The 72,089-nt window shown below is 35.5% G+C and overlaps 2 protein-coding genes across 4 annotated transcripts; one reads left to right on the top strand and one right to left on the bottom strand.

Moving 5' to 3' along the window:
• Positions 1 to 22,871: 22,871 nt before the first annotated feature.
• LOC6643477 (chaoptin) lies at positions 22,872 to 70,097 on the bottom strand. 3 transcript variants are annotated; one of them, XM_023176473.2, is made up of 7 exons: positions 69,691 to 70,097; positions 42,404 to 42,765; positions 34,040 to 34,184; positions 28,333 to 28,443; positions 23,798 to 27,074; positions 23,673 to 23,699; positions 22,872 to 23,280 (listed from the first exon to the last, which is right to left on the bottom strand). In XM_023176473.2, the coding sequence occupies exons 2-7, from the start codon at positions 42,762 to 42,764 to the stop codon at positions 23,101 to 23,103; spliced, it is 4,101 nt and encodes a 1,366-aa protein (XP_023032241.1). In that variant the 5' UTR covers position 42,765; positions 69,691 to 70,097; the 3' UTR covers positions 22,872 to 23,100. The 3 variants fall into 3 exon arrangements, with proteins under 3 accessions (XP_023032241.1, XP_046866932.1, XP_046866931.1); XM_047010976.1 differs by lacking the exon at positions 69,691 to 70,097 and having other exon boundaries at positions 42,404 to 42,866; XM_047010975.1 differs by lacking the exons at positions 23,673 to 23,699; positions 69,691 to 70,097 and having other exon boundaries at positions 42,404 to 42,856.
• On the top strand, positions 44,957 to 45,503 carry LOC124460364. The gene is made up of 2 exons (XM_047010977.1): positions 44,957 to 45,115; positions 45,172 to 45,503. Exons 1-2 carry the CDS (start codon positions 45,046 to 45,048, stop codon positions 45,423 to 45,425), a joined length of 324 nt encoding a protein of 107 aa, XP_046866933.1. The 5' UTR covers positions 44,957 to 45,045; the 3' UTR covers positions 45,426 to 45,503.
• Positions 70,098 to 72,089: the final 1,992 nt, after the last annotated feature.

The raw sequence follows: 72,089 nt of genomic DNA, 5'->3' as shown, positions 1-72,089 counted from the left end.
ATTATTAAATATTAATTTTCAGTTAAATTTAACAATTTTATGAAAAATTTGTGAATGTTACTTTAATTGTTGCCACAATTTAACATTATTTGCTATAGCAATCAAAAAGAAATCTTTTGATATTTTATGAAATGATAATAGAAATTAATCTTCTTGTCAGAAAATCTCATCTCTAAACTATAGTTTGTGAGTATTTGTGTTATTTCATGGTCCCAGGCTCTGTCACAGTCATCACCATCATCATCATCATCATTATCATCACATCGCCCTTAGTAATCGGCAGTCATCATCTCATCGACCCCGCGCTACTTCTGACTATCTGTCAGTCTGTGGCCCTCATGACAAACAGTTGGTAACTAACTAGCAGAGGCATTTTGCAGAAATAGCTATAAGAGAGCCAAAGAGTAAGGGCGTAAGGTGTATATATACATAGAGAGTAGAAACAGCCTTCATCCGCCTCATCATCATCATCATCTTTATCATCGTCGTCGTCATCATGTGAACTCACAGTGGCAAAGGTTTATAACTGGCTGATGTGGTTCGTTTGTCGTCTTAATCGAGGCTGAGAACTTTCTGGCCAACATCCATTTTGTGGCAAGTCCCTGACCCTGTTGGTGTTGACATGTGGCCCAAAACCTAAATCTAAACTAAACTAAGTAAAATAGCAAACACATTCGTCTATATATGTAGGTATGTATGTATGTGTGTTTGTATATTAAATCTTGTCGAAAATTTCACAAATTGTGCAATTAAAAGTCAATTGCTTACACTCACCTGTAAAATTGAATAGGATTATCTTAAAATATTAACTTGTTTAAGTTAATTATGATTTCAGAAATTCTGTTTGAAATGGTTTTTTCTATAGCATTTCATATTCCTTTTGGCAATGACAACTTCTGGTTTGGCAAAGTCAAGGCTTAAGCATCAGGTTCAGACAGTTATAGGGCTATACGCATATGGTTGACTCTGTCCAAAAAGCGATTTTCTCCATAAATCCATGCCCATGCTGCTTGTGCCCATGGCCATGGGTCTCGACCTATACTCCGCTTTGGCCTTTAGAGACACAACCACCAACAGACAGCCGATTGCATTTGGGTATTGGGGATTAACGTGGCTGAAACTGTTAAAATGAAATCCGTTCGTATGTTGCTGTCGCCGTCGTTTGTCGTCGTCGTCGTCATCGTCGTTGAGACCCTTGCTCAAACTGTCGCTGGTTACAGCTCGAAAAAAAAAGAGAAAAAAGAAAAAACACCAACAAATGACAAAAAAGGCATTTGTAGCCATAAAAACACTGCAATTTGTATTTGAAATTGCCGCAAAATCCCAGCAGCAGAAGCAGTTCGCTTGAGTTGAGCCCAGTTCCAGGCAGATGAATATGTATGAAATTGACGTTCTCGTCGTCCTCGTCGTCGTCATCGTCGTCGACGTTATTAAGGCCTGTGAACGGCAGCGGTAACGGCAACGGCAACTGCAACAGAGTCTTTCGGTTCTGCGTCAAATCCACTGGGTGTTTTTTCTGAATGAGACGATGCCATGTGAATTGGAGTTGGAAATTGGGCATTGGGCGAGAGTTTCCTACTCTGGCTTCTATTGCTTACTGCTCCTGCTCCTGCTTCTGCTCCTACTCCTGCTGTTGTTGGTGCTATTGATGTTGCTTCTGTACATACACCAAACGCGTTTTGACGCTGCGTTTGCGTTGCGTGCGTGTCAGCTTCAAATTTGAGTTTTGCTCTGTGTGTCTGTATGTGTGTTTGTCGATTTCAAGGTAAGCGATTTGATTGGAGTGAGTAGTGGTATGAGCTATGTGCAAGAGGTAGTGAGAAAAAGTGGAAATGGCTGGGATATTTTTGGTAAAATGTGTGTGTTAACCCTGTGGTAGCACATTTCATCTGTTATGTATGCTTAGAATTTTTAAATATTTTTTGCTAAAGGTCAATGATTTAAGAATAGAACTGTTTAAAAAATAGTCTCTAAATTTAAATTTTATATTTAAAATTCTTTATAATCTTTTTGAAATATAGTGCCATGGGTAAAGTTTTGTTAAGCATGGTCCAATATCTTGTTTTTAACACATTTTTGAGTTAGTCTTATCCTAAAGTCACTGCTTGATATCTTTCTATTATTATTGCGATATATTTGAGTTTGGGAATGGCAAAGGTTTCCCATATGGGACAGAATCATTTGCTACTTTGGCATAAGCTACTTTTTGAATGCTAACGGTTTGAAATTTAAGTCAATTTGTATTAATAATTTTTATCTTAAAAATGTAAAAAATTTATTTTTCGATTTTAATGGATCCACAAAATTTCTTGCTTGGGCCAAACTGGTTGACTATAGTCTCCAAAAATATGCAATTGTATTTTTAATTACTTTCAAAATACTTCAAATATCAGTTTACTGTGCGAAATGCTTAGCTTTATGGTAAATCTTAAACTCTTTAATATCATATTTAAGTTTTGTTCACAATGTATACGACTAAAGAAAGTCTTGTTTCATTACTCGACATGACAGTTGGGTTAAGTATAGCAAATTTTTGTGATAGTTTGCCATGAAAATTAAAGTTGAGTTTTGAAGCTGTGCAGTCTAGCAGCTGTTGCTATGCTTTTGTGTATATAAGTAAGAAGCAAAAAGAACCACAAACAATAAGCTGAGGCATGACTAAGACAAGAACTAAGACCAAACTCACTCAAACTGGATGGGAGTGAGGAAGGGGAGCAAAAATATAGACGAAGCCTGACACGCATGTTGAGCATTAGAATGAAAGCGCAGCGCAGACCGCAATCAATATTTTATCAAAGCGTTGCTAAAACTGCACGAGGATTTTGCTCTTCAAAAAACAGTTTTCTTTTTCTATATATTTTTAAGCTGCCCTCTTGCTTGTGGGACCAAAGAGACGGTGAGGGATTTGGGAAGAGCATGGTGATCTACTATTTACTATTCATGCTAAGCCATGGCGTGTGCAAAAAAAATAAAACACAACCAAAAAGAAACTGCAAACAATGAAAATCTAGAGCCAAGAAAACGGGCATGAATAATAAAAAGAATTCAGTGCCCCAAAGGCATAAAAAAGAGAGAAATAGAATATACTATACAGACAAAGAGACGAAGTTGGGTGGACAAAGAGAGAGGGGGAATGAGTGAGAGACTTTGGGATAACATTGGGCAAACTTTCATTAAGCGGCACAGATTTCTTTAATAAATGATTCGAAACGCAGTCTGGCCATGCCATCAATCATATTGCAATCAATTAATTTAGCCTTCAGCAGAAAGATGAAGCAAACAAAGCCGAATACTGAAATTGAAAGTGGAATTTGAATTTGATTTCCACATGCAGCATGAGTCCAAGTCAATTGCATTGATTCTGTACAAAACCAAAAAGCCCAAGCTAACGAAAAATAGAGAAAACCGAATAGCAGGACTAATACATGGACTTTAGGCATTGACTGTCTCCGTCTCAATGTCCTTTTGTCTCAACTGTCTTTTGCATCACATAACCAAGTGTCAATAAACGAATTTTTAGGCAAAAAAAAATAAACAAAAACACTGGCAGTTGGAGATCTGCCTCCAACTCAATAAAGTCTATGCCTACGACTGTGAGTGTTTCGTTGTCTGGATGCTTCATCTGTTCCTCTGGTTGTCAAGGTAACGTATTTTTTTTAAGACCTGAGTAAAGTTAATTAAGGCAAGTGAGAAGTAAAATGGTATTGGAGTTCGAGAGAGTACAGAAAACTTATCTACCTGAAAATGTTTGTGACAGAAAAGTCAAGCAGTAACGGTAGATGACAATCAACAGAAAAATCTAAAACTGCAAATCTTAAATAGGTCATTTATTGGCAATTGAGCCGGCAAATTAAAGGTCCATCTTCAAATTGAGCAGTATGAGTTTAAGGGAATCAATAATCGAGTGGATTAGCTAAAAAATGTTAATTTCTTTTTTAACAAAAAAGGAGAAAGGTCCCCAATATATACCTACATATATATTTTTTTATAATATGCCTATTCATATTTAAGAAAGAAATTTTACCTCTAATATGACTTCATATGCCGACGATTTCGACTATATTGTTTTTCTTAGTTTGAAATGTAAATGTGATGATCGTTATTATTTTAAACGTTAAAAGTTAACACACAAATTGAAAGCAAAATATATCAAATAATGATTATTCAAACTTAAAATGTACTCCCTTTTAGATGAACAATTTAAAAATAATATTTATTTTTGATGCCTTCTTCATCTCATCGTTATATTTCCTGATTATATTTAAAATTACAATTCGAGTTAAATGTGAATTTAAGATTTTTTTATTATGGATCATGGTTTGACTCTTAATCAAATAAAGTCCTCATATACATATGTATGTAAGGCGAAAAATATCATAAACTGTAAAGTCAGAGTTGAAATGGATTTCCTCGTTTTTAATTTTATTGCAACACATACACACACACACACACATATAACTGGAGGCCGCAAAAAGGTTTTTGCAATTTTTAACCTGTGATTTAGCAAAATCACTTTTATTTGTGAGTGGGCATTGCCACTCATCTTCCTTAACTGACCATTTCGGTCAGTTGGCTTGTTGACCTGTCCGCCTTTTTGTTTTTGCCTTGCTCGATGCCATTTCAGAGTGAGCCGCAAAAGTTTCAAAGCCCAGTTATTTGTGTGGGGTGGGAAGAGGCGGGTTACTGTGAAAATTATAACTACTCTGGTTGCCACAATCTACTCATCGCTTGGCTAAGCTCTCTCTCGCAAACTCATATACACTCATTCCACTTGGTGGCCAAAAATTTGCTTTTGCTGCTTCTCATGCTGTTCCTGTTCCCGTTGTCCAAAAAAAAGGAAAATACAGAAAAAAGTAGGCTAATGCCACTTTCGAGTAGTTGGCCACAGAGTCTCGCTTGTGAAGTGTGTGGCTGCAAGTGCACTTGTTACCAATTAAGCTAATCCGTCAGATAATTAGTAACATAACACACACGCATACATATATATACACTCACACTCACACACACACACACACACACATGCACACACAAGGATGAAAAGAGCGTAGTAGTCCTTCAGGCAGCAGTTGCTCCTGGTTGCCTGCCTGCTCAGCCTCGGCACATGCAATTTATAGCCGCACGTGGTTGTTGCATGTATCACGTGACACTTGATTTCCGGCACAGTTGGCTCCCTTCTGCCTAACCTCCCATCCCCTGTATATCCATCGGCTGCTCCTGCATGCTGTTTGCTTTGCTTTTCTTTTCCGACTTTTCTAATTTGGACGTTGGCACAACATGCAATGCCATCGTCATCGTCGCCGACTTCGTCGCGAAAATTTGTGGCTGCCACCTTATTAAAAGCGCCCAACAGCTGAGCTCTCATCCTGAACAAAAACTACAACCACACAGAGAAAAAAAACATTGCAAATGACATTAATGAGAAGCCTTGATCTAAAGATTGCTTTTGCTTGCCTATATAGAAATAAAGGCTACATCTTCATGTAAGTTATCCCAAAAAATTGCAAGAATTTGAAGATTTTTTGTTCAATTTCTGTTTATAAATATCTAAAAAATTATATTAAAATTAATAATTTTATTACCACTATAATAATTGGATTTTAGTATAGGCTTTGCCATTGACTAAATAATTCCATTGAAATTCCAAACAAAAATTCGCTATAATAAATCTAAACCTCTTAATAATGGCTATCCAAAAATTATTTTTTCTTAGAATGAATTAATATTTTCTCCAAGTGTTGTGTCCCTTCTCCAACTGCTGTTTGAACCAAAAACTTTCATCCAATGATATCTTACCAGAGTCAACAGTGAATTTCTATTCTAGGCCACTTTTCGTCTTCGTCAACTCTCAGCAAGTTGCAAATTGGCTGGCAAATGTCGTTGCCTGCTTTTAGGCTGCCTTATTAAAATTTCAACGTGTTCATTTGCCTGTAAGTCATCCAAGGGAAAAAGAGAGTGAGAATCGGAGTGGGGTGGGTTGTCCTGAGGACGTAGGATTGGCTTGACTTGGGCTTGGATAGCCTGGGATTAGGTGCAACAACAACGAGTTAATGTTTGATTTGCCTACCTAACACACATGGTTGCATTTTCGTGGCAAAACCTGCTGCCTCTCTTCTCTTGGGCTACCCTTTAACATTTTGTTCATCCATTTTCCCCAAGTTGAGCAGTTTGCTGCTTAATATTTTTCGCTTAATTTTGAAGAAGTTGAAGTAGAAGGAAAGAAAATTGCAAATTACCAGTCATAGTAAGATTTTTTCAAGCGAAAAATTAATAAGACACGAAAAAAAAACGTAAATGTTTAAAAACATGATTTTAGTTTTCATTATTAGGTGCCTCCGCATGAAAAAATACTTCATGAGTATGAGGACATTTTTTAACAAGACATTCTTTAATTTTGATTTCTCCCAACAGGTTAATTTTCCATCTCCTTTTTTTAAATCAATAAAAAAATATATGTCAAATAATGTTTATCTTAAACTATATTATTTGAATAGAATTATAGCTTTTATCATAACCAATCGTGATCTACTTTTTTGTTTTAAAATTAAAGCCATGGTTCATGGCTTAACTTTCGTAGAAGGTAGAAAAAGAATTCCTTGTCTATATCTCTATTTCCCATTTAACTACAAATTTAAGTTTTCCTATCCATAGTTTTTGATTGATGTTGTTATTTATATTTATTTCAACAAAATTTTCCACTTACAAAGTTTAATTTTACGATGATTTGCCTTTTTCATTTCCGTTTGCCATTCAATTTCTAAAAATAGACAAAAACAAAAAAGAAACCAATGGCCAATTTTCTGTCTATGTCTATGCCTAGTCAAGTTTTCGCCCACCGTCTATTCCATTGTTGTGATTCAATTGAAATCCTGTAGTCATTTCGCAATATTAAGTATACGCCCTAGTGCCCTTCGTTTTGATTTTGCTTGTGGCCTGGCTTATTGTTAGCTGCTGGGTTAAATATAAATATCAATTTCGTTTTTGGCTTCTGAAAATCCAAGGAAAGGGAGGCCAAAATAGGAGGGGAAAAAAAACTAAATGCTTGCCACGTCGATTGCTAGATCAATTGGCAAAATAAAACGACGTTTCGGTAACTACTATGTGTGACTCTGTGTAACGGTTTCCGCACCAGGACCCGCACCTCATGTTGTATTTCTAGTCAAGCCACAACGCCCTCAAACAAAACAAGTTGAAGCTTTGTTGCTGCTTATCTACAGCCCCGATTTGTATTACTCTCGACCCTTCCCCTCTCGGCATTACGTTTTGGCAACATTCCCAGAGAGAGTTTAGTCCCCCGTCTCCTACTTCACCCACCCACATCGTTGTGGTTATAATTTTGTGGTCTTTTCCATTTTGCGGTCAACTCCAATTGGGATTTAATTTGTACTTCTTTGTTGTCGTTCGTTCGTATTTTATTGTATGAAACCAGCCAGTAACAACAGCAACTACAATGCTCTCTGTGGCATTCGCCTTCGATGCTTTGCCATCATTTTCAGTTTTCTCCCCGACCCTCCTTTCACTCTCTACTTTTTATATGTCTTCTTTTCCCTCCGCTCTTACCACTTCCACTTATTGCTGCCTAACAACGCGCGAGTTTTTGAGTTTGAGCTTCGAACCGAAAATTCAATTTTTGTTTTGGGGAGTATGTATGTGTGGGTGTGGTTGTGTGTGTGTGTGTGTGGAAATGCAAACCGAGTTTATCCACTCGAACTGTTAATGGGCATTTTGTATTTTATTTAATGTGAAAAGTTTGTGCTGAAAATATTTTTGCGGCCCCATTCTCAATTGTATAGAACAGTTTCCTCCACTTCTTATCGCTGGTCGGTTTGTGTTGGTAAAATCTGTTCGAAGTGAAAAAGTTTATATTGTAATATTTTAATATTGTTCGCCTGTAATTCAAGCGATTTAATTAGCCATTAGGAGGACATTGAAAGAGAGCAGTTTGCGGAGGGATTGGTGGGGTGATTCAAATGGAATTGCACTTAGAAACAAATTAGAGCAATGCTCTTCTCTCAAAGTGGAAATCTGAGTTGGGTAAATTGAAGAACAACGCCACCGGTTGTAGGTGGGGTGGGGGCAGTTAGGGTAATTAGAAAAAGGAAAGAAAAATTATTGTCAAGTTCTATGAAGGAGAAATGTTTAAGATGTCAGTTAATGAAAAGTAATTAAAGCTTATAAAATAAAAAAAAAAAACACTAAGCATAGAAAACAAACGCAAAGAAATAATTCCCTTTCCTTTCTCTTTCTGCTTGTATTTTTTGCCCATTACTTTTAAGTCTTCTCACACCTTTACGATCCTGCTTAACTCATCCCTTTCGGTTTCCACTTTAGCCTTTCCTTTGTTACGACTTTGTTGAAGTTTCTTGTTAGTAAAAATGAAAGCTACATTAAGGAAATATAATAAAAATGCCAATCTTCTTTAACATATCTTTAATTGTGTTAATTAGAGATATTTACAACAATTTACAAGAAAGTCGGGATCTTATCAGCTTTATTAATGGGACATTTGATTATCATATATCGGGGTAAATATTTAGAGGAAAACAAAACACATGTCCAAAGTCACTGTCTTTCAAGCTTAAATCTCATACCTTCATTAAGATTTACTATTTCGATGTCGTAATGATTTAGATCCTTCACAGTATGTAAGTAACGGAGACCAAATATAAATATTTATATAGGTGCATTCAACATAAAGCTAGTAAGTACTTATTTAAGATACATCAAGCTGGTGCCTAGCGAACAAGAAAACTATCAAATGCAATCTTAAAAACTAGAAATAAATCAAATACATAAAATAAAGCCATGAACATGACTGACGAAGCTAATACACGTTTGACTATTTCTTTACTGCGGTACAGAGATAGCTATTCCATCTCGATTTAGTAACCTAATAAACGTTTCATACCCAAATTAAATTAGGTCATTGTTTGGAATATTTTAGCTGAGAACTTGCTTATAACAGACATTTGCCCCATGAGAGGTTTGGCTGTTTATTCATCATTCGATTGCCTCTGCAAGAGATACAGTTTACTTAAGGGGCGCTGACATATGGATTATAGTACAATTCAGTAAGCGATCATGTTGGTATAGCGTATGCATAGAGTACCTAATTACAGAGGACTAATTATAAGAGGTAAAGGCATTGAAATAATAATTTAATGCACTCAGAAACTCAGCTACGTCTTCTTCATATTTTAAAGTGACTTTTAATAATTCTTGTCATAGAATGTTTATATTAACTGATATAATTTTCACACTAATTAGATAAGCTTGAATATGGAAACATTTGCAGCATTGCAAAGACTCATTATGCATAATTTGTATCGCGAAACTGTCAAATGCGTGGGTCACATTAATAATTAGCTGAACAACAATGACGAGCATAACAACAATAACAATTGTAAAATACAATTGTTTGGCTTTGAGCCCCTCCCCATATTTCCCCGCACCATTTATCGTTGTCTCTTTCTAGCTAGCGTATGGGACAGCATCAAAGTTTGGCCTATAAATCGTATCTCAGCCAAAATTTAAATTAAAACCAAATAAATTAAACGCCTTTCATTGAAGATTAATGGCCTTAAAGCAGCAGCAGCAGCAGCAGCAGCAGCAGCGGCAGCAAGAGCGTTTTATGCCGAGACGTGAAGTGAAGTGAAGTGAACTGAAGATGGCAAAGAGACGAAGTGGATAAAGTGAAGGCTGGTGGCAGCCTGCAGCGTCTCCCTTTGTACGCTTGAGTGCGAATTTCATGGTTGATGGATTTTCAGTTTTGGTACCAGATCCTCTGGCCTGGCCTGACCAGTTTTGGCCTCTCTCTTTTGGCCTGGCCCAATCTGACTTACTCACTCTCTCTCTTTTTTAGTGACTTTAATAGCAAACTATTATTTGATTTGCTGCGAAATCTTTAAGACGGCATGCCAACGCGTTGCTACGTTTCACTCTTCACTCCAAGTGCGACTATTACGACACGTTCGCAATTCAATTTCATTCTTTAACGGATTCGAATGGATATTTCTATCACGTGCTATTAATGGCTTGACTATCCAGCTGAGGCCAAATAGAGCCTGAAGTGTCTAGTAGCAGTAATAGTAAGTTGTAAAAAATGTGCACATAAATTTGTGTAAATTAAATGGTTTTCATTTTAAACTATTAGTTAAAAGCTTTTAATTTCACTTGGTTTAACATTTTAAAGTTTTGAACAATTTCTTTTTTATTTTTTTCAAACAGTTTTTGTATGAGTATAGCTTTGGGCCACAGAAACAAAACTGTTTGGTAAATTTTTACAGATTTTCAACAAAAATTCCCTTTGGACTTTTGGACTCATCCAAGAGCAAAACGAGAAAGAATTAATTGAATGTGGCTAATCTCTGGCATGCTAAAGTTTGTATATCCTTTTGATTTTTAAAATCAATTTGATAAATAATGATAAGCTATTTAATTTGATAAATAATGATAATATTTAAAGTCTAATGAAGATTATAATGCAATTTTTAGAATGTTTTTTATCTAATGTTAATATTACCTTTTATCGTTTAAACCAAGACCTAATGAGATTATCTATCTTGACTGCTTAGAACAGGTTCGCGTAGAAAAAGCAAAAGAAGGTCTTATCATTTCTAAAGAGTTACTGAACGAGACTATATATATTATATAAATTTTATTTTATTCCCTAATGCATTGCAAAGTTCTGTACAAATTAAAGTTACCCTCACTTTCAGTAAGAGTAGCAAAAAAAAAAAGAAGAGAAATCAGTTAAAATAGTTTAACCCAATTGCAAATTGAAATGAAGCGAACAGAATTTTTTGAAAATTAAAATTTTACATATGCATATTGGTTATTTAATATTGATGTGAATGAAAAAGGAAAAAAATTTGTGCAGTGAAAACTTGTTATTTGATTTTTCATGGTTTCTCGATTCCTTTTTGGCATTTTCATACTAAATGGAAAATTCCCAAGCAACACATTGTAAAACTTTCACCGAAAACTAATCTCTCAAGTAAACATTTGGGTTTTTCTATTTTGTTTTCGTGTTAGTCTTAGTTTTTGGTGTGGCAGAATATAGATTTTAAAAATAGATTGCCAAGCCATTAAGTTTTCGCCAGTCTTGCCTATATAATCTCTACCACCCTTCAAAAAATATAAAATGAAACAAAAAAAAGAATCCACAACTTTATCATAGAGTTTTAAAGGCCATGGATATGGGGATAAAGGGAGAGGAGAGAACTTGCACTTGTGTAGTTGGAGCAGCTGCTTCATCTCTTCCATATGCTTGCAGCAAATTGTCAAGTTGCGGTTGCGCCTTTGAATTATGCAGAGGAGAGACACAGAAGACACGGGAGAGACAGAGAGAGGGGAGAAAGAGTGGAGGTGAGAGAAGGCCAAGTCCTGGCATCCTTTGGCAAAGCTAAACATGAGGAGAAGAGCAAAAGGCGGTCGGGGGAATTCGCAATAAGAGCAGCGGATTGAGAATGCATGGCAGGGAAAGGAGAAGGTTAACAATTTTGAGAGCTACAACCAGCTGAATTTATATGCAGCTTAGTTGCAACCCAAAAATTCAACAAATTTTAATAATAATGAGCTGCACACACACAACTGAACAAAGTGTGCACCAACCAGGGGCTGAGCTCAAATGGGATACCAAAGGAGTTATCAAGAAACAAGAAGTATTCCAAATTTTGATTATACCTATTTCATAAAATGGTCAGGAATATTATTATTATAACATTACTAGAACTTTATAGACTCCTCGTATTGATCTATATATAATTTTAATTTAAATTTTCTATAACTTGAATAAATGGGAAATATTTTAAGTGCGAGAAAACTTTGCCTTAAAGCCACATTAGTCAAACCAATTAGAGTATCACCTCTTTCCTTCTTGTTAGTCATAAATGAATCACTTAAAAAATCTTCTGCTTATGTTTAAGATAAACTTTTGACCGAAACCCCTTCTGGAAATCTGCTTAGGTACGGCTTTCTCACATATGAGCGTCTGTTTGTGTGTGTGTGTGTGTGTGCAGACATGTGGTGCTAAAATAATAAAGCACTACCTAACACACACACACGCAAACACACACTCATACACACATTTACACAGTCTCACATATTGTTGAAGCTAGAAATTGGATTGCAGCTGACGCTGAGGCAAAAAAAATAGCACTGCTATGCCGGTGTTCCCTTCCCCTCATCTACCCAATTCCAAACCAGGCTCAAACCCCTCCTTCAACCTCATAATAATATTATGTTGCAGCAGCCAAGGTGCAGGGCAGGGCTAGATCATTGCAACAACTGTTTGTACAGCGAATGGGAGTGAAGGAAGCGTGAAACGTGAAAGTGGATTCATGTGTACGGCAAATGTGGCGACGTGTGGTCGCAAATGATATTAACAATTCATTAATTAACCTCATTTCGTTTGGGTTATGATGAGGAAAGACCTGCAAAAACGATGACGACAAACCTGTAGCAAGGTCCAAGCAAACTAAGGACGAAAGTGTGATGCACAGGGCCAGCAACGGCGGGAGGGCGGGCCAAAAGCTTGGGTAACCAAACGTAAGCTCCTCTCTCTGTCATTGTTCCGGCAGCAGCAGCTGCCCCTTAAGCTTAGTCCATAGTATGTGAATATTTATATAGTTGGTACAGTTTGGCTTCACCCCTTCCCCATAGCCACCGCCCCCGTATTTCCTGTACACCAACAACGTCAAGCCCCTTCCCGCAACTGCTTAACGCTAAGTTAACTTTGAGCTAGTCATAAAACTCATATGCGATGAAAGGGATGTTCCGCAAAATGTCCAAAGAGAGTAAACTAAAGGAGTATTTAATGTGCCATGAGAAGAAATTTGAAACTAAGACTTTGTGGAAATTTTAATAGTTAAGTCATGGCATGAACAACTATATACCCTTCGATTTCGGAAACCTTTTATATTAGCATTTACAGTTTGCAAATTTCTACAAAAGAAATTTAATAATCGTCTTTACAATACCAAAAACTCAGCATATAGTTAAAGTAGTTCGATTTTTTTTAGTTGTTTCCACGCGATTCTTTTATATATTGTGCAAAACATTTTAACATTAATTTTAGCATTACCTTTTAAGAAAACTACAAAAAATTTAGGACTATACTTTTTTATGGCCGGCTTGAATCGATTACTAAAGGTTCGATATTATTCGAGATTACTTATCAATATTATTCACAAAATAAAATGGAAGTAAAGCTCCCAATATTTTTTGTTCTCAATAAAGCATTTTTTCTTGTAATGAGAAATATTAAATAATTTCATGTGAAATTTGGTTGTAATTCTTGTTGAAACCTTGATTATAAGCATTTTAAGCACCAAGGAAATGAAGTTCCCTATAAAAACCTACATCTCATCCTGGTCTTAGTTCGTCATCATCATCATCATCATTTTTATCATCGTCATGATTATCATAGTCAGAAACATCATCTCTTTGCCTAGTTGCTCTGACATTTTAAATAATTAATGCATAATACATACTGAGGGCAGAGCTGAGCTGCGCTGAACTGAACTGAGAAGGAGAAAATGTTTTACTTCAAAAAATGTTTGCTACTGTTTAACAAAAATAAAACAGGGAGCTCAACTTTCAACTCAACAAAAACTGAAACTCTGTCAGTCAGAGGGCCCACTGACATGGCCATGGACTCACACACACTCACAACCATAGAGACTCAAACTACAACTCGGACTCATTCATGCTCACGTTCTCATAAATAAAGGAAATTTTAATGTTTTTACGTAATTATGGCAAACCAATTAAATATTAAATAACATTGCGTTAACTAGTTTGTGGTACCGCCAAGCTATGCAATTGTGGATGGGGAAGCACTGGGAGTACAGTGGATGTTTAAGTGGCAAATACTTCATTTCCCCATCAAGAGAGAGATATAGAATAAGAGGATAGTAAGTGGAACCAGTGAACAGAAGAGGTACCGAGAGGTGACAAATCAATCAGCAAATCATTCGATGTAATAAACTGAAGGCAGGTCAGCAAATCAACTCAGACAGACGGCAATTTCCGTTTTGCAATTGCCATTGCATTGAATCTGAGGTGGGGGTCACAGAGGGCGTGGCATAATAAAATGTCTGATGCTGGATAAAGCGACGAGGCTGCTTAAAGCACTCACTTCCACACACACACACATACAGAGATATGGAGCTTTAGAGCTTCCAATTGAATTCACAAGAAATGAAGGATTCAGACACTCCCGACTAGAAAAGACACCTCTCAGCAAATCTAGATAGATGCATGGCTAGCAAGGCTTCCCATTTGGAGCAGTTCTCAAGAGCTTGATATTATCACTTCCTGGACATTATTTTGGTGCCATAGGCCAGAAGGCTTAAGCTCTCTAAATGCCAAAGCATCCCAAAGATGCTATAAGTAGGATTTGCAATGTATCTGTATCTATCAGATGAACCGTAAGCGAGGGTAGCTTGATATGTTGTTAACCGAATAGATTATGTTGAAAAGAAAATGGATAAGACAAGATAGTGATACCTTTCAATTGTATCAATAACTGTATTTAGATGAAATGAATCGTTAGTATATAATGTTTGTAGACTTATGCTTAAACAAAATCCTATTATCTCATGGAATCAGTTAGAAATTCAGACAACATTTTATTAATGGAGTATTTTTATTTAACTTCGATTACCTGTGATTAACAGTGACCTAACAACGATTAATGAAATAATTCAATAAACGATTAAACAATTTTTGGGCCCATCGTTAAGTCAAGAAATTATTTTATGCTTTGCATTGCTCGAAAAACTCTTTAAACTCCACTCGTTTTGCAAACCATGTTCTTGGTGGAACATGGTACCGACAAACTTTCGAAAGAAATTGCACTTTGACTCATGCTTATTACAATAAGCGATGCTCGTTCTTTGTTTTTGTTGCTGTTGGTGTGGCTTTTGTTGTTGCTGTTGTTGTGGGCGTTGTTGTTGCCACCTGACAAGTCAAAAGTGGTTGGCATTGAAGGACTCTTTCAATCTGTTTGTCTGCCTCGTTTTTCACTTCTGCCACCTGCTGCCCATCAGGTAAGGTACCTATTGCCCAGTCGAAGTCAAGTTTGAGCCTTGGTAACAAACGTAACGAACGGAAACGGATATTGCATACTTATGCCGAGTGCAAAATGGCAACGAACAGAAAATCAGACACTCAAGCAGACTAGGCAACGCCACACCCCACACAACCCCGAGCACTACCCCAGAAAGCACATACACACTGGCCAGATATATATATATATATATATCTGTATATATATATATATATATACATCCGTATAGAGTAATCCACACATTTGGAGTAAAAGCGGGAGCTACCAACAAACTTTGTGAATAGGACTTGTAAAATCAAAAGCCGATTAGATTCCATTTCAATGAGCAGCTAGCTGGTTGGTCATTTGAAGGGCGTGTCTACGCCCTCAATTCCTTTGGTTGCTCATATACACACACACAGACATAAACACACACATAGGTACAATATCCACATGCACTCGGAAAGCGGTTTATTGCTGTTTGCTGCTGCTGCTGCTGCTGTTGATGATGTTGCCCACCTTCAATTCATATGTACATATATACCTGAAAAGCAGCTTCTCGAATACTGAAGATGGCCGCAGCGTTTGCATTAAGCGTTGTTGGGTGTTTGGTGGAAAGGGAGGAAGATAGAAAGAGGGGGACCTAAATTGAATGAGAGGTGCACTTTAGCATATGCATAGTTATCTGTACCCACTACTTGATTAGTTCTGATATTAAACTAAGCAAATCATTTGTATACATACAAGGGACAGCAATTGAAAATGCCTTCAAGGTTAAGTTTAATCGGGAAATTATTCGACAAAATAGCTCGAATGAATATGCAAACATTGAGGATTAGCTAGAAATCGGTATAAGATTCTCAAGAGACATAATAGGAATGATATTCCAGATTATAAGCGTTGAGTTCCTAGAATTAATCAAAGATTTGGTTTTTTTTGTACACATGACTTGTTATGTTTTAGTGAATTTTTTGAATATAACATAATAGCTCTTTTGCTTTGTAAAACCATTTGACCGGGGTATTCATGGTCGACTCTTGAGCCAAAGATTTCTGCTACCTTGGCTTTCATTTTCCCTGTTTGCCCCCTTAATTCGCATCTGCAATGCTCAGTCATGTATAAATTTGCCAACTGATTTGAGTTTGAACTGTGGTTCCCCCTGGAGGTCTGTAGCTAGATGCGACTCCTTGGCTTTGCTTTTGTATCCATCTCTCTCAATCTCTCTCTCTCTCTCTTTCTCGCTTTCGCCCTTTGCCAGTTTGTTTTAATCAGGGTAGTCAACCAGTGAGCTAATCGTTTATGATTTAGTTTTGATTTGCTTAGTTCTATTTGTGTAGAAATTAGTAGGATGTGGGTATAGAGGCTGTAAGGATAAGCAGGAAGAAGTAAAAATAGTAAATTGTATACTAGGATAGATGGAAGAGCGGGAAGGGGGGAAAAAACGGATCGACCCAGGCCAAGCCAAGCCAAACCAAACCAAACCAAAGCCAGAGCCACCGCTGCTGTGTGTTTTCGACTATAAAATTAAATTGCAATGTGGTAGAAAAGTTAGGAGCAATGCCCAGTTCAGTAACAGCAGCAACAACAGGAAACTATTGCTTACTGCCCCACATTACACATTTGGCCAAACACACAAACACATACCCATTGATATATATGTATATAGAGAGGAAAAACTGCAGTAGTGAACAATTGTTCAGCGCATATCATTTGGTTAAAAGGATTCGTTTTACTCTTCGCTTACATACATACAAACTGTATCCTATATAGAGAAGAGAACCGCTGGACGCAGCTCTTTATGTGGCTCACTATATATCTCTATAAGAGTTTCACTGTGTCTGTATATGTGTGTGTGTACAAATCAACTAATCTGCTCCCCACGGCAAAGTTACGAGAAGACCGACAATTATATCCGCTCTCTGCTCACAATTTTTGCATGTCGTAAAGTTTGTAGTGGTGCCCAGACCCTCTTTCTCTCATGTCTCTATCTCTCTTTTTCTCTGCTCAATCCTGGTCTCAGTCTACTACTTCGCCATGTTAGTAGTTGGTCCCAGCCGGTGCTCTAACGGGATTGTACCAGCTTTATACGAGCATATATGCATGTTGGTGTTTAAGAATGTTCTTTAGTTTTCCTCAAAATGCTCTTTCTACTCGAAAAGAAAAGGAATCATTAGTTTCTTTAAACAATTTCATTTATTTAGATAACACTTGCTTACAAAAATAAATTACATGTAATTAAATTGTCGAGAAAGTCGAAGGATGATTTTTCTTAAACTAAGTTTTTGGTAACATGATTCAAATACTCCTATGAATCTCGTCAACCATATCGGATATATCTGACCATATGTGTGATAAATCTAAAGGTGTGGAATGGCATTATTCCTAAACATTTAAATTAAAATTCATTATAACCAAGTTCTAATCTTTAATAATTAATCAAATCGTATTATCGTTTAGATTTACCAATATCAATAGCGATTAGAAAATAAAAAAATGAAGTAAGTAAGTCGTCTCGCCGACTTAGGTATACCATACACCAGTAAAGCAAATATTTCAACTTTATTAAACAAATGCATTTTCACATGCTCTTTACAAGCATATCTTAGTATCTCGCTCACTCAATCATACGAGCACCCTAGCGCCCCCACCAGCCAACGGCCAACTCCGGCCTTATGGAAAAACGTTTATATGCATAACTCGACTGTTTTCTGTCCGATTTTGATCAAATTTGGTGTTTTGCTAGATATTAGTATTAAATTTAAGTGTGCCAAATTTGGTTGCATAAGGTAACAAAATACGGGAGATAATCAAGTTTTTCAAATTACGGGGGCGGAAAAGGGCGTGGCAAAATTTTTATACATACAAAATGTGTGCATTTACTAAGCGAATATACATACCAAATATGGTGTCTCTAGCTGGAATAGTTTTTGAGATAAACGCTTTTTTTTAATACACGAGTCTACATACCAAATTTGGTGGCTCTAGCTCTTACAGTCACCGAGATCTAGGTGTTCATACGGACAGACGGACAGACGGACAGACGGACGGACGGACAGACGGACAGACGGACGGACAGACGGACATGGCTAGATCGACTCGGTTGTTGATCCTGATCAAGAATATATATACTTTGTGGGGTCGGAGATGCTTCCTTCTGCCTGTTACATACATTTTGGCGACTTTAATATACCATTTCACCCTATGGGTGTATGGTATAAATACACACTGCTTGAAATTAGAAACATTTTTGAAATTGTAAAATGTTGAAAACGAACTATTAAAATTTAAAAAGGGACTTTGTATATATATTTTTAGAGCATTAAAGATTCGTTCTCCAATAAACTGTAATGCTCTACGCAAATGTTGTTGCCTACTTTTCAGGAGCTTTGCAATGTGGCATTTGTATTGGCGTTTGCATATGTATGTGTGTGTCGTCCTTTTGTGAGTGTGTGTTTGTTTTTTTGTAAATATGTATATGTATTCACTGTCTGTGTCTGTTGTGTCGAGTGTGAATCTGCCCTGGCATTACTGTTTGTATTGCAAAAGTTGTTGTAACTTCGTTAAAATAAGCACTCTGCTAGTTTGCCCGTTGGTAGCTTTCCGTCTCCTGTCAGTGGGTTGGTCTTAGTTTTTGGATATTCGGATGCGGCGGGGTTGCAGCAACAGCAATGCAGCAGATTTGTCGGCGGTTTTTGCCATTACAGTTACAACACCAGTTGCCCCAGCCCTTCAACTCAACTACAATCTCTACCCACTGATAGCTGGCATCTGCATTAGTAATAGCAAGTGGCGGGTAAATGGGCAAATGGTGGCAAGGCAAATTGGGGGGATTTAGATTTGGCTGTACGTCGCCAGCTTTGACAGCAAGAATATAGGCAAAGCTCGAATCTGTTTTTTTTTTTTTTTACACTCTCCCTCGTATGCATGTTGCCATGTTCAGGATATAAAGAGCCTTCGAGGTAAACTCACCGTTTGCGTTTTGCTGTTCTTCTTTTGTTTTTCATATTTTTATTTTTTTTATGGAAAGGGTGTGGAGGGGCTTAGTTCCTTTTAGCGCATTGGTGCAAGCTCCTTGGTGGCTATTAAATTGCAGTTCCTTTCGCTTTCTGAAACAATACCGATACATGCTAGGGAGTCAGTTTAACACACAGCTCAGTTGTATACCAGCCATTCCCTGTTCCTCTCGCCCAGCCGACAAGTTGTACTTAGCGGCATTTCCTTCCGCTCAACACGGCAAACGGAGAAACGAAATGGCGAAACGCAGAATGCAGCTCGTTTGCCAAGCGCTCTCTCTGAAATGCAATTAAGTCGCATCGACATGCAATCTCCGGCGCAAGGGGGCTATATGGAGAAGAAGGAAGAAGACTCTGGAGGCAAATGGAGGAAGGGAAGGCCCTCAAACAACACACATGCTTCGCGGCCACACACATCAGCAGAAAAAAGGGAGAAAAGCCCTAAAAGCGCTGAAAGGTTTCAGTTATCCTTTACACAAAAAAGAAGAAAAAAAAAAACCTTCCAAACAACCACTTGTATTTCCTTTTGAAAGAAATTTGATTGTACGAAATTGTTTATACCCTTAAAACTGTAAAGATTTCCAATATATATATAAAGAATTATATCAGAAAAAATTTATGGGAGAAAACTAATAAATATCTTTTTAATTAGCAAACTACATAACCCTTTTAGTTCGGACCTGAAACGGTTCATTTATTTAATTTAAAAATAAAAATCGCGAATTTGTCACACATATTATTTCTTAAAGTTCTGAAAAAAGAGAACGATCCAAAAAGTTAAATTTAACTGAGTCCTACCACAAAAATTGGCAGCATTTTTAAAATAATTAGCCAAAAAAAGTTAAATCCTCATTGTGATGCAATTTTCTTGGTAGAGTGAATAAATTTTAGAAACGATTATTGATAACTTCATCGAATTTTGCATTAGAAAAAGATTAAGTCATTATTTTAAGTCGAATATTAAAGCTGATCTGAATTTGAATGTATAAATAAAGTGCTCATCAATGTAGAAGATTTCAATATGGAAATTTTAAACTGCAGGAAGCAAGCAACACATATACAATTTTTTTATTTTGTTATTGAATTAGAAAGCTTTCAATCAAGTTTATTATGAAATGCTATTAGCATTTTTCTTTTTATTCTTGTTGTTGTTGGGGTTCTTCTACAACAACTACGACTCGAATCAAATTGGGCGCAAAGAGTATACGTAGAGCAGAAGGCCATGTGCAGCTGAAAGGAATGCATTCAATGGAACACTTTTACCCTGCCGATAATCCAATTATGGCTTGGTCAAAGGTTTGAAACGAAACTTCCTTTATGTACGTACGTATACATATGTACATATGTATATGTATGCATACATGTGTATCTATGTATATAGGTTTATGCGTATATGTATATACGACCTGTATCCTTTTCTTGTAGTTTTTCTCTTGTTTCCACACACCTGAGTCGCACACTAATACTTTCGCTCTCTCTTTCGCCTTCTTTGCACATAATTTTCAAGAGTTTATTTGCCAGAGACTAGGGGGAGAATGAGAGCCTGGGCATTATTATCAAGTTTCATTGGCCCCTAAACACTAAAATGTGTAAAAGGGTCACCAGGAGTAGAAGGCTAATGTTTGAGGTTCACCGCAGCTGGTAGAAAGTTTAATGTATCCATTTAGGCCCCCCATAATGAAAAGAAATGCTGGTTTAATATTTCTAGCACTTTGTATTTATTTTTGTTTTTCTTGTTTTTTTTTTTTATTCAATTTCATTTATATCAATATCAATTGGGGTTTTTTTTTGTTTCAGTTTCGTTTTTTCGGTTTTTTCTTTCATATTTCACTACTTTAATCTCTCCTGTGTTGCTCGATTTTTATTTTGTTGCTTTTGCATAATTGAAAATTCCATATAAGTGTATATATGTTATATATATATATCTGTACAATGTTGTTTGACAAAAACTGTCTCAAACGAAAATTTTATATATATGTATATATATATATATATATATGAAAAAAGAAAGCGAATAAAAAATTCAACTAATGGTAGCAACCTTTCATGGCCTGCAGCCTTTTGTTTTAATGCAATATTTTTCATTCATTTTATTTAAATTGGTTGTTTTTGTTTTTTTTTCTCTCATTTAGTTTATTTATTCAATATTTTTATTAATATTATTATACTTGTGCATTTTGCATCATCGTCGTGTAAACAACTACAATTAGTATCACGATTGTCATTGTTGTAACCAAAAAAATAAAAAGAGAAAAAATCCACACATAAAATTAAAACGACAGACAAAAAAATTTCTCAAAAATGCTTAAATAAAAAAATATAACGAGAGCAGAGTTTAAAGTATGTTCGATTAGTTTGTAAAACAAATTTCTCGATTTTAAGTGAAACACTTTGTCAAGTGGCCATTAATCTTATCCTTTTCATTGTAATCGATATGTCAAAGTGTTGCTAAGTAAAAAAAAGTGAAACAATTTCTGAAGTGTAATAACTAAAGAATAGATTTCTACCTGATGTCATTTTAGCCATAACGTTTAGGGTCTCCAACTACATCTGTTATTGACCTTGTCTAACTTCAATCAGCTACAGGTGGTTAAGCCAAGATGTTGAATGAATGCTTTACTAGGCCATTTACTTTAAAATCTGCCCTCGCTTATATTAAAAAAAAAAACAAACAGAATTGAACAAAAAATGTAATAAATTTGCATTCCATTCAGTCGGAGTGCAATTCTCTACCGCGCATTTGTGAAACGATTATGCTTTTCATTATGTTTATATTATGTTTTATGCAGTAGTCGTAATTTATTTAATTTCTCTTGTAGTTTTATTGCATTTGTTTTTCTTTTTTAACGTTTTTCATTTTTTTGAATTAATGTTTCTTGTTTTTTCTTTTTGCCCAAACTGATATGTACTTATATATGTGTGTGTGTGTAAGTGTATGTATGTTAAAAATTGACTGCCCGCAAAATGTTGTTTAGTTTGTTGTGCAATGGTTCTCTACATTTTTCATTTAAAAAACAATTTTTAATTGCTATCCAATAGATGTGTGAGAGTGTTTATTTATACCTATATATATTTATATATATATAATTCAATATGTTAATTTTGTTTTTTATTTATTTATTATTGGCCTTTCATAATAATCTTTCTCAGCTTTCTCATTTTCTAAAAATATTTCATGTAAACTATTATTAACAACTTATCCATTCTATTTGATCTCTAGATGTATGTAGATGCAAAAGTGTTCATTAACTACGCTCTAGATGGTGTGTGGGTGTGAGTGTTTGTGTATGTGTGTGTGTGTGTGTCCTTGTGTGAGTTATTAGGAATCATCATATGTTCGCCATACTATGTATTTATGTATCAGTGTATTTGTGTTTGTGTGTAATCAATTGCATTAATTACCATTAATGTTGGCCAAGACATTAGCGCCATGCGGTAATGCGGGAGGTGTTGCAAGTAGGTGTTAGTTGTTATTTAGGCCCTATTTAACAATAAAGTTCAACTCGCTAGTTCAAATTAGTTGGGTTAATTAAGCATTAGTTAACATACACATATCATATGTAATTAAACGCATTGAACAGAACAAAAAAAACAAAAAAAACACAACATATTGCGAACATTGCTCGAAATCGATTCTCGTATTGTTGTTTTTCTGCCGCAGTGCTGAGAATTCAAATCAGAAAGAGAGAGACAGAGAGATAGAAAAGAACAGAATATCCGCATGACGCCATTCAACTGCAAGTACTTTACTAAATTAGTTATAGATTTTATATATATTTATAAGTATATACTATATAAAAACTTATTAATTACGAGTGGACATAAACCGATTTGCTTGTTGCTTATTGTTGGGTTCTTTATTTATTTTTTAAATCGTTTTCTGTTATTCATTTCATTTTTTTTTTTATTTATATTTAATCCCAAAAATTCGTGGCTACCGATTAGTGATTTAATTTATTTATATTATTATTATTTTATATCTATGTACAATATCATACAAAATTATTATCCTTACTTGGCCGGCAACTACAGCCAACATCAAAGAGTCATGGTCATAAATATGGGTAAAATGATGGCCATTAGAAAGGATAATAAGAAAATGCGTTGACCTGAACTGCTCAAGGCGCTGGCCTGGCAAAGCAGATCCTCGGGAAATATCTCCAATATGGGCAGATGGCGTCCTGATGTCTGATCATGGCAGGTATTGGCACGTGCTCGCTACATAAAAAATAAACAAAGGCATAAATTTTGTCATTTAAAATTGATTCATGATTTGGCAAACAAATTAAAAACTATCTACGTTGAAGCGAAGTTTGTATAGATTTGCAAAGCATTAATATATATAGAAATATATACATTTATATTCGACTCACATAACTTAATTGAATTTTTTAAAATTATTTGACAAATTTAAAAAAAAACTTTTATTCAAGTAGAAGTAGTCATAGCTAAGTTTCTCTCTATTTAATCCATTTACTTTATTTTAATTCAATTTAAATATTTTTCTTCTCATTTAACAATTTGCAGAATGAAATAATAATAATACTTTGCCAACCTTTATAATCATAATATTGTGTTTAAATTATTAAAGAAAATGTGATAAAGCTTACGCGCATATCGGCAACCGATAGAGGTAACTTTTGTGCAATAAATCAAGAGTTGAAAGTTTTTGTTTAAATATATATATGTAGGTTGTTTTTTTATATAACTGGCAATGGTTAAGTGCATTACTCACCTGTACCATACGTTTCAGATCGTCCTTTTGAATGACCTTAATCTGGGCTGATTCCCGCAGCCAACGTCTTAGCCAATGGCCAAACCAGACGAGGCCACATTCACACTCCAATGGATTATGCGAAGTGATAAGTCCACCCATTATGCTGCGGGTTCCCACCGTGTCCCAATAGCTTTTATTGGGATAAAAGCTATCTGCGGCCAGTGCATTGATCCGATTGTGCGAGATGTCAATGGAGAGATGCGGCACTTCACGCAGGGTGTAGAATATGCCAGGCGGCAAATCCGAGATACGAGTGTGGGAGATTTTCACCTGCAGGCGTTGATTGTGGGAGAGTCCAGTGAAGGCATTGGGCGATATGGTTTGCACATTACTGCCATACAGTTCAACCAATTGGAGTTTTGTGTTGTTGGTTAACTTGGCCAACAACTGGGGTCCAATATTGGGCTCCAAGCAATGCACTTTGAGTTGTTGTAGGCCAGGAATTCTGGCTACAATTTCACCTAGATTAGCATGCGAACTGGCATGCAATTTACGCAGTGAACGGAGTTTCGAGAAGGCTAGTGGATTGACCACCTTGACATCGAGTATATTAAGTTCGGCAAGATGTCGGAGACTTAGGAGATCGTGGAGTGTTATGCGACGTAGTGGATTGTGAGCCAAGTCTAAGACTCTCACAGAGGGAGGTAAATGATCGACCGCACAGCTGGCATTGATTAGTTTATTATGCGAAATGTTAACATGACGCAGATGGCGCAGTGAACCCAATGGCGATAGTTCCTGCAGATAGTTTCCACTAACATCCAAGTAGGAGAGTAGAGGTAACTTTAGTGGTGGCAAAACATAAAGGCCCATGTGATGTAAGCTCAGTTTACGGAGACGCGGTGTATGGACGAAAACCTCTCTCAGATTGGTAGTGACCAGGGGATTTAGCGATAGATCCAGATTGGTCAGGTTATTAAGAAAACTAAACGTATTGTCTGGTAATATAGTTATACGATTACGTGCCAGACTTATATCATAAAGGAACTGCGAGTTAATAAACATCGAGGCATCCAGATATTCCAAATTGTTGCGAGACATTTGTATGGATCGTAAAGTAAAACCGATATCCGTAAAAGCAGGCACCGGCCACACACTAAGCTGATTATCGGAAATATCTAAGAATTCCAGGCGAGTATTCATAAAAACCTCTCTAGGAAGAGCTTTCAACCGATTCGAGCCAATATGAAGTATTCGAAGTTTTCTCAAATTCGAAAACTGTTCTACTTGTAGTTGATCCAGCTGATTATGACTCAAATCCAACTCTTGAAGGCTATTCAAGCCCTGAAAACTTCGACGTCGCAATGAACTTAGATTATTGTGTGATAGATTTAAGATTTCCAGAAATTCCAAATCGCCAAATGCATGACTCTGCAATGAACCCAAACTGTTGTGGGCCAAATTAAGAAATCTCAATGTATTTGCCAAATTCATAAAACTATCTGATTTGCTTATATGGTTGTGACTTATGTCCAATTGATATATATACATATAACTGCTTAGTTCATCCTCAAAGTTGGCTAAATGATTGTGACTCACATTCAGGCGCAATGGTGTTGTGGTATTTGAGACATAGTGAAACGACTTCAGTGATAGAGAACACAATTGGTTATGCATTAGATCTAGGGCAGCCAAATTTGGTAAAATTGTAAAAGCCGCATGCGAAATGTTAGTCAGACGATTATGCGATAGATCTATATAGCGTAGGAACTCCAGATTGTGAAAAGCATGACGAGCTATACTCTTTAAATGATTCGATTGTAGATTCAGAGTTTGCAAATCTCCCAGGTTGTGAAATGTTTGTGGGGCCAAATGTTCCAGCGCATTATACGATAGCTCAATTTCCACTAGATGACTATGGATGTCGGGTTGGAAGAGACCCTTGGGCAGCATTTTTAATTGATTGAAACTCAGATTAATGTAACTCAACTCTCGCATTTGGGAAAACGATTCATTTGAAATGGTTTTCAAATTATTATTATCCAAGCCCAACCATATAAGCTGCGAGAGTGGTAACAGAGCTTCTAGAGGATCCAATGATTCCAAACTTCTCGCTGGAAATACGGCAAAACTTAGTTCTAGTATTTTCAGAGTTCTGGATACATTCTCAAACACCAATGGATGATGTATGGTTATGTCGTTGAAACTTAGGCTTATCTCCTGAATTTGCTCCAATCCAGCAAATGAACCCAAATGCAAATGGGTTATTTTATTATTCCTCAACAAAATTGTCTGTAAATTACTGCCCCACGAATCCACGGCAAATATTTCCTCGGGTATATCTGTTATGCAATTGTAGCCCATATTTAAATAGGATAATTGTGTATAATTTTTGAGTCCCAAGACTGGTATCATGGTGAAATTGTTTCCACTCAAGCTGAGTACTCGTAGATTTTCCGTAAATGTTGGCAAATTACTTAATTGACTTATTTGGTTCGATGTCAAATATAAATACTTTAGGCGATGCAATGAGGAAATTGCTACTGGAACTGTGGTCAGACGATTCCTTTCCAAATCCAAATATTCCAAGGTCTCTGTGAGACCCTCAAATGCCTCTGGATGGACTCTACTAATGGCATTGAAGGCCAACACAAGATGAGCTATGCCCGTGGCCTTGAACACAGCTGCCGGCAGTTGTGTTACAAAATTCTGCTCCAGATTCAATGCCCTCAAATGGACATCTGAATAGTTTTGTTGAAAGTAATCAGACTCCAAATTCTCAATGCAATTCTGACCCAAATCTAATCTCTCCAAGTGCATTCTAAGTGGTCGCACTTGCAGCTCCTTCCATTGGACACTTTTAATCAAATTATCCCTGAGACTCACAATTCTCAGTTCGGGCAACTGCTCAAAAAGTTGCTGAGGAAATATACTTAAGAGATTACTGGACAAATCCATGGTGACCAATGACCGGGGAAGATAATTTCCAGCCACCTGATATATCCGATTATTGGATAGATCCAACCAAAGTAGCTTCTGTAGTTGATCAAATGGCCGCCCTGTTGTACGATCACCAGAACTGGCCGATGGTGAGTAGATGGAATTACTCGTATCTCCACGTGTTTGGACAGATGTCAGGCTTGAGGGTTGCGATGTGCTATCATTGTGTGGACTGACAATTTCCATTATGCCGCCACCAGGAGCGATTTCAGTTATATCATTATTGGAGAGATGAAGCGAACGTAGGGTATCATGTTGGGCTTCCCAGTTGCCATCCAAGTTGGTTATGTGATTCCTAAATTAAAAGAGAGCATAGAAGTTGATTAACTTGGAATCTTCAAATTGGATAAAGTCGAACTATTGCATAGGTTAACAACTAGACAACCAATTAGAGTTATGATAATATTTGAAACTGAAAAAATCTTTCTACTGATTTTGGGAAAATGTTTTTCCTTTTTGGTACATTTCGTCTCCGCACAAGAATTTCCATATTCCAGATTGCTTCTAAAGTTAATCTTAGGAAATTGATAATTTTTGTAATATGTGCTCACAAATTCTCAAAGTATTCAGAATGTATCGCTAAATGCAACTAAAATAAAAACGAAATCTGCGGTGATAAAGTATACGATAGATTTTCTGAACATAATGGCCAATTCGAGAATCAAGAAAATGAAATTAAAACTACGAAACCATTTTCTGAATAAAAAAAGTTTTAATACATATTTTAAATTTGGTACATGAATAGATAATACGGATTTTAAAACTTTACCGAAGCTCAAAAAGAAAAGAAAAAGTCTTGGATGTGAGAGCTCTACACAGGACAATGGAAAGATATTTTATAAATACGATGACCTTTCATTATAGAAGTTCTTTCACAAAGTGATCTTTTTAAAGCAAAACAAGTAGTTTTGACTAAGTTTTTTTACAGGACTTTTTAAAATCTTATAACGTCAGTTCATGTTAATTAATAAGAATTAATAAGAACCTGGGAAAATATTAATTGGAAAATGGCTCAGGCCACAGTACGGAATTAGCCATTACATAATTTACAATTTATCTACATACGTAAGTACATGTATTCCTCATCACTAATCTCTAATCTTTTATTTCGAAAAATTAACTAAATATTTCCATTGTTGATTTTTAAGTTTTTACACCAATTGCCCTTTGACATATTTAACTCTTTTCCCATTTTGTGTCTTAGGCAACTAAAAAGATGAAAACTTTATTTATAATTTTTTTTTTATATTAGTGTTATTTTATCGTAATTTGCTTAATTTTCATACGATATGCCTTCATCATTAAAACAATAGTTATAAGAAAAAATTTAAAAAAGAAATATGTTTATGTATATATAAAAACAACTATGGGATTCTTCACTGTGGTTTATGAACTGCTATTGCACTGTGGTTGAGCATTCTTGTTTTACAAACACTTGAACTGGATTTTGTTTAATTAAATTCCTTTTATACGGAAGCATGCCGACAAAAATTTCATGAATATACGCGTTTATTGAAGCGAATGGGTCTTTTTTATTAAGTTAAATTACTCACCGTTGGGCTACTAGCCTGGTAAGTGAATGTAATCTCTGTAGTGCATCCAATGGCAGTTGTTGCATTTTGTTTCCTGAGATGTCTAATGTCATTAGAGAGTGTGTCATCGTACTGAAAAGCGTAGTAACAAAACAGAAATGAGTGTGTGTGTGAGATACAGAGAAGTGTGTAAGAGAGATAGAGGGAAATGGTTATCAAAATTATATAATGGTTAAAGTTTTCACTAAACTTTTGCAACTATCAACAGTTTCCGCTGCTGCTTGTTGGCTGGCCTCCCCTTTGGAACCGTCCTTTTGCTGTATTGCCACCCCTTTGCAAATTGACGTGCTGCCTGCCTTTTGACATATCCTAACACACAAGTCAGAAAACAAATATTTAAACTTAATTAACGCGTCGCAGTCCGACCCAAGCGACCCCGAAAACCCCATTTTCCAGCCAACACCCAAACACCCACCCAAAGCTGGCTAACATTAATAGTTATACACACGCACTACAAAAACAAACACACATATAACACACACACACACACAAAGAGTGAGAGAGAGAGAGAAAACATGAGAGAATAACAGAGAGAGAAATATGGTGGGGTGTAGCTTGGGAGCGACCTCAATTATGAAAACCACGAGGTTTTCCAAACAAGGCTTCAGCCTCCTTCACCTTGTTGTTCTTGCCGTTTATGTGACGAAGAATCAAACGCAAACCAAATTTTTGTGGCTCCTTTTTACTCTGACTGCCATCCCGTTTTACTCCTCTTTCTCATCCCCATCTTTCTCTTCTGTCTTGCTCTCCTTTCTCTCCAGTCTCCATTTTGGGTTGGCGGCTCTTTTCGGTTGGTGTTTTGGTTTGCCATTTGCCGGTAGTTGTTCTGGTTGTAGCCTTTGTTGTTGTTTTTCTTGTGGTCGGCAGTTTAAGTTGCGTGTGTGCGTTTTGCTCTCTTTCTAAGTGTGTGTGCGGCTGTGAGTGTGTTTGTGTATGTTTCTGCACGTGTATTTGTTGGGGTTTTGTCATCAAAAGGTTCCTAGTAAATATGGCAACGTTTGGATGTACTCGACCATATAAACCGAGGGTTGTCTCATAAGTAATTAAAATTATAACAAAAATTTCCAATTTTTTTTTCGTTTTTGTGGTCTTTGAAATAGTTTTTGATGAATCTTGAAAGGGTTATACTTTAGCTAAAAACATGGGCGTGGGCATGGGTGTGAACATAAAACTATTTTCAACTTTAATAACCATACAAAGATAAGTAAATATTGTCCTTGAACAAAATGGTGAACTTGAAAAGTTTAGAACTTTGCTTAAATTCAAAATTACTGAACAAAGTTTTTTTGCTTTAATTGTTGACTAACACAAAAAATAAATTGAATTCTTTTAAACTTCTTTTAGAACTTGAGGTTAGTTTTCTTTTTATAATTATGAATCATAATTAGGGGAGAGTGGGGCTAATCGGCGCATTTTTTTTAATCCTTCATATATCCTGATCGGGAGCTCGTATCCACTCGTATGAGCACTTAAATGAAAGTTTAATTCATTGTCACACTATTGATCAAAGAAACGTTTTGATATAATTTCCCGTTCAAAGCTATAGTCTTTTCTTCGAACATACCTCAAATTGGCGTTTTCAAAAATAGCAGGGCAATGTGGCGAATCGGCGTTTTACAACTTTTTTTTATATAAAATAAAGAGATTTTTCGAAAAAAAGCAAAAGTATAGTTTAATATTAAAAATATTGTTTTATAAAAAAACTACTAGCATTTTAAACTAAATATTTTAAAACTGTGTGAATTAAAAAAAAAACGAATTGCACACCATAAGTTAATACATGTCCAAACCTGTTTTAGTTAGGAAAAAAAAAAATTGATTTTTAAGGTCGAGAATTTCGGATACTACATATTGGATACGTCTAACAATAAGTTTATTATCCAAATATGGCCTACCAAAATGCGATCTTAGGACACTTATCACTTTTTGGATCGTGCTATTATATTTCAAGATAATTCGACTGCGCCGGGTTGCCCCATGCACCTATTAGCCCCACTTTCCCCTAACTAAACAAACTTTGACTACATATTATGTAATGAAATTATGTAATATCCTACGTATGTATGTGATTGGGTTATATACATATGTTCCGAATTCAAGTCCTCTAAGATGTTCTCCTATGTTCTTTATATAATTTAACAATTGAAACAATTTCTGGTGATAAGATTCTTATAGAGAATATTACTTAAAAATTAAATACATATTTAAAAGTTGTTTTATAAATGAAATATTTCCATAAAAAATAGTTAGCTATTTGTGTGGGTTAGCCACTTTTCTCTAAACGTCATACATTTTTATTATATAGTTATCTTTTAATAACTTAAAATAAAGTTAAAAGTTTAAATCAAACCTTGCAATTTAAGCGGCTCAAAGTCAATCTTCCAAGAGAACATTATTTCAAAGATAGCACAAAAAGGTGAGTAGGTTGTCTGTATAGCTATTTCAAGAACCACCAAGTTCTGTCATCAGCAGACTTTGCTAAAGAACTCCAGAATTCTAAGAGCCATACCATATCTTCAACGCTAAAACTGGTTGGGAACTGCGCCTAAATGAAGCGAAAAAAGTTGGTAAAGCCTACAATACCGAAGACCACCTTTTTGTGCATATCCTTAGGCGCTATTCTAAATTAAGATAAAGTTTAAGATAACCAATCATTGGTTTCAACAGTTTTTTTATAGGATTAATTACACACGTTTTCATGTAAAATCCATTGCTTCGTGCTGTACAAAATATAGGGAATTTGCTCTCTTCCTCTTAAACATATGTGTTATGGAAGATTATGGGTAAACATACACACATATATGTATATATATAATTTTGCAGCCCTCGTTTGTATAGTTTTTATATATGTATATCCTCTCTATACATAGGGGCAATCAGAAATGTGCACATTTAACAGCACTTTGCAACTGAAACACGCAAGAAATACGCAACATAACAAACAAAAAAAAAGAAAAAAGAAACCTCACGCATACCTACCTTAACACACACACTAACACTTACACACGTAAAGAGAGAGAGAGACAGGGAGAGAGTTAAAATTATACATACACACATATGTATATAATTTAGCAACATTGCATTGTAAATTATTAATTAACAATTTTTGAAATACATAAGTATTTGAATATTTATGAGAAAGTTTCTACATACGAAAACACATACATACACACAACAACATACTCACATACATACATATGCTTGTAGATGGCTTCATGTACATATTTAAATACAGAAGTAATTGGACCCAACTATGCCATATCATTTGCCTTAACAGGATGAATGCAAATTCTTGATGTAATTAACAACAAAAATGTTGCAATTAGCTAAATTTGAACTTTAGCTAGTTGTAATATCATATTTTATGCTATAGAAAAGTTTTTGCAAACTGTAAATAATCACTGATGTCTATATTATACATATACATTTTGCACGTTGTGTAATATTTTCGCTCATTCAAACTTGGTTAGATTAAACTTGTTTATCCTTTTTTAATCAGTCAAGATACAACCATACGAAATGCATCAAAACTTTGCTGATTAACTGATGCCATAGAAATTATGTGTGCCAGATTATGTTGCATAGTGCAAGGGGCAGAAAGCATTAATGTTGATTGCCACATATGTAAGTAGTTATGTGTGTATCAATACCCTTTACTCAGGTGTAAATGGCATACTGAAGAAATCTTAATCACAAGCATTTTAATTAATCAAAATCATTTTGGTAAGATAAATAGACGCCGAATATATCCTAAATCCTTAATGGTCAGGGCAACTGAAGCTTAATTCCTAATTATAGGGTATTTAAGAGTCGATAGCCTCGCCATGTAAGTAAGGGAAAGTTTTTTAAACCACATTTGCCAGGTTTGTGAACATTAATTAGTTTGATTTAAGTTCTTAATGTCGAGAGACTGTCTTTTCTCGCTGGTTTTTTCTCTCACTTTCAAACTCATTCTATTTACTTTGCTGTGCGCACAAAACTGTTAACGGGCATCCATTTAACTTTCCCGAAAACGTACTCTGTGTATAAAAGTGGGGCGAATGTGGTAAGTGGGTTGGGGGAGGCGGGCTTATGGTCGGAATGGGCGTGAACTGGACTGCATTGGTATGGGTTTGCTCTTTGTGCTCGTTAAAAAATTTCGCGTTTCATTTCATACCAACACAAAAAGAAATAAAATCAACAACAACAAGAAGCAAAAAACTCATGGCTGCCAAATGCGGTCTACTCACTCACAGACGTTAAGAGACAGAGAGAGAAAGAACGAGAAATGTATAGGAAGAAAAGGAGGTGAGACGCCGGTAAACTGGAAGTCACAGTACCAGTCATATGTTTGATGCGCTGTATGTGTGTGTTATAAGTGTGTTTGTACTCTCATAAAAAAAAACGGCTGACGAAATATGTACTTATGTATTCACTGTACTACAGTCTGAACAACATGCATATTTTTCCACAGAGTATTCCATTTCGAAAAAGGGGGGTCCTATGACTATGAGGAACAATAATAATGTGAAGAGTATGAAGAATGTGTGTGTTTGATAAGAAGACTACTTCATTTCTTGGATGGACAAAAAAAAAAAAAAAAAACACACACTCAGAAGCACATGTTTAACGAGATATCTTCTCTTACTACATTTAATAAAAATATTAAGCAAATAAATAAACACTTGCAATTTCAAGAAAGATAAGCTTTTCCAGAGAACAAACTATTAACTATTATCGTCGAAGCTCTTCGCGTTAATTCGATATCCTACACTGTAAGAATCTGACGACCAAATAAGGATAATTACCAGTTTAAACATCCTGAATTAATTCCAGAGCATTTATTTTTTCGTATTTTTATCCTAAATTTAAGATACAAACATTTTATTTAACTTCGCATGGTTATAATATTAAAGTTTTTTGGAAATACCATTGAAGCTTTTAAACGAAGAAGAACATTTTTTCACTTTTTAATTTGTAATTCCCAACTAGTTTTAGCGTTATAGATTTGGTATGGCAAAAAATATTGATGGAAAATATATTAATATACAATCTATACTTTTATACATTCTTTAATGAATCATTCTTATTCTTTTCAAAACTCTTCTATATTTAAAAAGTGTATTGCATATTAGTAACAAGTGTCGAATTGTCGGTGATTTTTTTTCGGCGAACTTCACTTTGATAAATTTTAATACAATATATTTCTTTTATATAAAAAGTGTATCTTTTATATCGGTGTTTATAAAAATACTTTTTTGGACTCTTTTTGTGATTATTTACACTCAAACAAATAGCGCTTGAAAGTTTTTTCTGGGCTTCTTTTTTTTTTGCCGAGTTTCATGCGTGGTTTGAGTGTGTATATGTGTGTGAGTTTGCATTTCCCGCTTGCATTTTCAGCATGAGTGCCCTTGCCGGAACCCTCCCCTCTAGAGTCGAGACCCTGCTCCCTCACCCGCACCCTTTGTTAAACTTAATTTTACGCCTTTTTTACAACTTGCAGGTTTATTGTATGTTTGTAAAAATTTATAGTACACAAAGCTCTCACCGCAAAGCGGGTCATTCATATGAACACACACACACGCAAAACCCACACGCATGTGTGTATCTGTGTGTGTATGTAAATATGCATCATCAGTATCATGGCTCAGCACTTTTACCATCATTTGCTATTTTGGGCACAACTCACCTGAAACTACGTTCGGAAATATCCTGAAGTTCATTGTCGATTAGCTTGAGTGTCTTTAGTCGTAGGCCCTGAAATGTTTCATCATCGACACTCTGCAGATGTGTGTTGGACATTTCGATATAGCGCACGCTGCTATGCATGAATTCTGTGAAAGAAAAAGAGCAGAGATGGAAATCAAGTTGGATATATTGGATGTACAACGGTCCTAACCGCCACAAAGTGATGGCCATAACAGTTTGCCCCGCCCAACACTCTGACCATTTCCTATTCCCCCTGCCAAAGTTGCCATCAGTTCATCATTCAAATTGATTTTAAACGGCATTTCGAAACGCTTCCCCATAAACGGGACGCATTCTGCTCTTCGGTCTCTAACGATGATGGCTTTTGTTTTGGCAGTTTTGATCGTCGGCGCGTTAAAGCAAATGGGTCATCAGCGAACCGCCAGACAATGGACTGACTAGAAGAACAACTTCCCCCCCCATTGGCCCAGGCATTTGATTTTTATGCGCGTTTTCCGTCAAGGCAAAGGACACATACCAAGAGCAATTTAGAAACGCCACTTTATATAGATTGGCATAGACAACAGGGGCGACATCCAAAATCGACATCGACATCTTGATGGAGTCAACAAGCAGCTCAAGAGCGGAACTCATTTGGACTGGACTAGAGGGGACAATTTATTAAATTTTTATCGAGGTTTATAAAAAATTTATTTAGCTAGTTGAACAAATACTTATTCGAGTAAACTCTCATGTGACTGTTGGCGTACTTCTGCGTAAGTTGGGACAAAAATTTCCAAAATATCCCAAAAAATATGCTATACATTTTGAATTTAAGCAAAGTCGGTAAACTAAAGAACAAAAAATGATTTTGAAAGTCTCAAATACTAAAAAGAAATGGAAAAAAATAAATAATATAAACGTTTGTATTAAGTCAAAGCCCTAAAATCAAGATAGTCTTACCAAATAGAAGGGCAACAAAGAAAAGCCAATTTTTCAACTTGATCAATTTGAGTTGATTAAGTAACCTAAATCTGTATTAAAGACTTTACAGAAAGATTTAATATGTAAATGAATAGTTAGATGAAGTGTAAAAGCAAAAGAAAATTACTTTTTATTGGTATTTCAACAAACAATCAAGTTTAACACCGTTTGCCGTGTAATTATATATATAGTTTTTTTTTTATTTTTGTTTTTTCTTTTCATTTTAACTGCCGTCGCACACATCATGTTGATATTTAATTATTTGGCCATTCAGTTTGAAATTGCATTTGTGTGGGTTCGTCTTTTGCATGATTTTATTTTTAAATCGTTCATGGCCAAATCAATCCCAACAATTCATTCTAACTAAAGCTTTTCACTTTGACTTTTCCGCGACACGCAGAGCAAATGTATCCATGAGATACAGATACGAGCCACATGCATATTGTATTTGTCCATTTGTGTTTATGTGGCAGGCGGTAGGCAGACAAAAACAGGCTGCTAACTAAAAATATATATATCCCAACACCGCCAACAAAGCCTTACCCAAGCCCCAGCAAACAAAAACCGAACCCGAAAAAAGAATAGTAGGAATGACAATTCGGAAGGAAACAAAAAATACCAAAAACGAAAAAAGAAAAACAAAAACCAAAAATGACGTGAAAAATAGAAGAAATTTTTCAATTAAAAGCGAAAAGTGCATTTTCATGTTGCACGTCAGTTTCGCTCTGCCGCAGCACTTTTTTTTTTTTTTGCCGCCTCCAAAAACAAGGAGGTGCCACGCCACTCGAACGAAAATGTGTGTTGTATCCTGTTGTATCTATAAAAGACAGAGAGAAAGAGAGTGAGCAGTCGGGGTGGCATTCTTAAGGTAAGGTCAGGCCATAATTTAAGTTGACAACCATGACATGGAAATTCCCTTTGGACAGCAGCCATCCTTATAATCAGGCTAAAACACATGGTCATATCTGACTGTGTGTATGTGAGTGAGTGTGTTTGTGTGAGAGAATGTGGGGGGGTTTATTTTTCTATATGTATGTACATACATATGTGCCATGAGTTCCAATTCCAGGCAAAAACCCGCCTTGGGTAACCTATTCCTTTGAGAGCTTAGGGCTCAGTGTATTCCAAGGACTACTTCTGGTTCTTGTTTAATTAACACATGCTCAACGAATCGTAATTTAATTGCTGCGTTGATGTTTCCCTCGGGCGATTCTCGAGTCACTGCAATTGAAGGACATTACAAAATGGGGAACGTTGAGCAAGACCAAAAACCTGAGCAAAAGAAGTGTCAAAAAAAAAAATACCATTTTGAGGCTGACAGAGTTTTTCATTAATTTTCGCTCTGACAGATTTTTAAATCTTTGAACCCTTTGGGATTTTTACAGGATTGCGAACTAATTGTTGGAAGTGAAATGAAGGCAAGTTAAGTGCAAGTGCAAAAGAAAAATCGATTTCCTCACGATAAAGTAAGAAAACAAAAAGTAAAGGATTAAATTTTAGTGTATGTATGTATGTAATTCAAAAGCAACTTTAGTTAATGATAGGAATTTCAATTTACTTGTTTTAAAAAAATATAAACCAATGCTCTATGTGAGAATGAAATGTTTTATTATATTTTGCAATTCATTCTAGTTCAATCCTATTTCAAACTCCATGTTCATCGTTTGTGAACATGTTTTTTATTGATAAAGAGTTAGGCCCGTATCTAACAATAGCGACGGCTAATTGGTAAAGTCAATGGCAGGAACTACATGAATGCAGTGTGTAGAAATGCAGAAGCATTTCAATTGTTAGTGCCTTTCACTTTGCCACTCAGGGATAAGTACAATATAAGCCAAAGGCGCTGATTGTTTTACGTAAAACATGGAGAATTCCAAGCAGCAGGTACATACATCGCTCCCACCAGAAGGAAATAATGTTCAAAAGATGCGGATAAAATGTACGCGATACACTCTAATAGTATAGAAAGTAAGTACATTAATAAAGACGATGGTAAACAATTATAATATGGAAGTTAATACCAGAAGAGAGATAACATTATGAATAAGTTAATTCAATTCAATATTCCATCTGAAATTGTGATTATGATAATATATGTATGTAGCTAGGTAAATGCAGCAAGTGAGTATATCATAATGTTGGAATGCTATTCCCTGCCCCTTCCACCCACCACATAATTCAACTATGAACCTTGCGGCTGTGCATATGTATATATGTATACATAAATATCAGACCCCAAGTAACTTCTACAATAACAAACAGTTGTATATATATATATATACACACACACAGAGAACAGCTTACATCTTAATTACATATCGCATATTAATACAATATTAATCATACGCCCTGTTGACACGCGTGCTTTGACCAAAGAAGGAACGTGTCCACTGGCCAGCCAGAGTCAACTGTAATATATAAACTATATGCGTATGTGTATGTGTGTGTGTGCATATCTAAGATGTGTGTGTGTGTGTTTATTTGTGTGGGTTTCTGCTGCTACTGCTGCTGTTTTGTTATAAGTGTACAAACCAACACAACATATGGCGTTAATAAACTTCTAGCCATTGCCCCCGCAGCCCTATAATAGAGGTGGCAGAAGGCAACACAGTGGGTCACAAACACTGGAAATAAAGTAGAAGTTACTCCTCCTATAGCCCCACATTGTCCATTGTACGTTGTTGGTTTGACTATTTTATGGCCTCAAGTCAATTCTCTGACAAATGCCAAGCATATTTATTTATTTACTCTTCGTTAGCTCTCCCTTCGTCTGCTTATTCTAGCGAGCCATCATTTCACTCCTTGCTGTCGTTTTGCGTCACTTTCCAAGTGTTTATTCAACTTGGCCAACATGCCAAGCAAAAAAAACACAAAAAAAAGTCTATATAAACAATATCAACAAGATGGAGGGGCAGGGAGCGAACAACAGTAAAAGTTAGACGAAGATGGACACAGGCATGCCAAGATGCTAAATTAACTTTGCTCGGCTTTATATAAATAGACCAAACCAGCACATAAAATTGCAAAAATTTACACAAATATATGTAAATGTAAATATTCATATGTATATGAAAATTCTCGCATATAAAAAAAGCTCTAGGCAAACTTTACACAACAAAAAAAAAATAGCAACACAATATTAATATTTACTTTTGTGTATTAATTAAATTCAATTATTTATCCATTATCAAAAAACAAAGCGAAAAAAAATACATTTGTTCAATATGAATTTCATGACAAATAAACAATTAAATCAAATATGTCTAAAATACATAATAAATCAATTTAAGCGTGCGAAATTACTAAAGTTTTTAAAATTTAAATTATAAATTTTAAAGTTCCTGAATAAGGTTATAAAGAAAAAATTCAACGCGCTTCGGTTATTAAAATCGGTTTGCAAAATACAAACAACTTTTGTATAGCTGGAATAATATAAGTAGCGAAAGAAGAACATAACTTTAGTATTATAAATACATATACAAATACTAAAAACCCCTATAAAAACTAAATAATAAAGAATTCTATTTCTAAGTCAGTCTGCAAAACCAATAAAATACTGAAAAATATTTTACTGCTAATTGTATTGCTGAAACCAATTCATTTTATTTCAACACTATGCCATTTAAACAATCGACATTCTTTTATTTTTAAAATATATATGTATATATGTATGTATGTATATAAATATTCAAAGAAATGTCAACTTGAATGCAGAAATTTATATTTTCAATTTTCTTGACGACACAACGCACAACGAGATTGCATTGAAGGAATGTTGCAGTCGGCAAACTTTTGGCAATTAGCAATTCTAATGTGCAAACAGAGCGACAAAGATGGCGAGACACATAAAAAGAGAGAGACAGAGACAAGAGAGAGAGAGAGACTGCGAGAGAGGGACGAAAAAACACTTTGCTTGACAGGCTGGCTAATTGCGTGCCACTCTACCCTGCATGGCTCCATCACCACCTCTTCTTCTGTCCAAAGCTTGTCCAGCTCTGTCAGCATGTGGTTCTGAATCGAAATGCAACCAACGTGTACTATACGCAAAAATACACAAAAATATGCAAGAGGGATGAGTGAAGAGGGAGGAGGCATCTCCAGGGATGCCAAACGACAACTTAAAAAAATTCATTAAAAATTCCCCAAAAATTGTACACACACATACACATACACAAGCAGCACATATGTCTGTATGGAAAACTGACAGAAAAACGTATGCATCATTCTGTTTCTATTTCTACATCTCACTTTGTGTGTGTGTGCGTGCTAAATTTAAACTTAAAATTTCTATTGTAAAAATCCAAGTCAAAAAATGTGCAATTTAGATTTATTTTGAATGTTTTCACGTCCATTTCTCTCTCCATTTTGAACATTTTCACGCTTGCTCAGCAAGAGGCCTGTTGAGAGGAGGGCGGGCCAGCAACATTCTTCGTTCGATTCATTCGTTGGCAATTTTCATGCCGAAACAATTTTCCCAACGACGAGGAGGACAACGATGGCCGTTTTGCAGCACACATGCCGCACGTTTCCTGTGTCCTGCCATCCTGTTTCTCCTTTTCCTTTCTTTTTTTGTTTATAACACTCTTGTCGATTGGGTATAGTTCGTTTGATTAAAAGTTGGTAGCCAGTAAATGGATAAGCCCTGAAGATAGATTCTTTTTGGCTGTGCTCCTATAAATTTAACATCCAGTTTTTAAGTTTTCTTAATGCCATAAAATTATAAAGTTTGGTAGACATAAAACCTCTTGACTTGGCCAAATTATTTAACTACAAGCTAAAGGCTTTAAAATTCTATTATAAGTTCTAGTTCTATAAGTTAGTTTATTGTATTGCCACTATTGGACACCTAAAGGCTTATTAATTCTTAAGAAAAAAATTGATAAAGGGTATTTAAGATTCGCATTGATCAAAAGAATTCTCCCACTTTGTTTTTGTTGGTTGACTGCTGCTGCAGGACACAAACTATATGGATATAAATGAATTCAGCTCGACTACCAACCCATACATCCTATTACACTGCCTTTAGTGCCTTTCCTGAATGCTTGGGCAAAACAATAACTTTTCAGCTGACGTAATCTTCATCAACACACACATACAGTCACACATGAACATTCACACACACACACACAAACACAAACTCACTATTATTAGAGACTTCAGGACTTTTGCTGTGGTAAAGAAGAAGGTAGCCTTTAGGCTGTTGCTTAGCTAAATAATAGGAAATTGTTAGAGAATTTCATATATCTACGTATAATACATATCATTCTAAGTGACTTTCTTATCGTAATATTGAAAGCTGCAAATTTAAAGCAAATTAATGTTGATTTAAAACTTTGAACAGATAAATATCTTAAATTGCAAATTAAGCTAAACATCTAAAAAGTAGAACTTGGCCTTAGGAAACAAAATTTAATTTTAAGAAACAAATTAAACAATGTTTTTTTCCAATAGAAACAATAGTCACAACTTGTACTTAAAGTGAGCTATTAATTAGTTCCAAGTCAATTAAAATAATACAAAAAATATGCGTTATCAGTATATATATAATAGGACCTGCTGGCAATATGCCCGACTAAAATTAATTCTAGTTTTGTCATTAATAGAATATTTTTTGGCCGTAGCTTCGAACGACTTGACTAAAGAAAGTTAAAACTATGTAAATTTAGTTTTTGTCTGTATGATGTCTTCGCATGAGAATAATGTTTGATTCCATGGAGCTAAATCTATTTAAATTACCTATTCGCATGAAATACAAACAGCTAATAGCCGAATTAGCATTTAATTTTTGCACAAAGTGATTAAACCTGCTAGTTATATACTTAAGCTCTTGTCAATAAACTCGATCTAAATCTAAAATTTTCATCACTTTGTCAAATAGAAACAGTTACCAAAATGTTAGCCAACTCTTCACAGATGTGATCAGCTTTTTCGAATTGAGTAATGGCAGCATTCATCAGAAAGCCAATAAAAATTCTCATGATGCAAAACTTTGTAAGACATATTAGTTTTTGTTTGTGTTTTTTTTTTCATTTTTGGACAGCCAATGCAGATGCAATTTAAAAATTTTCCAAAAAGAAAATCGGTGGATAAATTACCAATGCGGAAGAGCCACAAACCGAAATGGGGGAGAAGGGAACCCAAAAATAAGAAGAGCCAACAGCAACTTCAAAAAAAGCCAAGTCAAAGTTTTCAATAGTAGCTGCCTCTCCTATATCTCAGTGACTTTCTCTCTGCCCCAGTCTATCTATCTGCATATCCTTCCTTGTTGTCATCTCACTCTCTCTTTCTCTCTATCTCTGTCTTTCTCTTTCTCTCTACATTTGTGTTGCCTGCCGATGTCTGGCCAATTTTTGTGTTTGCCAGTCAACAACTTTGTTTATTATTTTGTGTTATTTTTTTGTTCTTCCTGGTTTTTGGGTTTTTTTTTTTGCATTTTTCAACTTTATGCGGTAACTTTCAAAGGCGGCAGTGGGCGTGTCAGCCGGTTGTTTTTGCTGTTGTTGTCGTTGTTTTCATTTTGCAATGGTAATATTTTCGGCACGAGAACCAAGCCACAGCCCAAGCAATGGGAATGAAAATGGAAATGGAAAATGACAATGGAGCACAAAACTTGCCATTCATTACTTAAAAACTACAAAATTAGCGTGGAATTTGCCACAGCAATCGTTAAAAACTTTCTGGGGATGAGTAGGGGAATGCAACAAAGCGATGGGTCGGTGCGGGAAAGGAAGTGAAAAAACTTTATTTTTACAACTAATTGGCAAACTTAAATATAAGATTTAATTTTGTTGTGGGTAGAGCCCGAGGACAGGGACACAAAACCACACAAAAGCCGTTTGAGTCTTCATTAAAAATGAAGTAAAATCAAATGACAATGTTTGGACTATTCAAATACCCTGCAGAAAGATAATTAAAGCCAATTCAACACTGAACTAATACCCATAAATTCGATTCATTATTTTTTTTAACAAGTTTTCTTTTTTGAAAGAAATCTAGAAAAAGTGCTAAGCTTTCAAAAGTAAGTAAACTTTTTTTTTTCATGAGTTGAGGATGTATCCTCCTGATGATTTAAGTATACCTTGTTATCGCATGTTTTACAGGGTGTAATTAATTTTTTTTTCTTTTGGTTTTTGTTGCCAAGGGGAAAAAGTTGTCATTTTCGGTTTCATGTTTCGTTTCGGTTCAGCACAGTTCAGTTTTGGTGCGGAGCGTTTGCTCGACTTTCAATTTATGACCACCAACTGACGATGAAAATATTTGCCACATAAATAAACGTGCGACAAGTTGCCTAGGACATATTGACAAGGAGGAATGGAATGGGAGAGCTAAGGGAAAGAGGGTAGATAAAAAGGTTGTGGAAGCGGATGGAGCTGTCGCTTACCTGGAAACTTATACAACGCCACCTCGTTGCAATTAATCTCAATCAGCGTGCTTGTCTCGTTGGGCAACCCGGCACACTGGCACATCGAGTTCAATGGACAAGCATAGAGCACATCCTGCTGTTGAGAGCCCAATAAGGCTGCAGATCCTCGGCCAACTGCTGGCAATGGCGGTGGACCACGTGCCAATATACGGGCCTGGGTATTTCGACGTAGCCTTTGACCACTACCACCACCTTGTCGGCCACCATGCCCATCTTCATCACTGTCACGACCACCTCCGCCTCCGCCTCCACCATCAAATTGCCAACAGTGGGTTGAGCTGACCAGGCACCAGGATATCAACACTAGATACAGGTGCATGCTGCAAATAGACAACATAGAAAGCATGAGAAAGGTGGAAAAAAATAAAAATAAAAAACTGGAGAGTAAGTGTGACAGGGAATGAAAAGAAAATTGAGATGGTAAAATCCCAAAAAGAAATCCATTAAAACATTTACTGGCTTAGGTATAGGAGACACCGTTTTGCCTTCACTTGGAATTTGTTTATTTGCTGCTGCTTTGCATAAATCACACGTTAGAAAGCAAATGAAATGGCATAAAATTAACGTTAGCACACACGCATCATACATACAAAGTCACCCAGCCCCATCCTCCTTTACAGTGGTCGCAAAATACTCTTAAGTAAATTAATTTTATCTAAAGCCTGTGATTAAGAGCCACGTAAGCAACTCTATGCAATAATCTGAGGATTCGTGTTGTCACTGGTCAATGTCGAGATAAACAAATGTAGATAGAAAAGCAAGTTTTTAATTAATTTTTAACTAACAATGACAATTGGCATTACCTGATTTCTAGCAATTAGTGTGGCCAACTAAATATACCAACTTTACCTTATGAATGTTGACTCATGGGTGGTTAAAGGTCAGCTTCAGTTCTTTACAAACTTTAGTTTTTCTTAGCATAGTTTTAAACGTAAATTACTCTTAAGCAAATGAACGGTGTAATAGATTTGCTATATTTAGAGCAATATATATGGTACAGATTTCCCTCACCATCAAACCAACATTCTATACCATTTTAGGCCGTTTTTGATCATTATTAGCTTTACTTTTTGTGATTATTCTTCTGCGGGCCGTTAGCCTCGATGCATCAGCCTACGTATACGTAATATTTGGTTCTTACTATTCCCGTTATCAGTTTCTATGCACAACAAGAACGACTGTTTTATGAAAATGTAAAATATAAATATTAGTATAGAACAAGTATGGAATATTTCAAAGTCTATACAGGATTGTATGTATGTAAATTAAGAAATATCTTTGAATTTTTATCCAACTTTCAATAAAGTGAAAAAAATTTTAAATCTCAAAGCCGTCGAATATTTTTAATTGGAAAACTTTGCCTTTTAAATCGTAGTTAAGGCCTTTCCTAACTTAATCAATGGCTACCCACCCAGTCTAGAAGTTTGTTTTATACTAAGGAATTTAAATTATTAAATTTTTAGGATTTTAATTACTGAAATTTCACTGTGTATATGAAAGCTTATTACCAAGGTATTGAGGCTTAAGTTACCTTCTGCTTCAACATCATTGTCGCGCGAGTGTGTGTGTGTGTGTGTGTGTGAGTGAGGGAGAAGTGAATTTTCGGCCTAAAAGCCTGCGACAACTCATGCAAATGAGTCGCAGTCACACACACTCACTCACAGTGGCACTTTCTCAAACAATTCTCTGCTCACACACATGGCCATGCCTAACCTTTAAAAAAAAATACTGTTCAGCCACAGCACGTAAAGCTGCCAGGTAGGTGAAGGTGGAGGACGCTCAAAAAGACTGACTTTTCCTTTACAGCACATAGAGAAATGTGGCATATAAAACATGTTTCATGTACGCTAGATGTGTGATGTTTATTTGACACGCCAAAGTATATAATAACAAATAAAAACTTTGGCATACCTAGACGTCGGCGTTGCTGATGAGAATGAGAGCGAGAAGGGGGAAAGGACGATGATGACTACAAATGCGACAAGGACGCCGACGACGACGAGTACGGCCCATTAGCACGATTGTTGAGCTTTAAGACTCCCGGTGGTTTAGATTGTGGGGGATACCTGTGCACATTACGACCTCCCATAAAACTAGAGCCACACAAAAAGAAAAAAAAATGTAAAGGATAAAATGTATAAAAAAATAAAAAAAAGTCAAACTCAAAGAAAAGTAAGGCACGGCTTTCATTCACTCTCTTTTCGACTCACTCCCTCGCACTTGTCCTCAACTTATTTAAGTTGGCTCAGAAGTTTTTGGGATAAGTAAAATATATGTTATATATATTAATAAAATATGGCTATATACCATGGTTTCGATAACAGTAAAAGAGGATTAACTTTGGCTGGCTGGAAACGGTGACTAAACTAAAAGTAAGGCGGCTACTTTTGGCAGTGTTAAAAAGTGTGAGAGTCAAGTATTTAACTTTGAAATGCCAAAATTGTTCACATTAAAGTTTTTAATTTTTAGTGTGACCAAAGTAAGTCAGTGGTTTTAAGTAATTCCAAAACAAATCAGCCCTGGACATATGTCAAATAGTAAACTGTCTTTGACAATATTATTTTTCTTTTACTGGAAGCAAGAAATCAAATCATTTCATCATGTCGAATGATAATAATCAATGGAAACCTGCAGGCAGATTTGATAGAAATATTATGAATCTTAGTTTGGGTAAGCAAATTTGAAAGAAATTTGAATTTTCTATTTAAGCCAATAATTGCATATAGACGAGTACTCTGATCGCTATGTGACCCCACCGGCAGGCAGGGGCAATGGGTTCAAGGCCCAAAATAGACGTCACTACCATCGTACACATTATTTTAGTCCTGGGTATTTCAACAGGCGTCCATCCCGTCAATCTGCTCCAACACCATCGACCTTATCTCAGGAAAATTGTGCTGATGTAGACGTAGAACAGGAACCCAAGGTGGATCATTGCGCCCCAACTGCAGAAGAGCCACAAGAATCGATTGGAAAATAATTTCTACACTTGGACTAGAATGGATGCTTTTCATAATGTTGGCATTTTAATAAATTTCTCTCATATTCATAAATCTCATTCGCTGTGCCAAATTTCATGCTGTTTTCTTAATCTTTAGCTGTCATATGCCATATGACGAGTGAGACGTGGCAAAAAAAAAGCAATCTTCAGGTTCAATTACCGCCCAGCACTTTTACTGATTGTTTTTCATTATGTTGATGGTGACAAATCGAAGTCTTTGACCATGTAAAACAAATGATACATCACACAGTCGACTTGCCCTGGCCACGTTCTGTATTTTTATCAACCTTTATGCACCTTCCTTCCACATGTACACACATACAAAGTCACAGTCAGGGACAGAAAGTCAGTCAAGTTGGGATGTTGGTCGACAGATGAACAAGAGGAAGAAAATAACGAAACGAAACAAAAACAACAAAAACGACAACAGAAAAAAAACAGAAGATAAATATGTCGTAAAAGTTTTTTATTTGCGTTTTATTTTTGATACAGCAAATGACTAACTTGTTGGCTGACAGACAGGCAAACCGACATCGCCTAGAGCCAATGGAAGAAGGGCATGGGCATTATGGCAAATGGTGAAGAGACCGATGTCTGTCACGCACACAAGACCCAAATGCGGGTAGCAAGAGGTAAAACGGGCAGTTGGTGTTACCACTGGCCCTCAAACTGAGGTACCATATAATTTGTTTGTTTCTCTTTTTTGTTAACAACAAAGTAATTGTGAACAAAAAATGTATTTAAGGTCACACAGATACGCCAACTCGTTAATGGGTAACTATATTTTATTATTATAAAATAATGACTTGGGGCAATAGTTTTCATCATTTCAACATTTTGTGTTAGATGCGGTGTTGAGAATTTTTATTTTTTCTCGTATTTAAAAGGCTAATTAACATATTTAAAAAAATATATAATTTATATATTCATAAATAAGAATGCTCAAATCCCAATATAGCAAAAAAGAAGTTTTTTTTTTAATATATTTCAAAATTTGTTTTGTATATCGGACGAGTAGTTAGCAATTGAGAAATAGACCAAGTAAGTTCCAAAATAATAGTAATAACCAAATATTTTCTAAAAACCAAGAAAATTTTCTTATTTTTGCAACGTTACTGATAACTCAAAAAGGTGTTGTATACAATATGTATGAAATATAAACTGTTTTCCCCCTCTTAGAAGAAGTTTACATATTGAGAAAATGTTGCTTATCCTTCAAGATAAGCAAAATACCTTTTTTCCATTTTAGTGTATTGTAAAAAGGCAAAATACAATACAATGCCCGTCCAATGCCCTTGTCTTTCTTCATACTTTTCTCGCTCTCATCATTGCGCCAGCATTAAGAGGGAAAAAGATTGCTACGAAAAGGTCAACAACAGGCAGTGGCGACCACAAGTTTTTATTACGCATATAATGCCAGCGATTTGCCAGCAAAGAAGTTGGCTCGGATATGGTTTGGGTGAAGTTGTTCCAGTGTTTTTATACTTTTAATTTTTTATGCCGGTGACACAGTGACATGAAATGTCAACGAGCTGCAAAAACAAACAGCAGTAGAAGCAGCAGCAACAAAACCAGTAGCCGTCTACCCAAAAGTCCTGGACTGAAGTCCTGCCAGCCAGCATAAATATGATGAACGTCCGTTGGGGATGTCGACTGTTACTAGTTGCCTGACGCAAAACACCAGTGGCAGAATTCTCCTGCTTCTGCTTCTGTTTCTGCTTCGAGTGCTTCTCTACTTCTGGAGCAAAAAGAGAAAAATTGTGGAAAAACGTAGCATACATTTGGGAGCCGTTGGCTGAGCTCTCCCGCTTCTGGCTCTCTCCCTCTCTCTCTGGCTCTTTCTCTTCTGGTTGTGTCGAAAATTTGCGAGTTTGTGCGATAATAACATATGTAAGTTGCTTCCCTGCTTGCGTGTGAATATTCGAGTCTATGGCATGGGCAGGGTCTTAAATTTAGCCCATAAGCTGCCAAGCAAAGAAAAACGAACTGTGGGGTTATATAATATTTTAAAGCCGCCGCTCAGACCGAGATCAGAACTTTAAATGAACTTAGCGCAAAACTCTGGCCGTAATATATATTTAGCGCAGTCAAACATGAAAAAGGAGATGGATCAGTGTGTGCGTGTGTGGAAGTGTGTGTGTGTGTGCCTGGATGTAGGCGTAAAGTGAGTGGGTTACTTACAGGATACATTTGAGTTAATCGCCAGCAAGTCAATTAACAATGTGCAAAGTTCACGTAAATTGTTTACCCTTGTGGTTAGACTAGAGGGAAACTAAAATTCATTTTTTTTGTATTTATATGCAAGCAGTTTGTTTGTCCTACAATTGATAATAACGCTGAGCTATTTTTAGTTTTCACCCAATTTGTGGTTTTTTTGATCAAATTTTGAAGTGTTGATTTGATAGTTGAACTAATTTAAATATGAGAAAAGCGAAATGAACAATTAATTTAATATTCCACAATTCAACCGCAAACCAAATAAATTGCATAATCCTTTAATTCAAAAAAGGTGACCGGATGCCGCTTACACAAACAAATAATATAATTGTTTCAAATGAGTGAACTATACATGTATGTATGTACATATGTGTATGTACAATGCAAATCTATCTCTATATAAAGTGCATTTTGAATAAGACAGCTATTTGACGTCATATTAATTGTTGTTGGGGAAGTGTTCTTTTTAGTTTTTCTGATAATTAAATTTGATTTGCGCCTTTCTCAACGCTAAACGGATCAAAGTCGATATACCGGACAGAAAAAGGACCTTAAGAATTTTTATTGTTAGTTTTTGTTCGAGTAAAAATTACCAACCAAAACAAAAAATTTTATACTATTATTGCGACCTAAATAATTCTCCTAAACTTTCGTAGGTGTAGGTCTAAAAAGATTTTTTGACACTCTAATAATCTTTATTTTAAGGCTTGTTGTATTTCACAACTACTTTAGGCGTGAAAGTAGTAACAATTTTATAGTTTACAAAATCTTATTCTAAAAGAACAAGTCTGCAGTTTTCGAAATATAGTTATAATGACAATTTGATCATCTTTGTTTGCTCCGAAAAGTGGCCTCGAGTCATTCATTAAAGAGTGTATAAAATTGATATAATTAACACGCTTAAACTAATAGGTTACCAGTTGCCAGAAATTGTAAAAAATAGTGATAATTACAATAATATTTAAAAACAAGTAATCCTAGTCGTATCTGAAACTGGCTTAATTTGAAGTTAAAAATATTTAACATTTCCACTTTTATCCTTATGAAGTTGGGTTCTTAGCTTTCTAAGAACCATTTTCAAGTACTACAGTCGTTTTAATTTCTCTTTTTCATTTTTAAATTTCACTTTGAACTCTTTCAATTTGCAATCAGCTGCCACTTATCATTCACATATGCAAAAAAAGAAAGAAATAATCAAGTGAAAATAGCACACAAAGAAAACTATTTATCTTCTTGGCATTTCTTTGCACTCCATTGGGATGCTTATGGAACCATTAGCGGAATGGCTAACTTGTAGATACATTCATCTTGGGAACGGCTTTAAAACCTTAACCCCTCTAACATCAACCACCCACTCTAAACGTGAGAGATTCAAACAAGCATATGAATTCCAATGCATGGCATAAATCACTGGCAACACTCTCAGTTCATTCAAGTGTCGTTTATCGTTTTTGCTATTTTGGCAAACGCCTTACGTGAACTGCTTCGTTTTCGCATTGGTCATAAATATGCCAATTTGGCAGCGAATACGAAACTTTAACCCTTACGTCTGTAACCAGGTGAAGAAGGTGAAGCCAAGAAATTCAAACTTCACTTGTCGCTCGCTTGGCAATCAGCTTCGTTTGTCGGTCCGTCACTTAGTCGAAGGCGAGTCAACGAGTCAGCATACTGAACAATAAAAATAAAATTTATTGCACAAAGTTTATGGGAAAGCAATAAATGTATCTTTTCTTCTGTTTTTGGTTTTTTTTTTGTTGTTGTTGTTGTCAGAGTATCCTTAACCATAAATATGCACCCATTCGCACCTAAGAGGGGGTTATGGCCACATGTGGTGCTCCTGCTGCTTATATTGTACATATACATAGTTGCCTGCTGCTAAAATTATTATGTTGTTGGCTCCCATGACGGGTAGTCTTACCCACCTACATCCCCTCTCTGCCTTCAATCAGTGCTTTTTTTTTGGGGGGGGGATAGAGCGACGAACCCTTGATTCGAAATCCCATAAAGTTGTCGAGTTGGCGTTACTGTTGCTGTGATAGTTACCGTTTATATGGCTGGCAATTGCCGCATCATTAATCTTACTCACGGAAACGGCGCTTAGGTCAAAGTTTTTGAGTTTGGGTAATTTATCTTCGAGTTGCCGCAATTATGTGCCAAGGGAAAAACGAAAAATTCCCAAAAAAAAAAAAAAAAAACAAAAAGCAAAAAATCCGGTACAACTTGCCACCCGCACCTGAACTTGAAATGCTGATGGCAGACTTTCATCAGCGAAACCAAAAAAGGGAAGAAGAAAACAAAATTCTCACCGCTTCTTTGACGTCTTTTCGCGCTGGTTGTAATAATTATTTTGCCTTAATAATTTAGCAGCAATTTCGCGCCCAAGGCACTAAAATTAAATTGAACTGTTTACAAACACATGAATTGCTTATGAACAATGCGACGCCAAACTATGCATAGACCGCAAAATGGTTGGCGATGTGAGTTGGTATGCGTGTGAGCCGGGTCGAAGAGGCGTGGCATAAGGCAGCAATTTGTTTGAGGTGAATTTCTGCATGTGTGTGTGTGTGTGAGTGTATGGTTATCAAGCAAATGACAGTGCACAAATGACACGAATGATGACCAAGCAACCCGATCATAAGCCTGGCTTGCACACTGCCACAAAAATCAAAAGAACATCGAAAGTCTTCAAGAGGAAAAAAACCTCTTTGATACCTTTTTACTTTTAATGAGCCCTTTAGAAAAGTATAACCTTTTTGGCTTAATTTATTAATTTACAAACTTGCCGCATAAAAATTTTGCAATTCACCCATTCCACCATGAATCTCATACCACTGTAATGTTGGCCATAACTGTGGCTTCTGCTGTTGGCTCAGCCGCACAATTAATTGCGTAAACAAAACGCTATGCGGTCGGTTCGGGCCGGGGTATTGAATTATTCAAATCGTCTATAATTACAGCTGGCAGTGGGCAACACCATTGGCCATTGGCCTCCAATGCCCAATCCCCGAGCATAGGCCCAATCCTCGCATTGCTCAATTCTCATTCCTCTACGCTCTTCCGCGCTAGCTTTATCCATGGCTGTCGCATTTATCAATTAAATGCAAACGCAGCAAAAATCCAGCAATTGTAACAATAATATTTTGTAAGAGCCTAGCAATTAAATTATTAAAAGTTTGTCATAAATAAAGGCAGGCACTTGACAATTATTAAAACGAATTACATGCAAGTTTTTCCCAGCATGTGTGTTTGTGTGTGTGTTTGTATGTTTGTGTTTAAGGCCAAAATGATTGGCCCCAGGCCAGGATCAATGAAAGAGCGTAAAAGGATTGAACCAAGGGAGATGGGCATTGGAGGGAAATGAAGGGAAAAGGCTAAAGCGATATATGAGCTTTTAAATTTATGCGTTGCTTTATGGGCCATGTTGGTGTGTGTGTGTGTATGTATGTGTGTGTGTGCATGTGTTTGTGTCCTGCGGGTTTATGAAATGCCAAGCGGCTGCTTTTTTGAACTGTTTAATCTCAATTACCAGTGCGAAATATGCAATAAATCTGTTATTGTTTGTTTGTTATACCCCCGAAAAAACAAGCGTTGGCTTAGATCGAGCATTTTAGATTTGTATTATGAATGTGACAGCCGAGACAAGCACTCCGACATGACTATGATTGACATAATACAGTTGGTTAAATCAGCTTAACTTATTCACAAGGCATTCAATTCAAAGGAAACATAGTGTTGAACATTTAGCTGGAATTTCTCCACCTCTTTCCTAAGAAGCTTATTTTATACAATTATTTATCTTTCCATCGAACTCATCTGAGTTTTAAACTTTAGTATTTTGCTGTAACAATTCTATAAGGTCAATTGTTGTGGCATACTTTGAAAATATTTGCAAATTGGCTTCATTTACTCCATTACTTTTTAATATTGCTTATTCAAATTTATATTGTTGTTTTTAAGATCTTTTTATTAACTTGGATTTAAAAATATAAAATGCTTGTTTTGCTTGTGACCCAGAAGTCTTGAATAGTTACTTGTTCTATGGTAATTTGGTTAATATTATTCTATTTTAGTTTTTACAAAAGGTTAACAAAATATTATTTTATGGGGAATCGATGAAATTTATATTCATATTGAATTTATGTTGATTCTTAGATTCATTCATTTAATCTGTTATAAATTTTTGGCAACAAACTCTTTTCTATTACAGTTAACAATTACATTCAATATTATTGGTATTCAGACGAAATAAAAAACAACCTAAACACTTAAAAAGTCGGTTAAAATAATGTTTAAGTAAATGTGGTTGTTTGAATTTAATTTGATTCAGATGTCAATAAAAGAAAATTAAAACAAGAAATGACAGAGATATTTCCAATTCAATTCTTCACCAAATACTTGTCCTATATATAAAATAATCATGTTTAATTACAGTTAATAACGATAGGACAGTTCCTATCGTATTATATACATTTACACAAAAAATATTGGTGTAATATTGCCAACTACACTATATATCTTCAAAGGATGAATTTATGTTCTCAAGGATTTTTTTAATTCTTCTGCTATTTTTTCTTTTTTATTACTTTTAACCATTTTTTGCTTGTTTATTACTTCCTATTTTATATTCTTAAATAGAAGTTTGCATATATGCTTTTTAGCTTTTGTCTTAAGTCTCTTTTTTCTGCTTCGAATGAAGGTTTTAATTATGTTCATTGAGTTTCTGCTTTATGTGTGTTTAATACTTTGCTGTTAATCCTTGCCTTCTTGAAATTCTCAATTTCATTTGTTTAACAATATTTAGTTGGCTCTTGTCCTATATTTTTTGTTTTCCTATTGCCTGAATCAGTGGCCTTTTTTTGTTCGAATAAAATATTTCTTATTCCTCTTTCTTCAATTGTATAACTTAATCCCTTGTTCTACATTTCTTTTATTTCACGCTTTTCCAAAGAAAATCTTTTCGCAATCTTCACTTAGGTATCAGCTAGTCGAATCTCGGATTTGTTGTATTATTTATGATTATTTTTGTTGCCTCTGCTGCTACTCCTACTGATGCTTATGCTGCTGATGTTGTTATTGTTGCTATTGCTGCATGTGTCAGTGTGTCATCCATTCAAGTGCCTGCCGCAGTTGTTGCAAATTGCGGGTCCCTTGCTCTCTCTTTTTTCTCATTGTTTTTTCCATCTTTTTCTGTTTTATTTTTTTCTGTATTTTTTTTTCTTTTTTATTATTGTTTCATGTATTGCGCAATAAAAACAAAAATAATGGCAGCAGTTGAGAGAAAAATAACACAACACAGAAAAAAGAAGAGCAGAACAAAAAAATAACCAGGCAAGTGGAGTTGGAAAACATACGCAATTTGTGCTGCGTTTGGGGAATTGTTACATCCCTGGTTTCAGCTTTTCTCTCTTTTTTTCAGCTTTCTCGTATTTTTTTTCTTATACCCTATAGCCATAAGGTAAAGCGGTTTATAAAAGCAGTCAAAAAGTTTTCTTTTTTATAGCAAAAGTATTGCATTCGCAAAGCTATTAAGTTTCTGATCAGTATCAACAGAAAAAAGGACCTAAAAACCATTTTTAAGTATTCCCTTTTAGTCAATATTCAGGTTTCATTAAAATGTGCTAAAAAAAATACTTTAAATTTTTATTTGTATTAAGTTGCTGAAAATTAAAAGTGCCTATTAATAAAATTTGTGATATCAAATAGCAATATGTACGCATCAACAGATTATCTTTGAAATAGAGCTAAGAATTTGTCAAAGAGCATTTCAAAGTCGTTCTATTGGCTTTGTGATTTCCATTTATCTGGTTGGGGTTTTTTTGTTTCCAATGGTATTTGTTTTCATGTTTGTTGGGGCTGAGTTAAAGCCTTTAAGCACATAATTTCAATTGCCGTACATAACACAAAGGGATTAACTTTGATTTTGACGTATGCTTTGTATCTGTGTGTGCGTTTGGGCGTATTTGTGGGTGTGGCAGGTATGTGTAATACGTTCTACATCTCCCCCACCCCCACACAGATTTTTTGTTTGTTTCGGCAAGTGTGTGTAAATTGCCAGAAACAGAAAAAAAATAAAGAAAATTTGAAAATGTTTCACGCAGATGTTGGGGCATATTTTGCTGCCAAGTCTAACTAACACAATGTGAGAGAGAGTCAGAATAGTAAGAAGCCAAAGCACACTCACAAAGCCTTTAAAAGTCAGACCAATATGACCAAGATTCTTGTTGGTTGTTTTTTTTTTCTTGTTTGTTTCTCTGCATTCTGTTTTTCTACTTTGCAAATGTCGAGAAATGTTTTGGTAAGCTCTTACTCCTTGCTCCTCCTTGTATGAGAGTGGTAAGTAAAATTCCTTATTTTATTTCCACACATGGACATTCCGATAAACATGAAAATTATTTGAATGTGTGTAAAAGTTACAAACACGAAAAACTAGGTCAATTTTTATTGAGAAATAAAAATCACAAAAAATATAACTGACACAAATTGAAGAAAAAACAAAAATCTCAAACAAGTTTGTAGTAAAAAATATTAAGATTTATATCTAAATCTTTTGCTAGTCAGGTTAACTTGTGACTTGTGGGCCACAAGAGGTTACTAGGGGTTAAAAAACAAGTTGATTAAAGGCATTTTCCTTGGAGATGGAATCGAAATGTTTTTATGTAAATATGCATAACTAATTGAGACTGGTTTAAACAAAAATAAACTGTCATAGAAAAAGTAAATTTAAATAATAATTTTTATTATCAAGATTTTAAATTCACTGAATTCACTGAAGGTCTAAAGCAAAGGACTTTTAGACTTTGTGAGCGCATTTTCATTAGGTCGCACATTCAACATTTTAGTCCTTAAACAAATGCTAAGTACATATGTATGCAAATATATGCCACAAAATGGCGACAGTTCGCTCAGTCAATGGCTTCATTATGAATTAACGCCACACTCGCGCCCTTTGTAGAAATTTATGGTATTCTAGCATGATTTGGGCTAATCACGTGCTGCCATTACCCAAAATTATTTCACATATATTGTATATAGGCCAAAAACCGCGACCCAAAGAGTGAGAGTAAGGAGGAGTTAAACAGAAAAAGAAACATTATTTAAATATCTTAATGCCTTAAATTTACGATTGTATGCCATGTGAATGGCAGAATATTCAAATTCGTCTAGGTGTAGAATTAAATTCCAAGCAATTTCTGGGCACGCACTCAAATTGTTTGTCGTTAAGTCCGTTTGCCCTTTGCTGATCGGTTGCTGTTGATGTTGTTGTTGTTGTTGTTGTTGTGGGCAAACTCTCTCATTTCGAAAAAGAACTGAGCCTATCAGATAGCCAATGGATTGCACCTGGAGGTCTCAATGGACATTTGCCTGGATGCCAGCGGTTAATGCCCAAGACCATTTATTCTGGGCTACTTTCTGATGGCTACCCGAGGTACTTCTGTTGATGTTGGTGTTGCTGTTGCTGTTGCTCCGCTGATGAAATGTGTGTCAATGACGCCTTTGGGGCAAAACTATGGGGGAAAGTGCGGACCAGCAATGATATGCGTGAGTCGTTATAAACCTAATGAATGTATTAAAGTTGCAAGATGTGACTGTAAGTTTTGTGGCGCGTTCAAGTCGAGGGTTGATTGAAGAATGTGTTGAACAGATTAATTTGTTATCAAGTATAAGTAAGATTTACTTTAATATTACTTCCGTTAAGAGAAATTTGGTTAATTAATGTAGAAACCCTCGCTTGCATATGCGTGTGCGTTGTGTGTGAGTGAGTGTATGCCATGTTTGAGGCGCTTTTCTCATTAAATGCGTAAATTTAATTGCCTTGAACGTAACACGTGGCGTATAATTAATGACGTGAGTCAGAAGAGTCACACAGAGTCGCAGTCAATGTCATACTCAAAGTGAGAGAAAGAGAGATAGAGAGGAAAACTCAGTCCGAACATCAACTGAATAAGTCATAAGGTTTTGGCTTTCCAGCGCCAACAACAACAACAACAATAACAACATCCGTAGGACACAAATAAGCCATATCACTGGCATTTCGTATTGACTGGCAGTTAACATGGGTTTCGGGCCAACTTAAATAGACTAAGAAGAGTCGAAGCAAACTTTTCCCTAGGACTTTTCCAATTGTGCTCGTGCATACCAAACCCAAAACAAAAAAAAAAAAAACGAAAAATAAAAACCTGAAAACACAATTGCAACTGTCATACGCATACAAGTGGAGTAGTGTATGAGAGAGGACAGGGAATCCTTCCACATACACATGCATTTGGCAACAATTTATAAGGGCAATACGTGCAGGGCATATGCCCGGGCCAAGACATCCTGTCGAGGACAACTAGAACTAGAACTGCTGAGGACAACTATGCGAAGTCCACGCGTGTGCATACCAATGTACCAGCAATGTTGGCAAACATTTAACAAAAAAAAAAAAAACAGCAAAAAGGAAATAGAGCAAAAATCGTATACGAAAAGAAAAGGCAACGGGAATCATCCAGGAACTGCAACTTACGCCGGAGGTCCTGGGTGGGTTTCACAAAAACAGGAACTTGGGCGGACTTGAAGTTCTTCAAATTGCTACCACTGCGTTGGCATGTGCCTTTCTCCTGCCCTTTGCCTAACTACTTCTTCTTCTCCTTCTACTTCGTCTACTTTAGAGCTTCGCCTTCGTTCTTCCGTCTTACACAATTCGATAATAAATATTACAAGCTAGACAACAAAAGAACAACAACAACAACAACAACAAAAAGAAAAGTAAAAGAGGAATAAAAAAGGATATATATATGTATATATAAATGGAATTCAACGGAAAAATGAAACGAGGGAAAACAAATTAAATTCGGTTTGCCGTTTTCTTTTCTTTTCTTTACTTTTTTTTAGCAATTACATTTTTAGAGGGGCGATAGGTGGGGAATGCAGAAGAGGCAAACGATTTGCATAAGTTGGGTGTGGCATTTTTTGGGGTAGGTTGTCGCATTGATTACAAGCGTGAAAATGAATTTCGATTATGCGAAACTGTACGCGGATAAGGGGGTAACACGCAGTCTGGGAGAGTGAAGTCGGGGGAGGAAGAGGCATGGTTAGACGACAATGTTGTCGTTAGCTTGGCTTGCCTCATTGTCATTTCTAGTCCTTGCCGCAAGGTATAGCAAATGCCATGATTTTTGCACCAATCTGTTGTTAGCATGTTGGAGGATGGAGAAGTAAATGGAAACTGGCAACGATGATTGGAGAATATGCTTGCCTAACAGATTGGTACCAACATATGTAATTTGTGGTCGATAAATTGCAATGCACAATGAGAATGTGAAAACGAAGCCGAATTCTCATAGAATATTTTTACTTTCCAAGGTTATTCTTTCAAAATTGTGTCAAGTCTTTAACGAACTAAATGAAAATTGGCATTGGAAAATGTGCAATTCGAAAATTTAGCGTGTCGAGGGAATTTATTTACTTGCTTTTAGTTATGTAGGTATGTATAAACTTTTATATACTTATAATTACGTTGAAACCTGACAAAGTTAAATTAAAATTTTCAAATAAATTTCACATTCAACAGAGAAAATATTTAACTATACAATATTACAAAAAATTCGAATTTCTTCTAAGTGTTCGTCTTTGATTCTGATTTTTAACAATAGCATTTGGCACTGAAAATCTAGAATGCAGACATCAATAATGTATATAAATTTTGCATGTCTTATGAATAAATTTGTCAATTTTAACAAACAATATATTTAATTTTAAATATTTTAAAATGATTTGTTTTTAATGGGCATTAATCGCATGAGCATTAATCGTTTCTGTCATAAATAATAACATTTCTTTTAGTTGACTTTATAACTCTATATTATTAATATAACTGAATAGGAAATGTTTTTGGAATAAACGTTTGAACAAATTTGAATCGACAATGACATTTCAAGCAATTTTCTTAAAGGTAATCTTTCAGCACTAACCATAGAACACATAGATGGGACAAACTCATGATTTTTTGATTGCAAACGCTAGCCTAGTCATGGAACCCCAGAGAACTTCGGGAAAACCCGAACGCTCTCACTCTCAATGAGAGCGTAAAATGGGGAGAGGGCAAAGCAGCTACGAAAAAATTTCAGTCTAGCACAGACTACCGAACGACGAAGGCAGGCCTACGTCGCTTGTGATTTCGTTCTGTCTATGTATGTGTACACTCGTCGGTACATGCTCAGGCTTCGTAGTGTGTGTGTGACGTGAAGTTGTACAACATCGCATTTCAATAGCTCGCTCGACCAAAATTTTTCATTTTCTACAAAACAGCGGCAATGCGAATAGGATATGCCCCTGTCGAAAGAATATCAAGAAATATTGGCATCAGCTACGTATGTATCCCGGTGGCTGTGCCGATAGAGTGTTTGCTTGGCAATAGGAATGTCGCTGGTTCGAATCCCAACTCGATTATCGTTAACGAAGTTTTTTTTTGTCTATTTTTTTTATTTATATAAAAATAAAAAAATAAAAATAAACAAAAGGAAAAAAAAAACAAAATGAAAATAAATAAAAAAAAAATCAAAAAGGAACAAAATAAAAAATAGACAAAAAAAAACTTCGTTAACGATAATCGAGTTGGGATTCGAACCAGCGACATTCCTATTGCCAAGCAAACACTCTATCGGCACAGCCACCGGGATACATACGTAGCTGATGCCAATATTTCTTGATATTCTTTCGACAGGGGCATATCCTATTCGCATTGCCGCTGTTTTGTCGAAAATGAAAAATTTTGGTCGAGCGAGCTATTGAAATGCGATGTTGTACAACTTCACGTCACACACACACTACGAAGCCTGAGCATGTACCGACGAGTGTACACATACATAGACAGAACGAAATCACAAGCGACGTAGGCCTGCCTTCGTCGTTCGGTAGTCTGTGCTAGACTGAAATTTTTTCGTAGCTGCTTTGCCCTCTCCCCATTTTACGCTCTCATTGAGAGTGAGAGCGTTCGGGTTTTCCCGAAGTTCTCTGGGGTTCCATGACTAGGCTAGCGTTTGCAATCAAAAAATCATGAGTTTGTCCCATCTATGTGTTCTATGGTTAGTGCTTTCAGTTTAAGATTACATATTTGTAGATTAAAATAACGATGAACATCTAAAGTTGATGATCTACATCATCAATTTCTTGAATGTTAAATGTTCAGCTCTAAGGTTAAATATATTTAGCATCTATAGATTGAAAAGTCGTTGAACTTTTGGTGCGCTGTGTATTAAGTTTCCGGTGTATTCGCTTTATTGCAAAATATTCCGTGCTGAGTTCTTGGGTGTACTTAAGTCAAGTAGAGTTGAGTGAAATGTGTTCTTGTCTGTAGGTTTGAATGACATTGAGTGTTAAAGTACTTGGCGAACTCTGAGTTTTAAGCTTTGACTTTTATTTGTAGGAAAATCCATACGAAATTGTTTTTTAAATGGAATACAGGAAATCTTATTTTGCTTTGTTAAAAACTTTCATTAATTTTCTATAATTTAAGGCTGTCTACATCTTTTTCCTTCTGGTTTTGTTTTCTTCGGTAAAATCAACTTTCATTTTTCTTTTCTTTCTTATTTTTGTTCTTTTTTTTTGTTTTGTGTAGCAATTGTAGTTGTTATTGTTGTCGTCTGTGTTGTATTTGCAGTCGTCTTGAAAAATGTACTTTTTATGCTTCATTACATCGCGTCTTCCGGTTGTCAGTTTTTCTTTACATTTCGTTTAACATTTGTCACTTTTATAGCCGCATATGTGTGTGTGTGTGTGTGTGTGTCTGTGAGAATGAATATCTGTGACTGTGTCTGTGTGAGTGTGTCTGCATATGCCTCGCAGCTGCCCATCTTCATTTTGGCATGTTTTCTCCTTGCCTTTTTCCGCCCTGAATAGCTATTGCTCTTTCACTCTGGCACATCATCTCATGTTTCTGTTTGTTTTTCGTCGCTCTCGTTATTATTGTTGCTGTCGTTTCATCAACAGCTGCTGCCATTCCATTCCCCCACCCAACACCAACACCAACATCAAAACCAACACCAACACATCAACACAAACACAAACTGAACACTTTGGCCTCAGCCTCTTTACAACTTGATTTAAGGTTCAGTTGATATGTCGTCCATGTTCGTTTTGTGTCTCTCTGTGTCTTTCTACTGACAAATGTCATGTTCAAATTGCAGGCTGAACTTTTGACTTGGTACAACATTGCGTATACTTGATATGATACGAAGTGGATTTTTTCCGCCCCACAACAACAACAACAATACAAGTCAAGGTCGTTTCCAGCAATGAGATATATTAAATTTGTCAAGAAGAAGGTCATCCATTGATTACTTGCACAAAATTTGATTCGTTTTCGATATCTTTTAATTTGGTAAAAACGTTTTTCATTTACTAAATTGATCTCAGTCACAGACATAATACATAGTTAATTCAGTCAACTCTCTTTATCATTGTCATTTAATGTTCTTTGATTTATAAACATCTCTATTGCAATCATAATAATACATAAACATAATCTGCATATCATTTGTTTGTAGGTACATGTGTAAGTAAGCCATCAAGCAATTTGATCAAATTAACATTATTGCCACAATAAAATATTTCACAATTTTCTTGCCAATTTATAATAAATTGAAACTCAATTAAATGTCACAACAAAATTTTCACTAATCTCTAGCAATAAACATAATTGGCTAGTCATACAAAAATAATCTCACATAAATAAATCTAATAAATATTTTCATTCTACATTGAGGTTAAAGCAATATTCGTATAATGAAGAAGGTGCAAAACTAAATAAATTAAAAATTATTAAATTTTTGAGAAAATTCTCACATTTCTAGCTAGTTTTCCTTTATTGTATTTTCTTTTGTAATGAAAATTTGATTGATTTGATTTTAGCCAATTGTTGCAATTGAATGATGCAAAATCTAATCACTTGTTTCAAATTTTTGTTGGTATATGGCAAGAGTTAATAATCTTATCACTTTGTCTATGCGATACTTACAAACTTGTGCAGTTTTGCATATTGCAGTCATCTATTTGATACAATTTGTTAAGAAAAACTGAAATGCCTAATATATTTACTAGCACGTTTTTATTATGCTTAAGCAGCTGATTAGTTCAGCTTATTATCTATCAATAATTTTGGTATTCTAATTGCTTTTGTACTTAATCTGTTTTCTATAAGCTTACAATTAGATATATATAAAGTCGTTTACAGTGAACACTGACTATATATGTATGTGGTTTATTTTTGAACAAAACATCATTTTAATTGGTGTTTATAAGTTTTCTTTACTGTATTTTTTGTATAATTTGTACCAATTAGTTTTGACTGTTTGACTTGTCGTTGTTGATTTCTTAATATACATATATGTATGTATATGTATTTTTCCCTCCAGCGATTTCTTGGCGATAATATCATTCATGGCCAGTCGTTGATTCATTCATTTATTTATTGATTTCCAATCATCAGTTATGCTAAAAGCAAGCCCTTAGCATTGAACTCAATCACATTAGCGTGTTAAACTACTTAGCACACACACACACACACATTGAAAGGACATACATGGTAAGAGAGAAGGATGCATGATCCACTTTTACTTCCATCCATCTCTATTCGTATTTCTCATTTGCTCAGATTGAATTAATCAGCTTCATTATTTTGTACTATTTGGACTTTAATGTATTTACGAGCATGTTTCAATTAGGCACTGGAAGAGAAGTCCAAGTTGAATGCGAAGTCTTGTAACTTTTATACAGCAAATAAATACATAGCAAGATGCCGAATGTTTAATGTATGTAGAAAAGAGCTTTAGAGCCTTGCATATTGTACATATACATATAGAGAGAGGAATTTATGTGGCTACGTGCTAGGCATTTGCCAGGACAACGACAGGCATTGAACAAGGACGAGAGTTTTCGGCATTTGTAGTATGCATATTTAATGCTAACCATTATTGAAATTGGTTCACAATAACAAATATATACATGCACACACACACACACATATAGAGAGAGAGAACAAAAAGTAAACAATATCGTGTAACATTTCTATGATTTCCATAAGACATATTCAAATAAATATTTTCATTGGTTAATCAAAAGTTTTCATTTTCATATTTTATCAAAGGAATCACTATAAATTACAAACAATTCACATTGATAATCATGATGAGAATGATGAAGCTGAAACTGATGCTGATGCAAGCACTCATCATCATGATGATGATGATGATGTTATTATTCTTGTACAAATTACACAATCAATGCTCTGGCAGGTGACAATATGGACGTACACAAAAAATATCTACAAGATACTTTACCCAACCAAGCGCAGACAGCAGCACACACACACACATAGAGCCAGATATTTTTTGGCACACACAGAGACACAGGAATATTGTATTATTTTCAATAAGCAGGCGACATATTGATAACAAAGGCTTTGAAATATATACATTCCCACCCTCCCCCCTTGTCACCTGCCCTTTATCCACCATGTCTGCTGCTTCTTTATATGGTGTGCCTGAAAAATATTGAATATCCCATCCCATATTCTGATATCGCTCTACACACACACACCCATACAACACACACAAAGGAGATGAGAGCATAAAACATTTTGAAATTGTCAATGAGAAAAGATGAACAAAATTGTATGGCCATGTCATTGTATTGGATACATTGTAGATACATACATACATATATATTATACTATATCCATATTAGACTGACTCTCCGCCCTGATGCAAGAATTTCTATTCATGCCAACAACAAGAAGGAAGAAAGGTAGAGATGATGCCAAAATGATATGAATGCAATGACAGAAACCACAATAAAGAATGAGAACCACAAAATAAGAATAGAGAATGAACAAAAAATGAACAAAAAAAAAACGAAAAAGCATTTAAAAATCGGGCAGGCAAGATGCAAATGAATGTGTTTTATTTTCCTTCTTTTTTTTGGGGACAAAAAGTTAACGGGTTTTTCACCATTTCTCTCGCTCTAACTTCACGTCCTTCTATTTATCTTTTAGTCAGTCAGTCACTCAAAAGGGGTTGGGAGGGGGGACGAGGATTCATACCGTCTTCGATTACATAGAAAAGAGTGACATTTTTAGGTGCTGTGTGGTAAAAGGATGGCAAAAATAATAATACATACATACATATTAAAACCTGGCTCTTGGTTTTTCTCCGGTTTCTCTTGGTACTCGGTACGCTCTCAGGTCGCTTTTGTATGGCGTCTGCTGCTGTCACATAATCCCCTTTTTTCAATAAGATTTAAATTTGCATTTGACACATATTGGTACGACGACAATGACGCACAAACAGTCAAACCAAAACCAAACTATACCAAAACCGAATGCGAATGAGAATAGAGAGCAAAGTGAATATACACACACACCCACACAGCTTGTGTGCATATATACGAATGCAGATATATATAATCGATGGAATACAAATGTGCAATATTTGACTGCTACGAAGATTACATGCCCTTTAAATGTTCAGTCCTGGATTTACCGACAATAACTTTGTGGTGAAAGGAAAATATTGGTGGAGCTAAAGCCAGAAAATACTCAATAAAGCAGATGCAATAGACGATAGAATCGGCTGTCAGCAGAAACAGATTGGTTTAAGGTCTATATGTAATTTTTGTTATCAAGATACGTTTTTATTCAAAGACAAATCAAAATTTTTCACAATGTTGAAATAATTTTTGATTGTATCTACTAAACTAAAACATAATCTTAATGGCAAGTGTTCTAAAATTCAAATCTACTTACAATTTATAACCAGCTTAATAACATAATCTTTAGATATCATTGAATATTAGAAATGAGAATAGGATCAGTATGGATGGAATCTATTCTTATTTAGTATTAAAGTATTTATCAATTATTTAACCTTTCAAGTCAACCACAAGAGCATTTGAAATTCAGATGAGAACTAGAAGTGACTTCAATTTACCAGGTAAAAACAAATTGCATCTAGATGCCAAAACAAAGGTGCAGCGGAATGCAATAAACTAGCAAATTAGTAGTTGGATATGGGGAGGTTGAGGTTTCAAAGTAAAAAAAAACAACAGTGGAAGCTAACCACAAGGTAGCATAGAATGAAGGAAACTGTGTGTCATTAGCATTAGCTAAGGGTATATTGGGTATAGATGGCTGGGTTCTAAGGGGAGCAGAATAAGAGGAAAGGCATACAATGTGATGGGCTATATATGTATGTAGGTAGACATGTTATGTGATTTGATTTGGTTTCTCTGTCACTCTATGCTCAATGGCAATTGGGGGTAAGTACACTTTGGTTTGAAAACCTCATTAGCCATGGCATTCGAAATATGTCAGGTTTATTGGATTGAAAAATGCGGTTAACACAGACACAAAGAGAAATAACGAGAGAGAGAGCGAGTGAGAGAGGGGAAGAAATAAAAAGCGTTAATTGACAACTGAAAATTATGAAGGGTTGAGAGAACATTTCTTGAGGTCTTTACTTGTCTTTTCTAAAATGAAAAAAAATAATGAAAGCAACTGGGAAAACCAACAAGGAATGCCTATATATACAGTGTAGTTAATTATATTGACAGCTGATCTAGATTTATGAATTAAATTTATATTAAATAATCTCACAAAAAATATATTTTCGGTATATAAAAATAATTTAAAAGACTTTTTCGTAATGCAAATATGTTTTTTTAATGGATGGTAAAATATAAAATCACAAATTTAAATGCTCCATATGTTTATTCTTAAACGTAAGTTTTTGTCTATATAAAATAGTTATTTTTTTTATTGCAATTTCACTCATTTGCATCGTTAAATCAGTTTAAGGGAACACAAACTACCACCAACTACTCTATTATTCCCTGTCAGTTGAAGCTATTCATGTTCATGGCTCTTACTATTTTCCTCTTATTGCAGAACTTTAGTTTGTTTTACCACTCAGACCTCTTAATTTATCAGCTTTCGCCATCTATTGTAGAAAGGACTTGCTCATATTATCTAGCATTTTCTCTTCATCTAATTGCAACTCATCGTCACATTTCAATTTCATTTCTCACTCGTTTTTTTGTTTATTTCGATTTCTATCTTTATCTCTGTATCGAATATGTTCACAATTTCCTTTTCCTCTAATATATGTATGTTGATTCTGGGCCAACGTTTGTGCCTTCTCACAGAGAACGTACATACGTATATGATGCCTGGTTGGATATCTGGTGGCTGGTTGCCTTCTCCTTGGCTCGCTTCATTAAAAAGTAAGCCCTTTTAAATTGGCCCTTCATGCCGCCGCCAACCAATTGGCATTCATAGAAGGCAACGATTGCGTTTTTACTCTCTTATGACTTGGTGTTTCTTTTTTTTCCTTTTCCTTTACACTTTTTTTGCCTTTTTTAAGTCCCTCTTGGAATAGGACTTTTTCTGTGTCTGTGTGTGTGTGTGTGAATTTGTGTATGTGTGCCTTTCAATTTGCTGACTGCGTGCCCAGTTAGAGAAACATAATCCTGAAACGCTTTTCCAGCTGTTTTGGCCTGGCAAATTTACTGATATTTTTCTATGTTGGTATGTGTATACGTGTTTGTATGTGTGTATGTGTATATATGTGTCTATTTTTGGCTAAAACGAACCGTTGAAGCATCACCGAGAAATTGTCAAAAGGGTTAGATGATAGAATTTTGTTTGGGCTTTTTCGGCTGTTTGTCATCAGTCTGCCGGCCAATTTACATTTACGAGGGCAGCCGTCAAATATGGTAAATAACAAACTATTTTGCATTTTTATTCTTTTGTTGGTGTTTCTTTCTTTCGTTTTTTGTATTTGGCCTTGTCAGCGTATCAATGGCCAGAAGCTTTTGCCAAGGCATTAGGCAAATGTTTATGTGCGTCTATGGAATGCCTCGGAAAAAATTTGTGTGGCTTTTCTTTCCTTGTTTTTCCTCGTTTTGTTTTTGGTTTATTCCTTTTGTTTTTTCTGTTTGCACAACCATGTCAATTTAAATCTATGTCAAAACACACGACTTAGTTGAGGTTTATTTATGTATGTTGGTCTGCCTGGTTGTCCCTTCTCCCCACACTTTCTCTCTTATACTCTTTTGAAACCGAATTCAATAAAAATGAAAATGGTTTTTATTTGCATTTCCGAGTCACGTAAATGGATCTTTTGCACTATCAGGCATAATATTCGATTCGATTTCCCCTTCACCCCCAACCCGAGACCCAGCATTTTCACATTTCCACAGGTTTTTCACAAAATTGGTTTGGAAAAATGCAAAAAAAATATACATTTAAAATAAATGGTTTAAGAGTCTAATAAAGCTCTAATTTCCTGTACATTCTTTTATTTTATCTGTAGCGACTAAAGTGGAAATCACACTCAAATGTATGATTAACATCAATCACCAATCGTCGATTGGTCAGATGATGGGTAATTAAAAATCAATCAGTTGAGCGCAATAAAATTAAACGCTATAGATCAAAAGAGAGGTTGAGGGGTTTATATTGTGTTGCCTGCCGGCAAATGTATTTGGGCCTGGCCAAGTGGCAATATTCGTTCGATTCGTTCGCATGTTTATAGGGACTTGGTGTGGGAATAATATTTGATTTGCATCGCTCGCATATGAAATAATTACAACATTTAACATTGTCTTAGTCAGAAGCATAAAATATATTTATAAAACATCGAATGAATAAAGTGGGGGGTTAATTTAATCGAGTTGTTTAACGAATAGAGTGAAATAGTAGGACTTTCGGCTCAAAAGCAAATAGATTCTAAAGTTTTTAAAAATTTTAGACAAAATAAATGGCTTTATATGTATATCTATTTCTACCAAAATATTGAAAAATTATTAGTATGTTTTATAAAAATTGATAAGTGCATACATATGTTTATAGGATAATATTCTGTGGAAGTATTCATTTTTTACCTTGGAATTTTTAAGTTAGATAATAATTTGAATTTAATAGTATTCATGTAAGATTGGGCAGATAATTTGAATATTTCGTTACAGACAAAGGGTAGAATAGTTAAGTGCGGGGAGAAATCATTATCATCGTTTTTAATTTAATAAAAAAGTCTTTATAGTCTATCTAATAAAAGAAAGAACAGAAGAAAAATATGTTTTTTTTTTTTAGGTAAAACTGATCTTTGTTGTTAATTTAGAAGAAATTATTTCAGCAGTAACAAACAACGTTGACTATGCTTTTCATAATACAAACAATGCAAATAATCTAACAAATTAATATGTGCCATGTCAGCCAATGAGATATGTTATTTTCTTTTTACCATTCATAACTTAAGCTTATTAATAAGAATGAGGGATTGCCTATGTTACATGGAAGTAATACCAATTAGTAATACCACAATTTAGGAAGTTTTTTCATGGTAAATGTCTTATATTATAAACATTTAACTTTTAAGAACATCTTAATGGGAACAATTCAACCTTTTCACAACGGATAATACATAACAATAACTGAAAAATTTGCTAAGAACCTTTGATGTGTATGAATTTTTACTGCCTACTTTTGGAAAACTATGCATACAGAAAGACTTGTGGTTGAAATTATAACTAAATTGCTTAATCGGCATAATTTAAAGCGAATTGTGTAAAACCTTGCAGACATCACTTTGATGTTATTTCTTTGGAAACACACACACACAGAGAGAGAAAAGAAAGCAACAGAAAAATCTACCCATTACACATTTAGCTGACAGCTCAGCATGTGAACATGACGTATGGGAGTAACAAAGGCTTAACAACAGCCTCGAGAGTATAAAATCAAAATGAATTATGGCTCTTTATACTTTACACATACATACCTACCACATATACATACTTACGTATAGTATGTATGCAAATGATAACTTAATTATAAACACGACCAGAATAAAGTGGAAAAAATTATACTAAATTCAAGGTGGGGCAGCAAGCACACAAAAAAACAAAAAAATTTATAATTTGGGCAGCTAGGCCACACCACACAAAAAAATAATCGAAAAAAACAGAAACAGAATATCCTTGTTTATGATTACTTTTACGCCTGCCTGGCCGTTAACCTCTAATAAGTTCTAGCACATTTCGGGGACAAAAGCCGCCTCCACGAACCGTCGTCTTCCTTCTTGGCCGTAAAGGAAGGGAAGGCAAAGCCAAGCATAAACAGATCAATAAAACAAAGCAGAAACCAACAAAAAAAAAAAAGTTAGGGACAGGCCACAAAACTACCCAAAGGACAACAATAACAAAAGCAACTGGAACAGTTCCCATGCAAATTTCGCAACCAACAAAAATTGTTTGCCTGTCTATTTGTTTGTACAAATAATGTGTAAGCAGGCATATTTTTTGTCAACGAGGCTAATTTCTGTCAGAGATTTACGTGACAATGGCCCACCAAAAGGAGCCATAAGAAGAAGACATCGTTGACGACGACAATAAGGTTGAAGAAGAAGTCAAAAGCAAAGCCAACCAAAACGACTCGACACAAAAAACAATTACAAAACAAGTTTCATCAAAAGACGTTCTGTGGGTTAAGGTGCTTTCAGATTTTCTATACCCTCTATACACCTTACGGCTATATCTCATAATAGAATATTAGGAAGGAATAAACTCTTATTAAACAAAAAGTATACACTTCTTTTTACCAATTAAGTTTCGATTTGTAGAAAAACTAAAATGATGTAGTCATGACTATTATATGACTAGATTGTTAACATATTAAAATTGATGAATTTCGTTTAATGCAAAGAGTATTTGATAAACGGCTTTTAATTTCTGTCATATGAAGTTTCTTTTATTTTTCGTTTTTTTTTTTTATTTTTCGTTGGTCTGTTTTTGTGGGCACTCAGTCAAGTTATAAATGAAAAGAAAAGCGAAAAAACTGGGTTAGGTTAGTTGGCGAGCAGAAGAGATTTCATCATTCATCCAGCCCTCGAAAACGCCAACCCAACCCAACCACCCACCTTCACATTCACATTGCCTCCTCCATCATCATTGTTATGTGTGTTCTTCTTCTCGTTGGTTTTTGCACCTATGCCATGTTTTGCGCTTTATGAATGATGTGTTGTTGCCCGAAATAACAAAAAAACATATATATATATATATACTATATAGTGAAAAAGACATTGTTGAATGCATGACACATATGCAGTAGTTGTTCTACTTTTTTTTATGGGCTAAGCATCTTATCTTTAAGGTTTCTGTAACAAAAATAAATGTTGAAACAAAATATAAATCACCTACTACCTACAAAAGAATGTGAGATTTGTCAGCAAAAAAATAAGTTTTTGTTCCACTTTTATGATAAATTAGATGATGTTGACTTGCATATACAGAACCATAAAACGAAATCAATTGAGCTCAGTTTAATAAATGCTCATTCTAGTAGTTCTATTTTAGCTTTATTCAAAAATATGCTCAAAAATAAGTCAACTACATGAAATAAGGGAATCGTTAGCAATGCATTCAAATAACCTGCAGCATATCTAGATTTCACACAGATCACTGGCATTTACCGCAAAAAGGCAACAACCAACTATAGTCTATATACATATCAGCATGTGCATTTGGCTCATCATAATCAACATCATGGTAATCGTCAGTCAACCACTAACTGGATATTCAAAAAGATGCGATGCGATACGATGCGATGCCTGCTGGATATGTACGCTAGAGAGAAAGTCTGTGACAGATATGGAATGTGAACATTTCATTCATTTTTCTCATCCCTTGACATCTGTCGACCCTTTTTCCCTATCCATACAGACACACACACACACACACACACACAGAATGGCTTGTTTATTGGCTGACAAGTGCTGCACATCCGGGTTGCGTTTGGCGGAAATGAGCAAATGACTAATGACTGACCACCGTCATCAGCACCACCATCGCCATCACCATCACCACAAAACAGCACTAACATAGCCATGGGGATCTCTTGTATGTTCATCTTCTTGTTTGCTCTGCGCTTCAATTAAAGCGTCTTGCAGGAAATTGAAGTTTTAGTCAAGTGGATTGAGAAGTGAAGGCTACATACTTGATTTGGTGGCGGTTGGTGGCGGCTTAAAGCTTAACGTGCGTATCCGTATCCAGTTTAGTGGAGCATGTGTTTAAGAATTTCTTTCTTTTACGTTCTGATTCCAAGATTTCTCTGAGTGTTTAATTATCACTTCACTACACAATTTAGAGGATATATATGTATATATATGTATATATTTGTATATATCTGTTAAGCACAATTCAAACACATTCCATTCGGTATACGTTGGCTTAAATGCCAATGGGCATATTTGGCTTTTTGGCCATGTTTACCGCTAAACACTCATGTTGCACTCGCCGCGCCATTATCACGACACCGCAACAGGCGCACTGATGACACACGTTACGGTGATTCAACAACGTTTTAACAAAACAGTTTTCTTTCTTTCCGGGATTGATGTTAACCCGCCAAATAGCAAACGTGTACTGACACATCCGTGCAACATTATGCGGATTTTTATGGCACGACCATGACGAAGTCGACAACGACAACGAGTGACCGACTCCATGGCCGACCTTCGTCACATTCATGCCACTTCGTTTCAATTTTTAGAACAAAACCGAAGTTTTGCCAATATGAAAATTGTTGTCCTAGGCGCAACAGACGACATCACGACGGCTTACAACCAAATTCATGTTCGTGATGTAAAAACCAAGCTGAGCATTAAAATGAACTCTGAGAGCATCTAGAGAGATTGCCCATGCGCTGTACGTGACAGAGCAATTCATGCCGATTTAAGCTGGCAATGCTGGCAAAACTCAAAAGAAACCATCGGACAGTGATTTGATGACGATGAAGATGAATGAGAATGCCGGTTATGGAAGTGTGGAAGGGGGCAGCTGAAATTGGATGGCCTAGAAGCTTTGGCCCTTTGACCGCAAAATACCGGCACCAGTCTAGCTAATAAACTCAAGAGATTGCCCAAAATAAAAATTGCCTTTTTGGAAATTTATTGTAAAACATTTTCTTCCTTAAACCTCAAACTCACTTCTAAGACTGATAAATGGCCACACGCAAACATGCTAAGAGATAGAAGGAGAGAGCGAGAGAGATGGAAGCAATTTTGCAAGTTTCTAACCCCAAAGTTTGTTGTGTTTTTAATATACAATATTAGCCGGTAGTGATGTTTCAATTAATTTTTAAGGTTGACCCACCCGTACCAGCAAAGATGGATAGTTGAAATGAATGAGGTGAAGAGCAACTGGAGGAGGATGAATGTCTTGCCAGTGTTGACCGCATGCTAAGATATGATGGCAAATGCCAGGGCAGACAAATAAATGGCCAAGATGCAAGCTCTAAATTTTTCATTTGTGGCTTTTGGGGGGAGTTGGAATAAGCTTTAAAATGTAAGACTTTAAGACGAAGAACCATGAAACAAGTAATCGAACATTTAAACTCTATAATGACCACATTTGGGTTCGTTTTAATATTGAGATTACGCTTTAATTCATATTCAAAATATAAATTTACTTTAGCGAGTTTGTTTAGATTAAGATTCAATTGTAATTTGTTGCCAATATTAAAAAAAGTTTTCTTTGCAATGATCAAATAAAATATTTGAGCAAAAATTTCAAGGTTTTTTTGTATAAAAGACAGCTAAGATAGTTTTCTAAATAATTAAAGATCAATTGATGATCAAAATTTGAATTATAAACGCAATTCCATTCAGCCTACAATTCTGGTACATATATTGATAGGTCAAAAAATAATGATTAATAGTGAAAAAAGATAGAAAGGAAGATAGTGAAAGTGTAAACTATAAAAAGCAACTTGTTGATGGCTTTTGAAACCTACCCTGCTAGTTTTCCTCTAGGTGTCCCTTCCTTTTTTCCATCATTTGAGTACAGACAATGTTCCACACTATACTAATAACTAAATCTTTATGTTTTAGGGTTGGAATGGATGTTATTTCTGTGTATTTATTCAAGTTTGTATGTAATTAACTCTTAGTGTTTAAGATTAAACATCGTGTTCATCTGAAATGGCTTCACCAAATCAGATGCACCAAGAAATATACAAAACGAAACAAAAACATAACACAAAAATAAGTCATAAAGATTCATATGACAATTATTGCTTAAAACCAATGAAAACATTCATCCACACTCTGTGGAAAACACTTAAGATTAAAACAGCGGCTCGTTATAAGTGGCCAACGCTGAGCATGAAATATAAACAATTTTCAACCCCCGAAAAACGTGGGTCATTAGAATAAGTATTTTTAAGAACAATTGTCGCCTCCTAGTGTTTAAGAGTTCATGTACACACAATACTTTTGTAAATAAAATCAGTTCATATTTTGAATTCAACGAATGAAGATTGGGTTATTTTCCTTCTCTTCGGGAATCCCTATTCACTTAGTTTCTAGCTTAGAGATCGATATATTCAGACTTGCC

This window comes from Drosophila willistoni (assembly GCF_018902025.1).
Source record: "Drosophila willistoni isolate 14030-0811.24 chromosome 2R unlocalized genomic scaffold, UCI_dwil_1.1 Seg200, whole genome shotgun sequence".
NCBI lineage: Eukaryota > Metazoa > Arthropoda > Insecta > Diptera > Drosophilidae > Drosophila > Drosophila willistoni.
The sequence above is the reverse complement of the archived record's forward strand: the minus strand, read 5'-3'. Positions and strand labels throughout refer to the sequence as shown.

Bases quoted from the DNA above. Each gene is read 5' to 3' on its own strand.
- LOC6643477 (XM_047010976.1), bottom strand. From the start codon at position 42,791: ATGCTTTCTATGTTGTCTATTTGCAGCATGCACCTGTATCTAGTGTTG. The intron at 27,075-28,332 runs GTGAGTAATTTA...CTTTTAATTTAG, and splicing joins ACCAGGCTAGTAGCCCAACG to GAATCACATAACCAACTTGG. The intron at 23,281-23,672 runs GTAAGCTTTATC...TTTTTTATGTAG, and splicing joins TATCGGTTGCCGATATGCGC to CGAGCACGTGCCAATACCTG.
- LOC124460364 (XM_047010977.1), top strand. From the start codon at position 45,046: ATGTCGAATGATAATAATCAATGGAAACCTGCAGGCAGATTTGATAGA. The intron at 45,116-45,171 runs GTAAGCAAATTT...AATTGCATATAG, and splicing joins TATTATGAATCTTAGTTTGG to ACGAGTACTCTGATCGCTAT.